The 72,089-nt window shown below is 38.0% G+C and overlaps 7 protein-coding genes across 7 annotated transcripts; 4 read left to right on the top strand and 3 right to left on the bottom strand.

Moving 5' to 3' along the window:
• Positions 1–3,162: 3,162 nt before the first annotated feature.
• LOC149028403 (phospholipase A1-Igamma1, chloroplastic-like) lies at positions 3,163–7,561 on the top strand. Its single transcript, XM_089136321.1, has 2 exons — positions 3,163–4,546; positions 7,043–7,561. Exons 1-2 carry the CDS (start codon positions 3,231–3,233, stop codon positions 7,284–7,286), a joined length of 1,560 nt encoding a protein of 519 aa, XP_088992447.1. The 5' UTR covers positions 3,163–3,230; the 3' UTR covers positions 7,287–7,561.
• Positions 7,562–14,333: 6,772 nt separating this feature from the next.
• On the top strand, positions 14,334–37,006 carry LOC149028402 (Sec23/Sec24 protein transport family protein). Its single transcript, XM_089136308.1, has 2 exons — positions 14,334–15,356; positions 35,037–37,006. The coding sequence occupies exons 1-2, from the start codon at positions 14,649–14,651 to the stop codon at positions 36,693–36,695; spliced, it is 2,367 nt and encodes a 788-aa protein (XP_088992434.1). The 5' UTR covers positions 14,334–14,648; the 3' UTR covers positions 36,696–37,006.
• Positions 37,007–38,673: 1,667 nt separating this feature from the next.
• LOC149028401 (kunitz trypsin inhibitor 5-like) lies at positions 38,674–39,423 on the bottom strand. The gene has a single exon (XM_089152648.1). It carries the CDS (start codon positions 39,421–39,423, stop codon positions 38,674–38,676), a length of 750 nt encoding a protein of 249 aa, XP_089008774.1.
• An 8,912-nt stretch (positions 39,424–48,335) lies between these two features.
• LOC149028400 (21 kDa seed protein-like) lies at positions 48,336–49,073 on the top strand. The gene has a single exon (XM_089148376.1). It carries the CDS (start codon positions 48,336–48,338, stop codon positions 49,071–49,073), a length of 738 nt encoding a protein of 245 aa, XP_089004502.1.
• A 4,814-nt stretch (positions 49,074–53,887) lies between these two features.
• On the bottom strand, positions 53,888–54,637 carry LOC149028399 (kunitz trypsin inhibitor 5-like). The gene has a single exon (XM_089152550.1). It carries the CDS (start codon positions 54,635–54,637, stop codon positions 53,888–53,890), a length of 750 nt encoding a protein of 249 aa, XP_089008676.1.
• Positions 54,638–60,623: 5,986 nt separating this feature from the next.
• LOC149028398 (kunitz trypsin inhibitor 5-like) lies at positions 60,624–61,361 on the top strand. The gene has a single exon (XM_089148364.1). It carries the CDS (start codon positions 60,624–60,626, stop codon positions 61,359–61,361), a length of 738 nt encoding a protein of 245 aa, XP_089004490.1.
• Positions 61,362–68,215: 6,854 nt separating this feature from the next.
• LOC149028397 (kunitz trypsin inhibitor 5-like) lies at positions 68,216–68,974 on the bottom strand. The gene has a single exon (XM_089152438.1). The coding sequence runs from the start codon at positions 68,972–68,974 to the stop codon at positions 68,216–68,218; it is 759 nt and encodes a 252-aa protein (XP_089008564.1).
• Positions 68,975–72,089: the final 3,115 nt, after the last annotated feature.

The following is a 72,089-nucleotide window of genomic DNA, read 5'->3' as shown; positions in this document are numbered from 1 at the left end:
TTCTGTCTGGTCATGAGCCTAGGGCTCCTAGGGCCCGGTTTACCGAACCCAGGTCCATCCTTGGTTGAGACCACTTCCAATTTCTCCATATCAATGGTAAAAGTAGAATTTAACTGAAAAATTAATAGTAGGAAAGTGTTTGATATTTTTGCCAAGTTCGAAGAGAGGTAAGTGATATTTTTCCAACTAAAAGAAGATTCAAGTACCATCTAATCAATGAAGAAGAGATAAGTGATATTTACCATTTCTTAATTTTCTTTATAAAATAACTCTTTTCTATCTATCCTAATGAGCAGGGTTGGTAAAAAGAAGGTGTCAAACCATTTGTAATAACATTTAATTATGAGAAACAATCTCTCGTCATCTACGAACGTAAGGATCACCTCTAATGTATGGACATGAATATTAAAAGATAATCTTTAGTATTTTAAAATGTCACTGGAAAAGATATGAATTTAAAATGAGTATTTTATGAGAGCTTTCATTGTATATTTCTTATATGATGCAAATTATACCGTCAAATAAGAATATTATTCAAAAAGCAAAATAAATAAATTTATATGTTACACTGATGATTGTCAAATAAGATGTCTCGATCATTTGAAAGTGGCATGAAGACAACAGTAAATAAATGGATTTTTTTCTTCCAAAAAATACACGTGAATAATGTGTTATTTATAATTTAATGTAATACAAGCTTAATTTGCTAGGAAAGCCACAATTTGGAATAGATGGGATCCTTGAAAGAGAAGAAGAAGGAAAGTTTGAAAGGAAGATGAAGCTTGAAGAAGATGAGGAGTTTTATTTTTTTATTTTTATTTTTTTATGAGAAAAAGTCCATGTGTATAATGAATAGATGAGCATTTTGGGGTTTTAACAATAAAATTAATTGAGAATAATCTGGATTTTACCTCCTAGGATAATTGAGGGTAATTTGGAGTGCAAACAAAAGCATCTCTTTAGTTAAGGGTAGCCTGGGATTTTAGAAAAATTTAATGGTTTTTGCACCAATGCCTAATCATTGTTTTCCATGCGAAAGAAAACTTGCAAAAACAACATTAATGACAAGGGGGTAGAGCGGATGTCACCGATAATCAACTTAGTGGATGCCAAGCAATTTCGAAGTGAACTTTGAGTAAGTCGATCCAAGAGCCTAAATGCTAAGAATGGCGTACCTTTGTTTGGTGAGTTATTAGGTTTATATAATTTTAGTGAATTTACTGTGTACCGTTGGATGAGTGTTGGGTCACAATTTGTTGATTGTTAGATGTAGGGCATTCCCACAGGTTCCAATAGTTGAATTGGACACAAGTACGGAAGGTGGTCGTTCGGGTCGCATACTAGAATTCTTTCTCAATTGGGCTTTTGTCTGGCTTAGAGCCTAGGGCTCGGTCTAACAAACCTAAGTCCATCAATGGTTTGGACCACTTGGAATTTCTCCATATCAATGGTAAAAGTAGAATTTAACTAAAAAAAATTAAAAACAGAAAAGTGTTTGATACCTTTACCAAGTTCGAGGAGATGTAAGTGATATTATCTAACTAAAAGGAGATTCAAGTGTCATTTGATCAACTAAGAGAGGTCAAGTGATAACTACTCTTTTTTTTATTCTTTATAAAATGATTATTTCCTATCCATCCTAATGAGCAAGCTTGAAAGAAACAATCTCACGTCAACGACAAATGCAGGGATCACCTCTAAGGTATGAACATGAATAATGAAAGCTAATCGTTAGTATTTCAAATGTCACTTGGAAAAGATTTGAATTTAAAATGAGTCTTTTATGAGAGCTTTCATTGTATATTTCTTATATGATGCAAATTATACTGTCAAAAAAGAATATTCTAAAAATTCAAAATAAAATTTTATTATATAGTAGTATCTTACTAGATCATTTGAAAGTCGCACGAAGACAAAAGTAAATAAATGGATTTTTTTTCCCCAAAAAATACACGTGAATAATATGTTATTGGGATAATTACTATTTCCCCCTTGTACTTTGGTTTTATTACTAATCAAACCTCTTTCTTTATGAAATTACTGTTGCGCCCCTCACTTCTAACGGTGTTAAATGGTTGTTAACATCAAATATGTAATGTCTATTTTGCCCTTCATTAAAATTAAGAAGTTAAAAAAATATAACATTACCCTCATTTTTAAAAATTATATTGAATGTCAATTATATCCTTAAAATCTTATATTCTACAATAAATTTTGGCTTTGGTGGGACCACACACTTTGTACAATGGTTAGCATATATTAGGAGATTCTCAATTTTCAACTTTGAATTACATTTGATATTTCCTATTATTTTAGTTTCTATTTTAAGTTTTATTTAATCACATATTTCCTTTATTCGGCAATTTCTTTTTAGAGAAGAAAAATAAAGTCTTTTCTTTAATCAGTAGTTTCTTTTTAGAAAAGAAAATTTAATTTAAAGTTAATTTTTTTCATAGTTAATTAAGGATAGTATTATAACTTGCAAAGAGTAAATAAGTAAAGAGATAATTGTAGGGTTATTTTTGGGTTTTTGAAAAAATATATATATGCCACATCATCAGTAAACTAACTGAGCTTAACGGAAGGGGGTATTAGTAATTTTAGACAAAGTTAAAGGTTGGATTAACAATTTTAAAAAGTAGAGGGGATAAAATAATAATAAAATCAGAATACAAGGGGGCAACAGTAATTATCCCTATGATATTTCAAGTTTCATGTAATATAGCTTAAATACATTTGAGTGGAATTGCGTATAATATCTTCGCATCAATTAAAGTGGAAGGTTCTAGTTTGAGTTGACTAGACTCATTGGGTAAGCAATAATTTACGTCTATGTTTACCAGGACACGTGGATTTCGATTTTTATTCAAAGACCTTGATCTTCTATATTTCCAATCATAGCCATCGAATTTTTGCTCACTTGAGCTGGTCTGATCGCATTTATGTATGATAAAAAATATGATGTATGATTGACGCTCGAGATCTCTTCAGCTCCAACCAATCACAGGGTTGCGATGCATGTTGTAAACTTGTGGGTCCAGAGCAAGAGGCTTCTAGGACTTTTCTTTAATTTCATTTTATTTTATTTTTGTTAGTCGCCGCCAAGTGATATAAAAGAGGAGATAACATTTGGTTCAGTTTACAACTAAGCAGTTCCAATTTTCAAATCATATATTTATTCATTCCATCTCTATTGATTGTCCACAGTTTTCAGCTTGGTTTCATCTTCAATGGCAATCCCTCTCCAGGTGATAGTTTCGTCCATCAAGGGACAAGTCTCCAATTCTTTCCCATCCAATGCTAAATCGTCGCTTATTTGGCAGAACAACAACTATCATTTTCAAGCTACAGGTTTCGAAGCATCGGTCGTGCTTGCGACAAGAAGAACACCAGTTGTTGTCAGCTGCGTCTTGTCTAAGACAAACGAATTTACGGCGTCGGTCATTAATGATCTCGATAGGGAAGAACAAGAGATGGAAGCAGCGGAGACAGAAAAGGAAGAGAGAAGACTTTCAGAGTGTTGGCGCAAAATTCACGGCGAGGACGATTGGATCGGAATGCTTGATCCTATGGATCCACTGCTGCGTTCCGAACTGATAAGATATGGCGAGATGGCTCAAGCCTGCTACGATGCTTTTGATTTCGATCCTTTCTCCAAGTACTGCGGCAGTTGCAGATACAATCGTCGAAGGTTCTTCGAACGCCTTGGAATGAGTGGTTTGGGTTACGAAGTTTCTCGATACATCTACGCAACTTCCAACATTAATCTCCCAAATTTCTTCATGAAATCACGGTGGCCTAAGGTCTGGTCTCGTAACGCCAACTGGATCGGATATGTCGCCGTGTCCAACGACGAAACCTCAGTTCGTCTAGGGCGTCGTGACATCACTATCGCCTGGAGAGGAACGGTGACACGGCTCGAATGGATCGCCGATCTCATGGATTACCTCAGACCGATCTCATCCGATAAGATTCCTTGCCCCGATCCGACGGTTAAAGTCGAGTCAGGATTTCTTGATGTCTACACCGATAAGGACGAGACGTGCAGATTCTGCAAGTACTCTGCTAGAGAGCAGATCTTGACGGAGGTGAGGAGATTGATCCAACAGTATCAACGCGAAGGTGAAGAACTGAGCATCACCATCACAGGGCATAGTTTGGGAGCTGCGTTAGCGGTACTGAGTGCATACGATATCGTTGAAAGTGGTTTAAATCTGACGGAGGACGGCCGATACGTACCGGTTTCTGTGTTCTCTTTCTCAGGGCCCAGGGTCGGAAACGTACGGTTCAAGGAGCGGCTCGAGGGTTTGGGAGTGAAGGTGTTGAGAATGGTGAACCTTCACGATACCGTGACAAAAGTTCCTGGGTTGTTTTTGAATGAGCACGTGCCGGAGTTTTTGCAGAAGATGGTGGAGGGGCTTCCGTGGTGTTACTCGCACGTGGGAGTCGAGCTTGCGCTTGATCACAGAACCTCCCCGTTCTTGAAGGACACCAATGATCCCACCAATTTTCATAACTTGGAAGCTCTCTTACATGTGCTCGACGGGTAAGTCAGATTTCTCTCCCTTCGCTTTTATGACTTTTTTATGAGCTCAACTTCAGCAGTACTACTACTGCGAATGCTCGTGAGATTTTGATCTCGATCATCCATTTCACATAAGTGTAAAAGTACACTTTTTGAAAATGGACTGAGGTTGCGTACCTTTGGTTCGTAATTCTGAGACCATCAGGTAACATAATCTACAATGTATCATGATAAACTGTTACACATAAGATAGACAAAGAGCTCAACACATGCATATTGAATGAACTAGATAATCAAGTAGTTTGTTCAATAGGTGTCGAATCTTGTTTCAGTGGTGTTTCTGAATTGGTGGTGCCTATGGTGTTTATCGTCAAGATGGCGTCACATGAATTTCACTAAATTCTAGTTGCTTAAAACATGGTCTAGTTCATTTTTAAAAAAATCAGGTTTGTGTCACTTAAGTTGGTTTGAATTTAATAAAATCTACGTGATAGGCATCCAATGGTGGATGTCATAGGCACCACTACGTTAGACGTATCATTGAAGCAAAATCTATCAAAACACCATGCTATGCACATAATAAAAGAATGCTTTAATTCACGCTATCATGAGTAAAACATAAATCTAATTAATAGGGAACAAAATAGGTGATAATTACTCTTACCCCTTTGTACTTTGATTTTATTACTACTTTATTCCCATGTATTTTTTAAAATTGCTAATTCAACCTTTAACTTTATCTACAATTACTAATGCCCCCTACGGTTAAAATCCGTTAGTTTACTAATGTGTGGCATCTATATGTTTTTTCAAAATTCAAAAATAACCCTACATTATCTTTTTACTTATTTACTTTTTTGTTAAGTTATAATACTACCCTTAATTAACTATGAAGAAAAATTAACTTTAAATTAACTTTTATTTTCAAACAAAAAACCACCAGATAAAGGAAAGATGTGATTGTTATTCTCTAAAAAAAATCACCAAATAAAAGAAAAATGTAATTAAATAAAACTTAAAATAAATAAAAATATTAAAAAATATATCAAATTTAATTCAAAGTTAGAAATTGAAAATCACTAAATATATGCTGACCATTATGCATGTTACTAAATTTCATATCAATTAGCATCTTATATATTAATTTGTTTGTAAAACTTCCATCATTGTGATTATGAAAAATTTAAGTGAAATGTAAGAGTTTAAACAACCATAAGTATGTGGTCCCACTAAATCCAAAATTAATTATATTTAAGAATATAACGACATTCAATATAGTTTTTATAAATGAGGGTAATAACATATTTTTGACTTCTTAATTTTAATGAAGGACAAAATAGACATTTCATATTTGATATTAACAGACACTTAACATTGTTAGAAGTGATGGGGCATTAGTAATTTCATAAAGAATGATGTTTGATTAGTAATAAAACCAAAATATAAAGGGCAATAGTAATTATCTCAAAAAATAAATAAACAAATAAAACTTGTCCATAATGCACACGCCCCAAGTGGCATGGGTTTTTCCTTTTCCAATTAACTTGGCTCAAGACATGCTTTTTCATGATATTTTGTGATTTATTTGACCTGAAAATGTATATTAATATGTCAACATAAAGATGCCAAGTAAGTCAAAATTAGAGTGGACAAACAATGAAACAAGGAGATTGAATGATGTAAGCTCTCAACCCAATTAGATATGAACTAAACATTTCAACTTTTCAAATTTTTGTTCGCTATGGTTTGCTATCTCTTGTGCAATTCTTAAATTACAATACTTAGTCATTTCAAGTTTCAACATCTTTTGTCTTTGTAATCAGAGTCATTGAGATCTAAAAAAAATGTCACATGTTCCGATCTCATAATCACATACTAGATACCTATACGACAACAAACAAATATCTAAACATTGGCCAATTAACTTATAAAAAAGAAAAATACATGATTGAGAGTTTCAACTTTCATAGTTCTAAAGTTAAGTGAAATTTGATATTAAATTGGTAAGGAACACAAGAAGATTTCCTCACTTATAGCCAACAAAGGATGCACAAAGACAAACTTTTTTTTACAATTCATGCCATGCACTATAATAAAGTGATATTAAAACAAAGTTTTGGGAATGAAATTTTGCTTAATTGGGATATCCTTGAGTCAGCATATGGATAATCATTATGAACGTTTTGGGTCTAATTTTTTGCATTTATAGGAACTAGAGTACTTGTTTCACCTCCTTTCTGTTTGGTATAGTAGCAAAAGTGTTATATTGTCAAATTACAATATTTTTTTTAGAGAAATTTCTTTCTCTCCTATACTTACTTTCTATTTATTTTTATTTTCTTTTAATTCCCCCATAAAAGTGAACTGTTATCTCTCATTCTTTCTTGATTTTTTAAAATGACCAAATTAGGTGTATATATATTTTGAATGAATGCGTTTTTTTCCCCTTCTTTTTAAAGCTTGGCTTCATATACCAAAATGGAAGTTTGATGAATTACCTTGTGAAAATTCTTATAGGTACCATGGAAAAGGCAAGAGATTTGTACTTAGTAGTAAAAGGGACATTGCTCTGGTTAACAAAGCAGCTGATTTCTTGAAAGATCACCATTTAGTGCCACCCTTTTGGAGGCAAGACGAGAACAAGGGCATGGTGAGGAACATCGATGGACGGTGGATACAACCTGAAAGGCCAAAACTTGATGAACATCCACCTGATATTCACCATCACATCAAGAAATTAGGTCTAGCTTCTGATCTGTAGAGAAGTAATGCAACATGTACATGGCGCTTTTCTCTGATCTCACTCTCCTTAAAGGTGATTAGTTTAGCCCATTAATGGAAAAAAAGAGCTACAATTAAGTGAGATGCTGAGAATACAACAAGGTGTTATAACTGAAGGGATTAAGCGAATGGATAATGCATTGTATAGGAAAAAGAAATTATGGTGTGTACGTATCAGTGTTGTTTTTGGCTTTTGAAATTTTTTTTCTCTCACTTCTAATGGGAATCTTAATATGGTTGCCTCACAATTCTAGAACTTTTTTTTTTTTCGTTTCTTTGTAAAAATATAAAACTTCATTTCAACAATGTGCCAATGTAGTTAAAGAAGAGATTGAAGTGGGTAAGCCAAAACCTAATTTTGAACAAAGTTTGAAATATCGGTTGGTGTTGCCGTGTCGATGGCTGGTGACGCCCTTGATATGACGATACCAATTGAATATCTTCGGGCGACTTTTTGAGGGGGTTCGATGAAAAATCGACCCCTTGTTTCGAAGGGCATTTGGGTCCATTTTGGCCTGAATTTTTACATGTAACTTAATTTGAAGCCAATAAACACATTGGGAGTATTATTTGACCTAAAACATCACATAAACTAATGTTCCTAATCGACCCCAACATTTACACATTGATCAATCTCATTTGATCTGTATGCTAAGATAGCCAACGCTTATAATCATCTCCCCTCCAAGAGAACTCCCTGGAAACTCAGAATAAGGCCAAGAAGTCATCTAAAGTACTACTAGTGCCAATGACTATGAAGTTATGGACTCCAAGTATCATCCTCAATTCCAAGTAATGTGCCTAACGGCTGGATCCCCACACGTTTCTAACATCATCCCTAGCCCCGCCTGTCTCCTTCTTCCATGATCCATCCTCTTGTCTCCCCAACAAATTTATTCCTTTTGTTTTTCCATCTCAACATGCTTGCCATGTTTGGAGGCAGGCTCTAGACACTTCCTTTCCACACTAGGTCCCAAACGTCCCTCAAGCACACCCCCTGTCATATTTTCCCATGAACTAAGCTAAAGATGTATCTCGACACTTTTACCCTGGCGCCCCCCCCCCGGGGGGGGGCCCCACCAAACTAATCTTGGAAAGGGTGTTGAAAATGGTCAAAGTCCCAGTTTCCCAAATCAGAGCAATGGCCTACACTTCTCCTCTTCCTCCCCCCCCCCTCCCTCCTCTTTTTTTTATTTCTCCCTACCCTGGGGTGTGGGTGGGGGGGCCCCCTTTTCCCCCCCCCCCCCCCCCCCCGCCCTCCTAAACACCCCCCCCCCCCCTGGGGGGGGGGGCCCCCCCTTCCTCTTCTCTTCTTTGATTAAGCATAGAGCCTTATATGTTGATTTAACACTAATAAACCCATTTTGAGTTGCAGCCTAGTATTGAATATCATCTTGTGGAAACGTACTCAAATTAATTTTGAGAATCTCCTCCACCTCTTCATGAGTAAAAAGGTTTTGTATGATCTCCACTCTCCATTTTTTCTCCAAAGGCTCAATAAGATCTCCTACCAATTTGTAATTGCAATTAATGGGCCTCCTTGATTTCACTTTATATAGGGGCAGTGTGGGGATCCACCCATCATCCCATATGTCAATACTAGAATCCTCTCCAATCCTTCATACAAATGTCGGCCTTCAAAGCTTGCCTACCCTCCAATATACTCCTCCACGCCATGATGGGGTAGCCCCATCTTTTGCATCCATAAAGCTACACTTTTGGGAAATAAATACTCTTCATCATTTGAGCCCACATAGACCCTTGATTAGTCCACAACTTCCAAGCCAGCTTTGTTAGTAGTACTTTATTTTGTAGGTCTGGATCCTTAAAGTCAAGCCCTCCTTTGTTCCTTGGCATACTCATTCTATCCCATGAAACCCAATGTATCTTGTTTCCATTCTCTTGGCTTCCCCAATAAGATCTAGCAGCTGGTTTTCTTATATTTGTATGCATTGTCTTTAGAATCTTGAAATGAGAGCATGCAAAATTAAACATTGAGAAGGCAACGGACTTAAGTAAAACTTCTTTCCCTGCTTGTGATAAAAGTCTATTCTTCCACCCTTGCATTTTGACTTCAACCTTCTCCTTCAGCTCCTTAAAGACCATTTTCTTTGACATCCCAAAGTCGGTTGGCAATCCCAAGTATTTATTTGCTCCTTCTCCATATGGGATTTTGAACAACCTCAAGAACCACCTCTTGAACTTTGTTTGTGTGTTGCTACTAAAGGTCAATTTAGACTACATCAAGTTTATCCTCTGTTCACTAGCCTTGCAATAGAGTTTTAGACAGGCTTTTAAGTTCCATAATTCATCCAACTTCACCTTCGAAAAGAGCAAACAATCATCGGCAAACATCAAATGGGTAAGCTTTTGTCCTTTGTTTCTTATTTGTATGCCTGAAATACCCTCAATTTCCTTAGCTTTCTTGATCACACCTATAAGAGCTTGTGAGTAGAGAATAAATATGGCAGGACACAAGGGATCACCTTGTCTTATTCCCTTGCTTGGTGTGAAGTCACCTTGGACTGTGCCATTCATCAGAATATTGAAACTTGCAAACATAGCACATTCCACCACCATAGCCACCCATTTATGACAAAAACCCTTCTTCAAGAGCATCCTACTAATTAACACCCATTCAATCGTGTCGTAAGCTTTTTCCATGTCTAACTTCAATGCTACAAATTTTTCTTGCCCTTATTTTTTTGTTTAAGGAAATGGAAAACTTCATGTGCCAACAAATTGTTATCTAATATTTGCCTATCTGGGAAAAAGGTACATTGGCTAGGGGCAATGATTTGCTCTAATGCGACATGCAACCTCCTAGCCATAATCTTTGTGATTATTTTAAAAGCAACATCACATAAGCTAATTGGCCTATATTGTCCAATGCTTTCAGGGGCCTGACATTTGGGAATTAGACAAATAAGAGTCTTGTTCAACTTGGGATCCATAATTCCATTATTGAAAGAATCCACCACATAGTCATATATATCATCCTACACAATGTCCCAGTTATGTTGATAGAACATTGGGGGGAACCACTAGGACCAGGGGCTTTGGTGGGACCCATTGAGAAAACAATATTCTTCACCTCCTCTTTTGTTGGGATTTCACACAGAATCTCATTTTGATTTTCTTGGATAACAGAATCAACACAACCCAACACGGTATCCAGTGCTTCAAGGTCTACCCCCTCTGATGAGAACATATGCTTAAAATGATTTTGAATAATGTCAGAAATTTCAAAATCAGGAGTAACCCACTCACCTACACTGTTCTTTAACTACAAGATTCTATTTGAGACTTTTCTTTGAATTGTTGAAGCATATGGAAATATGCAGTGTTCTTGTCTCTGCATTTTAACCACTGCATCTTTGCCTTCTAAGCCCACGTAATTTCCCCTCTCTCCAACTCAACATCAACTTCTAGCTATTACCTTTATTCTTGCATGTGAGTACTAATCTTGCCTTGCCTTTTGTAGTCTCTCAGCTCCTTTGATAGCATCTTGATTTTTTTTCTTCTTCTGAATATGGCTGAAGCACTCCTTGTTCCATGTCCACAATTCCTCTTTACATTTCTCGCTTCTTCTTCTAACTTGACTTGGGATCTCACTGGTTGATGCAATCTTCCACCCCCCCCTCTTCTCCTGTGAAATTACCTTAATTCAACTTTCAACTTTGACAACAATAGACAGTCCTCTAATTGTTCTAAAACATTAAGTTTGGAACCTTTAACCATGATGACATGACGACACCCCCCCCCCCGGGAAAAAACCCGCCCCCCCCCCCATATTTTATTTATTTAAAAATCTCAAGGGGGGGGGGGGGGGGGGGGGGGGGGGGGTCTTTTGTTTTTTTTTTCCGATTAACCTTAGAATTTTATATTAAATTACATTACTATCCTCAATAATTAGGAAAAATCTAAAGTTAATTAAACAATCTTATATTCTTGTAAAAAGAAAGAGAGAAAAGAAAAGAAAATTCATTTCAAATTTATATGTACTTTTCAATTTGGTAATAAAAAAAAATAGTAATTTCTAATTTTTCGTGTTATTTTTAATTTTATTTTTTACTTTCCGGTTTAATGTTATCAATTTTAAGAAGTTTATATTTTCCATAGATTGTTATTTATTTATTGTCTAATTTGATATTAAAAATTTACATGTGTAAAATTATTTCATATGATTTTTCCTTAAATGATGATAATATTATTTTTGGTCTTCTTAATTATTAAATAGAAAATTAGATATTAAACATTCAACCTTAATGGTCATCCCTTAACATTGTTTACTGTTAGAACGAGGGGGAACAACAATAATTTCATAAAGAGCAGGGTTCTTTTGGCAATAAAGCTAAAATAGGGGTACCTAATATCGTTTGAAATTTTTTTTTTACTTGATAAGATTAACTTATTATTTAATTTCTTTTAGGAATTTTAGTTATTTTCAAGTATAAAATTTGTTAGAATATATTTTTTTAAAAGATACAATTACGTAAATTTTTTTTGTTAAATCAATAGATTTGAAAAAATTTTTCCTTTAAAGAATGAAAGAAAAAGAAAGAAAGAAAAAAAAAACACTCACACACGAAACAGACCACATTACTCTTGTGTGTTTGATGCTATTTCTATTTTAAAAAAAATAAATAAAAACAAAAAGCAAGAAATAAAAACCTTGCCATACAATTCTTAATTTTAACTCCTTAACATGCCATGATACACAAATGAACAAAGACTAATGGGACTCCTATATCACAAACGAACCTATTTTTGCTATCTCAACCAAAGGAATCTCGTCGGTGGAGGACCCCAGTAACTACAAATCTCTATAGTCCTTCTTAGATTTTTATTTGCTACAGTTATACGAGCTGCAGCCAATGGACATGATTATGCCACATGTAAAGAAAATGATCCAAATATATTAAATAAACTAGAAGGGATACATATTTTTTTTTAACATTTAAGTATTTAATATTTTACAAATTTACAAAACAAACCCCTCGCTGTACCCGATCCTAAATAAATGTTTTTACATGAGAGAACATGGCCGGTGGTGACTCGCTTAGTCGGAGAGAATGTTTGATTATTTTATAAATTTATAACACCAAACGCTTGACTGTATCGGAATCTAGTCCCCTATTTCACATGAACCAATTCATGGGAAGAAAGTTGAAGGAAATTGATTGCTTCGAGTAGACTGATTTCAAATACCCATGAACAGAAAAATAGAATAATTGGGTTCGTCTTTGTTATCAATTCTATTTCCTGTTTGTCTTCCTCTTCTTTGTGCATACAATAATATGGGATTTGTGAGACTTAAAGAAAATGGGAATGAATATGAATTTGCATCTTCCTCATCGACAAATTATAACCAACAATACGAAGAGATATGTTTTTGCTTGCACTGTCTTTACCTCTCTCAACTTTGTGCTTCTGGGTTATAGTGAGTTCTCCTCATTAATCTGTTGTTTCATTCTCCAATGACCCATCTATCATTTCACTGGGCTCTTTCTTTCCCCTCCTTCATAAAGAAAACCCACATCTAAATGGCCATCTTTTTCTCTAGCCTTGTATGGTCAAAAAAAGTTGTTGGTTTCGTCATCCATAATGAAAGGGTATAGATTTGTTTCTGTAGTTGTGGGTTTAGGGGCTCATGTCACTGGTATGGCTGTATTTGTGAACCAGATCTTGGTTTGTTCTGATTATGTTTGTTTAAGAATAGCACACTTGCCTGAAATTTGGTATTCTGATTTGCATTTGCATGCCATTTGTAACTATTATTACTGTTTTCATTATTTTAAGTTGAAGCTTTGATTGCTAGCTGAAGGTTTTGAATGAGAAGAATTCCATTTGGGTTGAGAACCACATCACAGCTTGCATACGTTGATTAGTTTATGATATTTTTTTCAAACATTTAACTTCATTAAAATAAATGTTAAGTTTGAGGCATTTGGCCATTACCATCTGCAATTGTGGGATCATGGGTATTTTAAACCCTAGCAAATGGCCATTGAAGAAATTAGTCCAACCAACAATCGATTTCAGATTCAGTATGTTTAGTGAAATCCAAATGCAAGGTACTGTTCCTCTCCCACAGGAAGAGTGCACCCATTGACCCATTGGAGCGTTCACTTTTTTCTTCCAGAAACAATGCAAAAAAAGATACCTTGTTATATGGTGGAATAAAGAATGAAATCAGTAGTGCTGACCCCATGCCATTCGCACAGCCACCATTCATTATGGCTGAGACATTGGAGCCATGTCTCTTCAGGTAAGCATCATCATCACTTTAAGAAAGAAAGTTGTGGTGGTTGTCGACAGAGGGTAGATACAGGGATGGAGCTTGAAGCTATTAAGGCTGTCGTTTTTGCAATTCTTGATTTGCAGATATCGCAGGTTATATTTCACTCTGATTGCCTTCCAGCCATTAAGGCTTTAAATGGCCAAACTCAGTTTTTAGACTGGATTAATTGTGGGCTGGTTCAAGAAATTAAAATGATGTGTTATTTTGATTTTGTCCGTTTTATTTTTATGAATAGATCTAGAAATCATCATGCTGATTTTCTTGCCAAAGGGGTTAGGGTTCTTCAGTTAAGTAGAGTTTGGAATGATTTTCCTCCTTTGTGTATTGTAAATCCTTCTGTTATCTCCTCTAGATTTATGAATGAATCTCTATTTAGTCAAAAAAATAAAAAAGTTTTGTAAATTCGCAAAATATAGAATACTTAAGTATAAAAATATAAAACTAAATTTATATATATATATCACGGTATCACTGTAATTTATTTAACACCATTACATCTCTTACTTTACACGTGGTGCAATCGAATCCGTTGGCAGAGGCAGCAACCGTTGCCGCAAACAAAAATCCGTCTTTCTCCGGTACTAACTAACGCTATCCTTAGCGCTCAACGGCGGCAAACCGATACGAAACCCCGAGTCTGACAGTAATTACAGTTAGAAGCCGACGAAAAGGACAAACTCCGGCGACTAACTGAATTTAAAAATAAAAAAAAACTAGCTACATGTTTGTTTTTAATGTTGCCTTTTCTCCTTCTCTCAAACTCCAAATCACCCAGAGCGATGATTGGCGTTCCAGAAGATTATGATTCCGAACCTCGTTGCTTTCTCTCCTCTAATTCACAGTTGTTATTCTCAGGATTCTTATTTTCTCCATGCTTTGCTTCCCAACTACTCAATTTGCCTCCTTTGCGAGCTTCGTTAGATTCCTTCTTGTTAGGGTTAGGGTTCCTTGGCTTGCTTTCTCCCTCTGAAGCCCCTGGCGATCTTATGAGGTTTTTGTTGTAGATTCGTGGTCTTTCGAGCTGATCGGCTGTTCAACATGGATTTCACCGAATTAGAAGCGATTGAAGGCCTTCGCTGGACTTGGAGTGCTTGGCCGGGTTCCAAATCCGATGCTGAGGCTCTGGCGATCCCTTTAAGCATCATGTGTACTCCATTGATGCAATTCAACGAGCTTCCCTTGCTTCCTTATGATCCTCTCATTTGTAATCGGTGCTCTGCCGTTTTGAACCCTTATGCTCGTGTCGATTACCAGTCAAGGCTGTGGATTTGCCCCTTTTGTTATCAAAAGAATACCTTTCCTCGTTCATATGCTGGAATTGGGGAAAATAATCTTCCTGCTGAGCTTTTTCCGACTTACAGTACGGTTGAATACCTTCATGGTAGGAAGAACCCATGTTCCACTTCAACTCCGAGTTCAAGTGCCAATTGGATACGGAACGGGTTGTCATCATCATCGCTGTCATCATCTTCATCGTTGGTTTCTTCTTTTTCTTCGTCTTCATTGTCTGCTGTTGATTCACGGGTAGCTGGACCTTCTTTTGTGTTTGTCGTTGACATTTGCACACCGGAAGAGGAGCTTCGGGCGCTAAAGAATGAGTTGTTGCTCGTTGTGGACCAACTGCCCGAGAATGCGTTGGTTGGGCTGGTCACTTTCGACTCCATGGTTTGTGTACACGACCTTGCGTTTGCTGACTGTTTGAGGGCTGTGGTGTTTCATGGGGAGCGGCAGCTCTCTGCTGATCGGGTACGTTACCCTTTGGCCTCCAATTGTTAGCCAAAACCACAGTAATTTTCTCTTGAACCCCGCCAATTCATTTCTCTCCTAGAATACGAAAGATTTTTAAAATGACATTGCAGTTCATCTAAACTTGAAATTGTGGGGGAACTTAATTATCGTGAGAGTACAAAAAATTTAATTTTTTATTGCCGGTTTTAAATTTTTGCCTGAATTATTGATTATGAGCGATGAAATTCAGTAAGTTTGATCAAGAATCTTTAGAACCTTGTAGTGTCTCTTTTCGGCTACGTGTCTTGAGATTCTGTGGAAGATATTGAGTAAAGGAAGTTCTGGTTCAGGTCTTGTGTCTCAGGTGAATATTAGTTTTTCTCTTGGTGGATTCATGTTCAAACTACATGGTGCTTAGTTGTCTGATGAATTGTCTTCCAAGACTAGTTGCTTGCCCCTCTGCCTCTACCTAGGCTTTGGAGTAACTTGGTGATGTTAAGAGCATCTATATCAGTAATAACCCTGTTGATAACCATATGGCTGCGTCTCACAGTTTCACTGAAAAGGAAAATGTTTTGGATCTTGGTAGATGTACATCTTTTTAGACCCCACTACAGATGACTGTGTTTTAGTGGGATTGGTGGTTTATCAAATTTGTCTCAAATTCTTCATTTCTTGTGTTTAATTGGCTCTATTTCAGTTGATAATTAAATCAATAGATGCTTATTTCTCCAGCCTCTCTTTTTAGATGCTTCAGGCGCTCCCTAAATCTGCAATAGTGAGGCAGTGACGGGTATATTTGAACTGTTCGAATAATTGTCAAAGAATCTGAGAATAATTCTGATGATCATTTCAGTTGATGTTAGAAGCTATACCTTGTTCCTTCTACTTGAGGCACAGACTGCATTCTGAAATCAAGAGAAGTCCAGGAAGAGACTTTTCTGTTTCTTGCAAGCAAAAATGTTTTAAGGTCATTAGCCCACTGCATGATGAATGTACTATAAATCTCCTATTATGGGGAAGTTTATAATGCTTTGCATTGTACGCTACCTAATTTAGTTTCCATCAATTTACACTGAGACGTATCCAATAGAATAGGAGCATTTGTTTTCAAATTGCTTGTCCCTATTGGGGCTGTTCAGATGCTCTTGTGTTGGGAGTTAGTTTTTTTGGGGATGAATGAATAATTGATTAGAAACAGAAAATGTAGGCCACACAAGGGAAAAAGTGTTTTTTTTTCCTTTCCTTTTTTCGGGGGAGGGGTGGGTGAGGGGATGGTAGGGGTCAACAGGGAATCAAAAGAGATACATCTAAACCCGAGGTAAGAACAAACGTGTCTGTTCCTTGGGGTCTCAGTGAGTGGCTTATGAGTCATAAGGTAGAATTTAGAGTTGACATCCTTATAGATGGCTTTCCAAATTAAGTCTATGGTGTGAGATTTAGTGGTCAAGCTGTGAAGTCTGTCCTCCATCTATAAGTAAGGGATGGCTCCAAAAATAAGCCTACCAAATTTGTCACCATCATCCCTTCTGGCTCTTCCACTTCCTTTTGGCTTGACCCGTGGCATTCGATGGGCATCCTTTACACACATTTTGGCCCCCGCACTGTCTATGACACCTGTATCCCCAAAGACACCCCCTTGACAACTTTCATCACTAATGGTAGTTGGAACCCTCCTCCACTCCCTATTCTCACTCATGTTTGGGATTCTCTCCCCCTCTCTTGATCCACTTGTGACCTCACTGTATGGCTCCCATCCCCCACCAAAACCTTCTCCACCCTTTCAACCTAAAACATCCTCTACACCCACAACCCTAAATCCCGCTGGACCCCCTTGGTTTGGTTCAAAGGCTTCATCCCTCGCCATTCCCTTACCCTTTGGAGGGCCCTCAACCATGCTCTCCCCACCCAATCCTTCCTTATTAGCCGCCATATCCTAGTTAACCCCTTGCACCCTTTGTTGGAACGGCCGGGAGAACCTTGAGCATCTTTTCTTTTGCTGCCCTTTCTCTAGATCTATTTGGGGAAAAGCCTTGGCTTCCATTTGGCCCCGTTTGAGAACTATCTTTTGGTTTTGCTCGTGATTGGTCTTGGATTGCGAGAAACTTTTCAGGCTCTTCCATTTGCGATCGGATCAATAAGCTAGTTTTCTATGCCTCTATTCATCACCTTTGGTGGGAGCGCAATCTTAGGAGATGGACTTCCAAATCCCACTCTTCAGACATGATTTGGAATGCCATCTATTTTGATGTATCTTCTAGGCTGTTAGCTACTCCCCACTCTCTTGTTGATGATACCCTAAGGAACAAATTTATTGTTGTCTCCTAGGGTCTTAGCTCTTTTTTTCGATCTTCTGCTTAAAGACCTTGTTCCTTTGTTCCCTTTGTTTAATATAAATATTTATTTATCCAAAAAAAAGTTTGTCACCAATTGAGTTACCACTGAAGGAGGAGCCAATGGTATTTGCGGTCAAAGGGGAGAGGCTGTCCACTGCAGTACTAGATGGATGCAAGGGCTAGAATCCAAGGGGAGTTGAAGAAGGGGTAGGAGAATATATGGTGGTGGGGGTTTCCCTCCTTACGGTTGCAAAGGTTTTAGAGGGTGTTAACTTGGATATGGCAATAAGAAAGGAAGGGAGTGGGAAGGAAATTGGAGACCTCTCCAGGAAATGAGAGAATGATTTTTTTTTTTGGGGGGGGGGGGGGGTTGTGCCCTTTGTACCAGATGAGATTAGCCCAGAGTACCTTTGGGGAGGGTACAAACAACGTGCTAGGTGGCGGAGGAGGAGAAGGAACCATTCTTAGAAGGGAGTTGAAGGGGATAGTTCTGTTTGGGGTGGTTAAGGTCGGGTTGAGGATGGGGGAAGGGATGCCCAGATTGGAGTAAGGTTGGGGTGATGAAATAATGGTGTGGGACCAAGAGCCATGAAGGATGAGGAGAGGGAGCATCTTATGGGATTCCCAAGAAGTTGACTATTGTGGGGCCGACAAACATGTTTTAAGATCTTGTTGTTGAGAGCAATTCTCGCCCTTGAGAAAAAGCGAGATCTTGCATTTTTTGATGGGTCAACTCAAGGGCCCATCTCGGGGCGGTTTTAAGGCTCAGGTTGGGCTCAAACTTGGTATTTAGCTTATTTTAGGCCTTTTGAACACACTAATGGCCATAGATTTTTGAGAAAACAGCCTTAAATATGAAGTCTAACTGAACTTTAAGTTTGAAACTGAAATGCTGCAGGAATGAACATGCAAGGTGATAAAACATAAAATATACAACCTTTAAGATATATAAATGAAAAGCAAGTGATGAGATACATCAAATTACTTAAATACCAACAGAATTCCATCCCATATGAGTACAATAGAGTATTTCATTCTTGACTCTTGAGAATACAATAATACAACCATTATAAGTTCAATGTAAGTTCATAACAAAAAACAATGAGATCAAAATAAATCAAGCTCTAGCTCCACCACCAGCTCCAACATAAGGTGCACCAACTCCACCAGCACCACGACCATGAACACGTCCTTTATTGGTGGCTCTATTTCACTCACCTAACTCGATGAGGTGGTCTATAATATCATCACTCAAATAATTAGGGACAGTGGAGCATCTGGGTGTATCACAACAACCACCAGCTTTAAGTGTTGCTTGGACCGCCGCTTCTGTTGAGGATTTTGTTGCAATAGTTATAGCTGATCCTTAGTTCTCGTGGATCTATAGGGACCTCGTGTTGCCAAACAATATCATTCTCCTTTATGGATTGATTATCAACTTATAAATAGAAATAAAAACCATCACCACCTATTTTCACCGCTCCCATAAAGGTTGCCTGAATTTCAACTCCACTCCCTGTCTCCTTTCTAGGAATGGATCCTAGATCTTTGATCTCCTCAATATCAGGTCAGAAATTTTCTCTTTCTTTTCCAACCTTCTTTCTCCACCCTCTCTCCTCAACAAATTTGTCCCTCCTTCTGTCTTAGCTTCTCTCCATTCCATCCCTACTCATGAGGAAATTCTTTCCGCTATCCACTCTCACAAAGCCAACCAGGTCCTGATGGCTTTAGCATGGGATTCTTCCTGGCTACGTGGGACTTCATTAAGGATGATCTTGTTCATGTCATTCGTAGTTTTTTCCTCAATCCGTCCCAACTTTCTTCCATCAACCAAATTCTCCTTTGCCTCATCCCCAAAAAGCCTGGGGCCTTGTCTCTTTCTGACTTTTGCCCTATTTGCCTTTGCAATGTCATTTACAAATTCATCTCCAAAATCCTTGCCAATTGAATCAAGAAGGTCATTCCCTTGCTTGTGGGTTCTAACCAATCTCCCTTCATTTCGGGCCGTAGCTTCTCGGACAATATCCTCCTTTGTGTGGAATTTATTCGAGGCTTTGATAGGTCTTCCCACTCCCTGGCCACCCTCTTGAAAGTGGACCTTCAAAAAGCCTTTGATTCTATTTGTTGGGACTTTATTAGTAAGGTTCTCTTGGCCATGGGCTTCCCCTTGCCTTTGTCCATTGGATAGAGATTTGTATCTCCACCCCCTACTTCTCCATCATCACCAATGGCTCTCCCGCTGGGTATTTCCCCTCTCGGGTGGGAATCCGTCAAAGCTGCCCCCTCTCCCCTTACTTGTTCACTTTGGCTCTCGAGGTCCTCTCCCGTATTCTCCAATCCAAAACGGATCAACACCTAATCTCTCCTATCCCTAAGTGTAGATCCTTAAATCTTACCCACCTTGCTTTTGTAGATGATCCCATGATTTTCTCCAAAGCAGACCACCAATCCATCTCTTCCATCCTCTCCTCTCTCTCCTCCTTTGAAGCCCTCTTCGGTCTTCGTGTTAATCTTAACAAATCTACTCTCTTTCTCTTCGGAGTCTTGGACCCCATCCGCTCCTCCCTCTTACAGCTCTTTGGCTTTAATCTTGGTTCCTTTCCTGTGACCTATCTTGGCTTGCTTCTTATCTCCGATAGGCTCACCCACCACCACTTCTCCCCTATGCTCGATCATATTAGGAAAAATCTCCAACTTTGGAAGGGAAAGCTCTTATCCTTTGCTAGTAGAGTGGTGCTCATCCAATCTGTCCTCCAATCTTCATATCTTTATTGGAGCGGCATTTTTCTATTCCCAAATCCATCATCCGGTCCATGGAATTTCTCTTTTGTGCTTTCCTCTAGAAATGCCAAGAATCCTCCCGTTTCCTCCATTCTATCTCTTGGGCCCAACTTGCCGTCCCAAATTTGAGGGTGGCCTGGGAATACGTCGTATCCTTGACGTTAACATGGTTGTCTCCTTAAGCTCATTTGGAAGATTGTTTCTAAGCATGACTTTATTTAGGTTTCCTGGGTCTATTCTTACATCCCCAAGCAGGATTCTTTTTGGACGGTTGCGTGCCCTTTAAATCCATCCTGGATTTGGAGGAAGATCTTGCTCCTTTGCCCTAGAGCTCTCTTTGCAATCTCTATCCAAATTTCTCATGGATCCTCCACTCTTTTCTGGCTAGGCCCCTGGCATCTATTGGGTGTTCTCTACACCCTTCTTGGTCCCCGTACGGTTTATGAATCTTACATCCCCAAGTTTGCCACCCTTGATACCTTCATCATTAATGGGTCTTGGTACCCTCTTCCCCACCCCAATCTCACACAAGTCTAGAATGCACTCACCCCTATCCTTAACTTATCCTGAGATACCACCATTTGGAACCCTTCTCCATCCAAATCCTTTACCCTTCATCATTAATGGGTCTTGGTCCCCTCCCCCCCCCCCCCTCCACCTATCCTACCCCCCCCCTTCCCCCCCCCCCCCCCCCCCTCCCCTTCCCTCCCCTTTTTTTTGGCCCTTCCCCCCCCCCCCCCACCCCAATCTCACACAAGTCTAGAATGCACTCCCCCCTATCCTTAACTTATCTTGAGATACCACCATTTGGAACCCTTCTCCATCCAAATCCTTTACCACTTCCTCCGCTTGGAACCTCCTCGCACCCCAAACCCTCCCGTCCCCTGGTACCCCTTGGTCTGGTTCAAAGGCAACATCCCTCGTCATGCCCTCACCCTTTGGAGAGCCCTCAACCATGCCCTTCCAACCCAATCCTTCCTCATTAGCCACCACATCCCCGCTAACCCTAATTGTACCCTTTGTTGGAATGGTTCAAAGGACATTGACCACATTTTCTTCTCTTGCCCTTTTCTTGGCCCCTTTGGAGAAGTGCTCTTGCTTCCATTTGGCCTCGCTTGAGACGATCTTTTGGGTTTGTTTGTGATTGAACTTGGATCCTGAGGAATTTTGCCGGACGCTCCATTTGCGACCATCTAGGCAAGCTAAGTCTTTAGTGCCACCATCCACCACATTTGGTGGGAGCACAACCGTAGGAGATGGACTTTCAAATCTCGATCTCTAGATTTGATTTGGAAAGCCATTGATTTTGATGTGTCTTCTAGATTGCTCTCTTTTCCCCACCCCCTTGTTGTTAACAACCCCAGGAATAGGTTAATTGATAGCACCTGGGGCTCAGTTCCACTTTTATTTCTCCCTCTTGAGTGTTGCTCCCTCACGAGTGTTGTTCCCTCCCCCCCTTTGTTCCATTCGCCTTTGTTTTCCTCTTTGCTTTAATACAATTATTTATTCATCACCAAAAAAAAAAAAAAAAAAAAAAAAAAAAACCCATCATATTCAATTTCAATTAATAGTTAAGTGAAACAATTAAATTACTTGTAAAAGTTTAAAGTTTCAATTTTCAACCTGGTGAGTATCACTCAATATTCCACTACATCTCATTCTGAACAGTGGCCACGTATGACTTCCAAGTCAAGGAATTATTGTAGTATGTGTCATATGCGTGTATTATGGCCTCAATATGTGTCAAAGTCAAAATGCTGGTGGAACAAAACTCTGGGATAATCTTCAATAGTTGGAGGCTGCTAGCCAAAGTCCTACCTGGTGGTACTCTTGCTAAACGTATGGGTTTGGGTTCCTGAACTAGTCAGTCAACAACCCACCTTTACTCCCGTATGAATACTCTTCAGGGTTAGGGTCTAAAGGAACAAAATGCCCTCTATGTGAAGAGTTGCCTCTATAATCTGAACTGGTGGTGTAATCCCCATACGTATGCCCTGAGGACAGCCAACTTTGATGTTGAGTACGAGTATCGTTTATGCTCGTACTCCCCATGCTCTCTATTAGATCCTGTATGCTCATGTCACTTATGTGCGCGTGTCTGGTCTTCCTATTATAAATCTGGAATGGGACATGGGCACTGTGCTTAACATCCTGTGTGGCATGGGTAAACTGGGATCCTCTAGTGAATCTCATCTGCTTTGGTGGTGGTGACCCCCTTGACTTCCACATGTACTCCTAGCACCTACACCACCAACACCATTACCACCCATGCCACTAACACTGCCTCCTTGACTTGGAGGCTAACTAGGAGGTAGAGTATCATCACTGTCATCATCTAAGCTCCCACTCATGATCACCTGCTATATCAGGTTGACCAGGTGGCTTTATAAATGGTACAACTGGTCTCGTGGTTGCAACTGTATGCACCACACCCTCGTCAGAAGACATTTGGGCATCCATATTAGTTGAGTCCATGGTAGCAACAATAGTAGGATCCGGCTGTGCTTTGGCTAATCTAGGATTGGTCCACCCCGATCCCTAACCCATTGGTGTATCACATCCTCATCCTCATCCTCTATGGGTGGCTCGTGGAATACATTTGAAAACTTGATTGGGTCTTGAGCGTCGTCGTTCATATCATCACGTATGTGCCGTACTCTTAACCTTATGTTATAATGCACATACACCATATGCTCGAGTCTCTTACTGCCCAAACTGTTGCGTATCTTACCTACGCCACCAACACCACCACTGCTTCCTCTTGCATCGCATTCATGTACTAGACCTCAAGCCCCATATTATGCTTGTACTGGTACTTAGAGTTGAGGTACTAAGCTTGTTTTGAGGAAATTAAAAACTTGGTTGATGACTTGTTTATAAAAATGCAATCAACAATGTATAAATTATACAACATAAAGTGACTCACCAGCCAAGTGCAAAGGATGCATCAAGTGCTTTTCTCATCTCTCATCAATGATCCTTAGGTAGGCCTTGGAGGATCTAGGGGTAGCAGCTTTGACCAATTCCTTCATCTACAACGTATTTGTGGGCAATGTGGGCTTCTTCTCGGTGTCCACCATCCTCAAAACAAATACAATAGGCTCCAGTATGCCCATTGTCCTGTTAAGCTCCCTCCATAAGTTATCATCAGCAAAGGTTTGTTGGGCTTCTCTTCCTTTAAGTGTGTTAGATCCAGGCCAACCAAACGACTTGCACCTAAGACCCACCACTTTCTTATGGAAGCTTTTTAATGCCACATAGTTGGTGGCAAATCTAGTCAAACAAGGCCTCATTGGATTGCCACCACACTTTTGGCTCATCATTTTCAAGACATACCCATGGTTATATATAAAATATTGACGTCTTGCCTTCGCAACCACACCGCCGATCGATTTCTTCTTCCCCACATCCTTCAACATAAGATCAATGGAGTGTGCTGCACGTGGTGTCCAGAAGAGGTGAATCCTGTTGCTTGTCTTGTTCATTAGCATTTCCCTGACCTTCTTGAAGTTAGCACCGTTATCTGTGACAACTTGGATAACGTTGCTTGCCTTTACCTCAAGGAGCACCTGCCTCCGAAGCTTGTATAGGTAGGTAGCATCCTTCACTTTGTCAGATGCATCCACAATCTTGAGAAACACTATCCTGTCATAACAGTTCACCATTAAATTAATGATGGACTTCCATCCATCAACCATCACTGTGACACCGTATGTCTCTCATTGCGGCCTCAGTGCATCAATGTAGTCTTCCACCTCCTTTGCCTTAGGCAAGTAGTTGTGCATCAGTTTGCATGGGGTTGGGCCTCTCACCCCTACGCCTGCCCTTGCTACTGCATCAATAATTCCTTGGTAGTATGGAGTGTAGGCTACTTTACCTGTAATGTTGTTGTAGTACATGAACTTGCTGATTGCCTCCCTAGCCTGATATTCCCTATTGTCTCCACCAAACATGTGAGGGATGGTTTGTTGGTAAGTGTCTTGCTGCGTAAAGGTGGTGAGGTCTTGCTCAAGTGTAGTATCCACCCTACTGTAAGCATGCTCCTCCCTGTGTCTGGTCTTCCTCCTTGGCTCCTCCTCTCACCTCCCTGCTGAAAATGAGAGGGAGCTGCTGACCTTGACCTAGATCCACCTACTCCTCTACCCTGCTCATATTGCCTCACAATATCAAAATGGAAGGACTGCTTGCTAGCTTCAAATCCAGCCTTCACCTGTCTACACTCGGCGGCTGACTCGACACCCATGCTCCTTGCAACCTCATCGTCATCCACAAAAGGCCTCTGTAAGACTGCCTCCTCAAACTCCCTCTGTTGTATTACCCTCTCTACCATTTTCTGTTCGCCTCCTTTTAGATTTGCTGTACTTCATATGGCACCTTAGCACACTTGGCAACATCTTTGTATCCTCCCGCCAAGTGTTACTTCAATTTGGTTGCACCACTAGAATTCAACCCCTGTAGACAATACTTGCATTTTGAGTTCTTTTTATTGGTGGTCAGTGCCTCATCATGTTGCCATTAAATGTCTCGTGCCCCCATTGCCTGTGCCACTCCCACTACTAGCCATTTAAACTGATACACATAGCACAACATAAATACACATTCCCACATATCAGTAGAATAATCTATTGATAATTTAAAACAAAAATAATTCATAAACAAAAAAACACACTTTGTTTTAAGAACAATATATAGCATGCTTATACAAACATGGTTATTTTTTTTTTAAAATAAACAACATAACAGAAGCATAATCTTAAAAGAAGAAAAGAAAAAAGAAGAAGATAAGTTTTCATAATTTTTTTTGTTAATTATTTTAGTTAATATATTCAATCTGAAAATTAAAAGAAAATAGAAACAAGAATGGAAAAAGATTTGACTCCAGGAGGTTGTAGACCTTCCAATGGAGTCTAACATAAATTAGAATGAGTTTTATAACCTAAGTATTTTTCAACATTTTTTAGTTTTAATTTCTTAGAATTGTATTTTTAAATCCGAAAATTCAAAAAATGAATTAATAATAGAAAATTAAAATTTTTTTCCCATGAAAGGTAGATTAGAGCAAGATGTCGAACATATATTTAATCTACACTCTTAAGACCTACTCTAGAACATAATATTTGAAAAAAATCAAATTTTGGGGGAAAATGTCACCTTGGTTGAAGATATCCTTGAAATGAGCTTGTTTGATTTTCTTTTCTTGTTGTAGACGTGCTAAAACTTGTTGCTAGTCAAGATCCGGCGTCAATCCGACAAAAAAGGGGGAAAAATGGAGGTTTGGAAGGTCTTGGTGAGTTGGGCAAAAGAGACAGTAAGAGAGGGCGAGAGGGGAGACTTAAAGAAGCTGGGTGGACCAAGATCTCGGTCAAGTTATGGTATTCTGACATCTCTTCTTGAGACCTCACAAAAGCTAGATCTTGCGAGATCTTGTACCCTGTCGACAAGATTGTGGAGTATGCCCATTGGGTGCCAAGGTTCGAGCCAGAAGGTGGTCTTGGTTCCGTTGAGAATCTTAGAGAAGGAGGTGGAGAGAGCAAGGGGCCGAAGTTCAAGGAGTTTGCGCTAGACCTAGGAGGGGTTGGGTGGTTGAGGAACCATTTAGAAGGAATCCAATTTGAGTAGATAAGAGTAAACATGTTGGACCTAAATGGAGCTTTGATGGGGATCTTCCAAATGAGTTTTAGTAGGCCACCAATGTTTTAATGCTTGATCCTCCAAATTTCTAGCCCACCTTTTGCCTTAGGGCCGACAAATGGAGGCCCAACTAATGGGATGGAGGTATTTGGGGAATTCTTGGCCCTTTTAAAGGAAGCCATAAAAGAGGAATTCCATGACAACAGTTGTGGCCTTAGGGAGCAGACACCCCTCACCAATAGACGTAGGAAGTCTCGAGGACGGATTAGATGGGGTCAATCTTCCTTCTATCTATTATGCTATTTTTTAATACTATTTTTAGCAAATTGCATAGATCCCCTGAGTTTGCGAGCTATTACGTTTACACACCCGTGTTTCAAGTTATATATCAAACACACCCTACTTTTAGAATAATGGGTTAAGTGATAACATCTATTGTATTTTGAAAATTCCCAAATTGCCCTTCTTTCCCTGCAAACCTTTTTCAATCATAATTCGTTTTCCTTTTAAATTACAAAATTATCCTTAGTTAGATGCAAGATTACACAAATACCTTTGAGCTTAAACATCTAGAAGAATGGAAAAGTTGTTCATTCATCGTCTTCCCTCCTTTTATCTTTCATCACCTTTTTGTTCACTCAAAATCAACGATGGCAAATGCAATATAGATAGCCTTGGACCATTTAATGGTGGAAACCTTGATGGAATGCTTTGATTAAACCCTTTGTCCCCATTTTGGTAGATATGCTATGGATTTGAGATCCTTGGAGTGATTTCTCAAACATATTGCCGATCAAAGGATCCATTGCAATTTTCCTTTTTTTAATCTACATTATTGTTGCAATGCAGATAATATTTGTAAGGGTAGAATTGTCTCTAGGATATTTTTTTTGTAATAATCTGACATTAGGAGATTTTTTTCCCACCTATATTATTATTATAAACAAAGGCTGACTATGTCACTTTAGCACAAGAGAAGTTCTTAGACCATTCAACATGGTATCGGAGCCACAAATCTGAGCCACATATCTACAAAATTTTTGAGAAACCTTAGCGGCTAGAGCTACCACAACAACTTCTCTCTCTCTCTCTCCCTTCTTGTCCTAGCCCCATCACTAGCCACCTTCACATGGTCCTAGGACCAACCCAACCACCATAGCGAGGCCCCTACGACTATTGCCACCACATTATGAGGCCCATGGGACCTACGATCTCTGCTGATAGCCACCTTACCACCTCTTCTGAGGCTCCTAGGGCATCACCCTACTTCGGTGATTCTCCTAGGGCCCTCACCACCTTGTTGCCTCCTTTCTAAACCTTACCACCACCTCTTTTAGCCTCTTTTTTGTGTTCCCCTCCCTCCTATAACTCCTTCCTATTGGTGGTGAGCACTTTTTCTCCTATCAAGGGTTTGTTTGCCATTTATGGTGTGATTTTTGATTTTTGATTGATTATTTATTTGACTCTGTGTGATGACCTTTGATTTTGTCATCTTTGCCACTTCTAGATCTTCTGGAATGAAGGATAGTTCAGTTTCTTGTGAATGTGATTTCTTCTCATTCCAGATGACCCATCTTAAACTCAACGGGACTAATTACCTTCGATGGTCTATAGCTCTTATAATAGGTGCTTGTGGTCTTATAGGCCATCTTCACGCTACCTTTGTGAGACCCTCCAAGCCAGGTCTGGCATAAGACAAGTGGGGAAATAGATAAATGCTTAGTTATGGGTTTTTTTTTACTCAATTTTATTTAACCTAGTATTGCCGAATGGTGTCTTCTCGTTCTTGATGCTACCATTGTATGGAAAGTTGCCAAAGACACCTACTCTAAGGTTGGGAATGATGCTCAGTGCTTTGAGATCCAATGAAAAATCAATCAATTACAATAGAAGGCGCTTACTTTTGACTAATACCACAATACTCTATATGGGTGTTATCGATAACTGGACTTCTATGGTCGCTCTAACTTGTGCTGCTGATGCTAGTGTTTATCAGAAGTGGGAGGATGAGCTCCCTATTTATGATTTTTGGCTGGTCCCAACTTTGAGTATGATCAGATACGGGTTCACATCCTCTCATGGGAACATTTTCCATCTTTGGAGTAAGCCGATGCCATGGTAGATATAGAGGATAGCTGCAAGATTGCAATGGCTCACACCTAGATGCTAGATAGATTTGCCTTAGTTGCTGGTACAGGTAGTGCCCTCAAACATGTACTAATGATTCTTCTCGTGCTTCGGTAAGTGTGAATACTGTGGCCGTGAATGTTATACAAAGGCAAATGCTGGAAGTTACATGGTCGACCAGCTACTTCCCGTGGAGGAGGACGAAATTCTAACCAAAGAGAAAATTCTTAGGCCCCTACTCATCAAGCCAATCTGGACGACGCTAATATTCCAATGCCTCTTTCCTTAGATGAGCTCCAACATCTCTATCAATTGATGACCAGACTCGAAGCATTCTCTCCCACACCAACTTCTAGTGCCAATGTTGCCTCTGCTATGGTTAACTCTTTTGAGCCTCATCCTTCTTCAGGTACCTTCGGCTGTTGCATTGTGTCCTTAAGTAGTTCCTTATGGATAATTGACTTTGAGGCTACACATCACATGACTTGTTCTTCCACTTTGTTTCACTCTTATTCTTTTGTTCCCCCCTTAAACTAAATGTCCTTATTGCCAATGGGTCTCTTTCCCTTGTCTCTGGAAAGAGATCCATTATATCTTCAATTTTCCATGTTTCCCAATTTTTCTATTGGTCTCCTATCCATTAGTAGTATCACTCGAGACTTGAATTGCAAAATAACCTTTAGCCCTTCTTATTGTGTATTTTAGGACTTGGAAATAGGGCGTACGATTGACAGTGGTAAACGACAAGGGGGGCTTTACATGCTAGACAACTCTCCATTAGTGTTGACTATGGTCTTCAGTTCCAATTCTCTTGTTTTATTTACTTTACTCTAGTGGCATCGTCATTTAGGCCACATTCCCCTAACTTCTATAGTTAATTTTTTTTCTAGATTTGGTTAAGCATTGTAATTTGAATGATTCTCATTGTGAAGTTTGTGTTTTAGTAAAGCAAAATATACACATTTACTCTATTTTTGATAATCGCAGTAATATTCCATTATTATCCATTCAGATGTTGGGGGTTCCTTCTCGTATTGTTTTTACCTCTGGTTATTGTTGGTTTGTTAATTTCATTGATTATTGCACTAAAACCATGTCGGTGTATTTGCTTCACCAAAAAAGTGACATTTTTCTCTTGTTTTCAAATATTTCATAAAATGGTTATTACTCAGTTTGGGGCCTCTGTAAAAATCCTTCGTACTAATAATGAGATTGAATGTATGGATGGGGAGTTTTTGTCCTATATGGCTAATAATGCATTGTTCACCAAATCAGTTGTGTTGACATGTCGCCTCAAAATGGAGTGGCCAAACACGAAAATAGGCATCTCCTTGAGGTTGCTAGATCCTGTATGTTCACCATGCATGCCCCACCTCATTTTGAGGAGATGCCATTCTTACCGCAGGTTGTCTCATTAATAGAATGCCAGCCCAGGTTTTATAGCACTGAAAGTCCAATTAGGTAATTGTTCCCCCTAAGGTATTTGGGTATATTGCTTTTGCTAGAAACCATCATGTTCATGGTAAGTTTGATCCACGTGGGCTATGGTGCATTTTCTTTGGTTACTCTGCTACTTAAAAGGGTTACAATTGTTACCATCCTCCTCCTCGCTGGATGCTTGTTTCCATGGATGTTGCTTTCCAGGAAAACATTCCTGTTTTCCCCCTACACCTCTTTAGGGGGAAGTGTTAGTGAGAAGGTTCCGGTTCTTATCCCTCTGATGGACATTCCCTCTAATATTCCTGCTGATGATGCTCACTTGGAAGATGAGTTATCAGACAGGAAAAATTGTAGATGGACCAGAATAGTGGTGTGCAGCGGAAGTTGCAACCTACGTTGCAGTCACCTCTGAGAACTTATCAAAGAAAATCAGCCAAGGAAGGTCCCTCTACTATACTTACCTGATTGGAAGCTCCATCTCCTAGTCCTGAAGAGACTTTTTTGGTAAGTCAATTCTTGACAATGCTTCTGACCCTCCATTAGACTTGCCAATTGTATTATGAAAGCAGCCACGAGCATTCACCAAGCACCCAATTTCTAATTTTGTTTCATATCAGTCACCATCCCTAGATTTTTAGAACTTTGTTTCTTCCTACGCTTCTGCTTCTATTCCTAACATATGGTAGGGAACACTAACTCACTTAAACTGAAAGGAAGTGATGGATGAAGAAATGAGAGCCATGGGAAAAAGCAAAACGTGGGATTTGGTGACCTTAGCTATGGGGAAGAGGACTGTTGGATACAAATGGGTCTTTGTCATTAAGTATAGAGCAGATGGAATAAAGCTAGATTGGTGGCAAAGGGTTCACTCAAACGTGTGGGATTGACTATCAAGAGACCTTTGCTTCAGTTGCAAAGATGAACATAATACGGGTTATACTCTCATGTGTGGTAAATCAACGGTGGAGTCTTTAACAGCTTGATGTAAAAAAAAATGCTTTTCTTCATGGGGAAATTCAAGAAGAGGTACATATGGATGTGCCACTAAGATTACATTTATGCTGAAACCCATGGAAAAGTGTCTAAATTGAAGAGAGCTTTTTATGGGGTTGAAGAAATCCCCAAGGGCCTAGTTTGGGAGGTTCCATAGAACCATGGAGTCTATCGGTTATAAATAAAGTAATGCTGATCATACTCTGTTCATCAAGAAAAAGGACTTTCACACAGCTGTATTATTGGTAGATGTGGATGATATTGTTATCATAGGGAGTAGTGAAGAAGAAATTTCAGCCCTAAAGACTTTCTTGGGAGCTGAATTTGAAATCAAGGATATAGGAAGACTTAAAATATTTTATGGGACTTGAACTAGCATACTTTGCTCATGGTATCTCTCTTTCTCAGAGAAAGTACACCCTAGATTTGCTAATTGAGATTGGGATGCTAGGGTGCAAATCATCCAAAACTTCCATTGAGCTCACACTTGGAAGGCCAAAGAAGGAGAGATAGTGGACAAGACAACCATAAAAAATTAGTGGGAAAGCTAATTTACCTCTCTCACACTCGACCAAATATCACCTTTGCTGTTATTTTGGTGAGTTAGTACATGCATGATTCTTATTCTTCACATCTAGATGTTGTCTACCGGATCTTGAGATACTTGAAAGCTACTCCAAGAAAAGGATTTCTTGTTTCCCCTCATGGACACGTGAAAATTTAGGCATATGCAGGTTGGGTAGGATGTCCCGATGATGGAAGATCTACCTTTGGGTATTGCACATATGTGGGAGGGAACCTTGTAACTTGGAGATGTAAAAACAAGCAATAGTTGCTAGATCCAATGTTGAAGCAGAGTTTAGAGCAATGACATAAGGGATTTGTAGGTGTTGGGGTTAAAAGGGTTACTTCAAGACCTTGGTTCAGATTCAAAGACTCCCATATAGTTATTTCCGGACACCAATTCAACAATCTACATAGCTCATAATCCAATTCAGCATGAATTCATGGAATAAATTTCGATTGAAATGGTCAAAATTTTGACCGAAATCACTGTATTTTTGGAAGTCGAAACGAAACTTTCAACATTTCGTTGAAATCATAGGTTTTGATTGAAATTTTGCAGATTTCGACCATTTTGCGGTTCTCGACTGAAAATTCGCCAGTTTCAACACTCCAACTTGTTTTTCCTCGGTTTTTGTTGATTTCTACCCCATTTTGACTTAATTTCCACAACTCCTTTGCCTTCAAACACCTCTTTTGCCTCCAAACACCCTTAAAGCCACAACAACTACAAAGGAAACTTTGGCGACAATAGAATGTGAAGCATGGGCCATACCCAACAGTTCCAAACTTTCCCATTTTTTTATTGTTGTTTTGTTCATGCATTAAATGATCTTGTATTGCCTTGAAATTAATTTATGTTTAGTTTAGGATTATGATCTATGATTGTTTGTTGTTAAAACTTATTTTTCTATTATTTGCTACTATTTTTTTTTTAATTTTATGATTTTAAAAACTATTTTTTAAATTATGTTTTTTGAAAAAATGCCTATGTATGCATGATATACGGGCTTCAACTTAATATATGTGAGACACCATCACTTGATCTAGTTGGTCATTGTATTTTGTTGACTTGTTGTATATGTAACCATTCTATCAAACAATTCATGTATGCTGATGATTCTATGCCTATAGGCAAAACAATATGTACTCATCGGGACTAGTCATTTGTTAGTATACTTGAATGATAAAATTTAAATGTTTTTTTTTTGTGGCAAAATACTAGTTTCATTGTGTTTACTATGCTTTAAATAGGTAGGATGCAAGAAATCAAATGAAATGGAGGTCATATAAGGCCCGAAACCTAGGGTTGAAATTAAAAAAAAAATTACCAGGTTTTGACCAAAATTTCGGTTGAAACTTGGAGATTTCGGTTTTTGCCTCCAAAATTTGCACCATGAGCATGATAGAACGGAGCATGTGGAAATTGATTGACACTTCATCAAGGAGAAGCTCGAACTTGGACTGGTTCATATTTCCTTTGTTTCATCTAACGAGCAGAGGGTTGATGTGCTTACAAAGAGTCTGAGCACTAAAGTTTTTGGCAATATTACTAGCAAGTTGGGCATGGTTAATATCTATGCCCAATTTGAGAGGGAGTGATATAGTTAATAATCATATGGGTAGAGAATTGTGTCTAGGATATTTTTCTGTAATAATCCCACATCGAGAGTTTCTCTTTTTTTGGATTGCCATATTATTATTATAAATAAAGACTGACTGTGTCACTCTGACACAAGACAGAAGTTCTCAGACCATCCAACAATTATCCTGATTTCTTAAACCTATTATGGATCAAATGGCTTGTTATAGTTGAATTTCAAATCCTTTAGTTTCCAGCAGAGACCTGATCTGAGCTATTATTGCTTTACAAGAAAAATTCCTAAAAAGATGTTTGGTTTAACTCTATTGTAGTCATTTGATCTGTCCAATAACTTGGAGGAATTGAAGTTTTGAGTTGCCTAACGAGTTCCACTTCTTTGAATTCCTTTCAATAGTTTCTCTGGTCCTATTGTTGTAACTCCACCCTTCCAGACTCCAGCTTCAAACCCATGCCTGGAGAGTCCATAGCTCGGTGAATCCTTTGATGGCTTTACTTATTCTTCAAGGTTGCTTCAACAAACTGGCCTAAAGCCTGCCAAACCTATAGTTGCAATTTCTGTGACTTCCATCAGTGGCATTGGTTATTATTTGCATCTTGACATCTTGTAATCCTGAATCAGACGTACATGGCTGAGAAGTCCTCAAATTCATTAGCCTTTTGATCAGGTGCTGAAGATTAATTTGTATTCTGGATTCCATATGAAGTAGGAGAAGAAGAATGAGTGAATAAGAGAAAGAATAGAAAATGGTAGCAACGGGTGTGGCGCAGAAGCTCATCATTTACCTTTTACGGTTTTTGGTTCCTCCTTTTTCTAAGATTTTTGCAGGTTTATCAAATGACCAAATGTGAGTGGGAAAAAGAAAGAAGGAATATAGGAGGGGTATGTAAGTCTTTTCGCCTTAATCTTAAACCTTCTATCTAAGGGTATAATGGTCTTTTTGTGGAGCCTGTTGGGGTGTCTGCTCAAAAAAAGGGGGAAAAAAAAAGAAGAAAAAAGAAGAGGGGAGGGTGAAAGGCAACCATGACTGATTTCAGGGTTTTTTTTTTTTTAAATTTTTTAACTCTCACTTATAGGGAGATTCAGCAAGGTTAAATATGTCTTTTTTCTATTTTAAAACTAACGGTATTAGGCAGAGGGGGACGTTTGTAATATAATAAATTTCAGGGTGTATAAATGTTGCAGTTTGCAAATTCAGCGTGTGTATATGTAATTTGCTCTATTGTTTTGGGAATTATTTTGATGTGCTCTATATAATGACCTTACTACTATGCTACTTATTAGTATTAAATTTTGTTTATTAATAGAAGTTTTGGCTGTCATCTGTCAACACCACCACCCCCCCTCCCCCCCCCCCAAAAAAAAAAAAAAAAAAAAAAAGAAAGAAGTTTATAGCCATTCATTGTGCTACTTTCACCTAAAGGTGGGTGAAAGGCCGGAGGAGGAGAACCCCCGGTCGCCCGACCTTTTTAATTTTATTGTGATGAATTATAATAGGGATAATTACTATTGCCCCCCTTTTTTTTTTTTTTTTTTTTTTTCCCTGTTTTTTTTTGTTTTCTTTTCCCCCCTTCCCTTTTGCTTGTTTTCTTTGCCCCCTACCCCTCTATTAAACTCCGTTGTTAAATGATGATATGGCATATTTTATTTATTTAAAAATCCCAAATTAACCCTATAGTCTTATATTATTTATTTACACTTTATATTAAATTACATTACTATCCTGAATATTTGGGAAAACTTAAACCTATTTAAACAATCTTCTTTCCTAGTCTAAAAAGAGGGAAAAAACGGGGTATACATTTTTTTATTTTTGTAATGTACTTTTCTATTTGGTAATAAATAAATAGTAATTCCTATTTTTTGTGTTATTTTTAATTTTGTTATTTACTTTCTAGTTTAATGTCTAGCTTAAGAGTTTCTACTTCCAATAGATTATTATTTATTTATCTAATTTGGCGTTAGCTATTTTAAGAAGTCCTACTACCAATATGGTGCCTTTTTCTTTTTAATTCAAGATGATAAAAATACACATGTAAAACTATTTCATATGATTTTTTTTTTCTAAATGAGGATAATATTTTATTTGGCATTCTTTTTGTAAAAGGGCGACATTATAACCCCATCTGGTCATGACCTTTTTAATTTTATTGTGATGAATTATAATAATAGTTTTCTCAGACCTTGTTATAAGTGGCATAATTTATCCTATTCAACACTTTCAGGTCCAGGAGTTACTAGGCATTTCTTGTTTTAAGCATGAACCATGTGGAAAGATGTCATCTACCCAGAAGCAAGGTTTTCTTCTTCCACTTTCTGAATGTGAGTTCAACCTCACCACAGTTATCGAAGAGATGCATTCTTCAGTGCAGGCACTGCCTGGCCATCGTCCTCTGAGATCCACTGGTGTGGCTATATCAGTTGCTATTGGACTACTAGAAGCATGTTTTTCCAAGACAGGTAGTCGGGTCATGGTTTTCACATCTGGACCTGCAACTGTTGGCCCTGGGATTGTAGTGGAGCATGATTTGAGCAGTTCCATCCGGACCCACCGAGATCTTATTAATGGTCGAGCTTGTTTCTTTGAACAATCCTGCAACTATTACAAGCAACTTACACACAGATTATGTGATTCATCTATTGTTCTTGATTTGTTTGCTTGTTCTCTTGATCAAGTTGGAGCAGCAGAGTTAAAAGTCCCAGTTGAGAGCTCAGGTGGCTTCATGTTGCTGGGGGAGTCATTTGAATCAGATCGATTCAGAAAATGCTTACGTCACATTTTCAGTCGTGATGCTGAAGGCCACCTAATGATGTGCTTTGATGCAACAATCTCCATTGTAACCACAAAGGAGGTCATGATAAGTGGTGCCCTTGGTCCTTGTGTTTCTCTTCAGAGGAAAAACAGTGCAGTAAGTGTGAATGAGATTGGCCAAGGGGGTACCAGTGTATGGAAACTGGGGACACTTACAAACAAGACATGCATCACATTTTTTTTTGAAGTGGGTGATGAGAAAAAGATACATACTGGGTCAGCATTCTTCATTCAGTTCATAACTCAGTATAGGGATGGGAACATGGGACTTCGTTCGCGGGTGACAACTGTAGCCAGAAGATGGGTGCTGAACCGCTCACCAGAAATTGCATCTGGGTTTGATCAAGAAACTGCTGCTTCGGTCATGACCAGACTTGCCATCCACCGAGCCGAGCATTTTTATGCAAGAGATGTTTTAAGATGGCTGGACAAGGCGCTTGTAAAATTTGCCTCGAAGTTTGGGGACTACATTCAGGAAGACCCATCTTCCTTCCGACTGGCTTCCAACTTCTCCCTGTTCCCACAGTTCGTGTACTATTTAAGGAGGTCACAATTCATTGACGTCTTCAATAGCACTCCTGATGAAACTGCTTTCTTCCGGCTGATGCTGAATCGGGAAGGGGTGACTGCATCTTTAATCATGATCCAGCCAACCCTTCTCCAGTACTCCTTTGATGGAGCCCCAATTCCAGTCCTCCTTGATGTTATCTCCATTTCTCCTGATGTAATTTTGCTGTTTGATTCGTACTTCTATGTGGTAATTCACTATGGATCTAAGATAGCACAATGGAGAAAGCTTGGTTATGACAAGGATCCAAACCATGAGAACCTCAGAAAACTGTTGGAAGCTCCAGAGATTGATGCAGCCCAACTGATAGCAGAGCGCATTCCTGTCCCCAAACTAATAAAGTGTGACCAACACAGTAGTCAGGCAAGGTTTTTACTTGCCAAGTTGAACCCCTCCGTTACTCAAAAGTCTATGCACACAGGTGGCTCAGAGATCATCTTTACAGATGATATAAGTTTACAGGTTTTTATTGATCACTTGCAAGGTTTGGCAGTACAAGGGTGAAGAAGACAGTGTGCATTTTGTATGGAGGACTATTATCTTTCCTTGAATACAAATCTTATACTACTTTGGAGAGTAAAATTGTATATGTTCGGCTCTTAGATGGTTTTATGTGGGTCTTTTATGGCAATTTTGGTGTCGGTATTGCAAATTTTCTTTTCCCTACTTGGGAAAATGGTTCCCGTTTCATCTTATTCTTGGAGCTTTAAAATCTGCACTGATTAGGTTTATTATGCCAGATTGCCAGCATCACATGATGGACTGTTTGGATTAACTGTGGATGCAATTGACTTCAGAATGGAGCCCCTCCACCAAAAAAATCTTTTTTATTCATTTTTTATTGTTCTTTGTGTTGCAAATACACTAGTGTTACTTCATTGCCGAGGATGTCCTGGTGCATGGCCTACGCATTCGTTTGGTCGCTGGCAGAGCGGCTAGAGCCTTAGGTCTTCGATGTCTCAGTGCCACCTCATCCTCAATTTCGATCTCCACAACATTCATTGGGTTGCTGAAAAGATTTTGTTCCAGTGAGGATCATTTCAACTGTAACTTTGCATGGTTGTTCCGACTGATTTGGTTGCCGGATCTGACAGCTAGTGCTCTGATAGTCTTAAATCACTGCTAATTCTGTGGAGCTCTACTTGGGTATTGCATAGTACCGTGCAGTCTACGGTCATTGAAATTTGTGGTTGACATGAAATTCCAACCACACATTACAAGAAAAGGAAAAAAAAAATCACTTACGTGAAATAAGGCAAAGGGGTGGTAGAGACGAAATGACAAATCAATCAAACGAGACTAACAAAGAAAGTTAAGCGCATCCTGCACTAGGGCAGTAGGTTGGATTGCCTACAAACAATTTCCCTACTCTCAAAAAGAGTACACTTTTGACAGTTTCTCGACCTCAATCATTCCATCTTGAGTTCTTTCCACAACGATCGACAAAGTGGCACAAAAGGGCATTGCAATTTCACATCGCGCATCCAATATTTGCTGAAGCGCGAAATGGGTGATCAAGATTTCGTCTCTACTACAAGTTTTGATCTAGACTGTAGGCTGTATGGTGCAGCACTTGAATCAATTCCAAAACATTGTGTGGGTAAGTTCTGCAGACCCAAGTCTCTCCCAACCTTTAACAAACAGGTCAAATCTCACAGGTTTATTTGCATTCTTTATGGCTGTGACTTATGTTTCAGATTCCACTTTGCAGATCTAAATCTTTAATATCTAGCATTTTGTTTAACACAAAATAAGTTGATGTCCCTTGGTTTTAGGTTTTTCCAGAGTAAGATTTCTAAACCCTATTCTGTTCTTTTCCCAATAAATGGCTCCATTCAAAGCTATGATTTGTTTAGAACAAGTGAAGTTTTGACTGTTGAATTCATTGGTTCAGATTGCAACTTAAATCTGTAAAGCATTTAAATTCCTTTAGGTTCAGCATTATGATATAGTTATAGTGCATGTGAGTTTCTAGATATTAGCTGAAGGTGGTCAATGGAGCTTGGCAGGAGATGGAATAGTTAATGGAGCTTGGTAGAGCTTTAATGGATGTTCAGTCGTTGATCACTCACTCTCTTCGTACGTATGACAAATTAAAAAAAAGGAAAAAGAAGAAGAAGAAGAAGAAGAAAGAGCACGCCACAGAGTTTAATACTGTAGATATCCAGAGACAGTTGAGATGTGAGATGAGATATGATAAAGAAAGAGGATTCAAAATTGATTGATATTAAACTCTTAATCTGAATTGAAAGATGAAGACTACCAGTTTCTCATTGAGAGAAAAACGAAGGTCAAAACAAAATAATCGGTCAACACTATTCTAAGTGTTGTGGTGTGATGGTTAGATCGAAGAAGAATCCTTATTAGCAAAAACAAGCGCGGTTATCAGGATCTTTGGCTGGCTTTACTTGCTCCTCCTGTAATTATTTTCCCTTACGGAGCATTAGAGGCTCCTCCTTCCCTTTTCTGCGTTTTCTCTTTTTTAATTTATACTATCATGGGAGTTGGTGGCTCTGATGAAGACGATAGGGAATTCTCTGTGTTCTGAAACTGAAAGCCATGTCTTGTCGTTCTCCTTAGTAATCCCAACTCTACCGCACTCGACATGGCATGACTCGCACACGTTGGGGCAGTAGGCAATTCTATATACAGGATTATCCTCGCTTATCCTCTCGATTCTGAACCAATTCCTTACTGTTGACTCTCCTGGGTGCCCAGGTTTTCCCTTCAGTGTCACATACCTTTCCCTCGAAGTCCTTGAAGATGACAACCGCCACCTACTTGCAGCTTGTCCCCTCCTCTCTTCTACCTGCCACACTCTATTCTCAATCCCAGAGAAACGAATGTTCATGTCCATCGATTCCTCAATTACTATCGTTGTTTCTCTTTCTGTAGATGGCAATTCCAATTCTGGATGTTGTGGGGATACTGGAGAGAAGATCACTGGGGTACCCATGTTCCTATCATAAGAGCTTTGCTGCACTGTAGGAGTATGGGTGGTTTGGCTTTGACCGGTGGAGCTTTCTCTCCTACCTACTGAGACACCTCCGCCAACACCTCCCCTGATAGCAGATACAATGTAGTATGACACCCCTGCTTGGAGGTCATTGCCATCAGTGTCTTGCACCACAGATTGATGGTCGAGTTGTTCGTGCTGATGAGAGAAGGCAGCCATGGCTTGAACTGAGGCCAAAATCAAGAACCCAAAAAGGAGGAGAGTTTTGTTCCACATGATGGATGATCGATCTTAGATGGTTGGTTGTATAGGGTATGAAACCAGTGTTGCTTAGAGAAGAAATTGTTTTATGTGGAATTTGAATGAGCTATGAGAAGTGATCGAGATGGAAAGGAAGGTTATCGTTTGGCCAATTTATAGAGGGCTGAGCATATCGCTTTTGATATAATTGCTCCCACTTGAATGGATCTGAGTGACACCTGCTGAAGGTTGCTTGATTAATGCGTGTTTGAACGAATTGATTTTCGTATATAAACTTGGTACCACAAAAATTACATTTTTAATATTTAATCATGATGATTGATTGGCCACGTTTCAATATTGACTTCCGGACTCAAAAAGTTGACAATGTTGTTGACTTTTTAAAAGAATGACATATTTATTATTTGTTAAAAAAAAAAATAAATTTCACGGATACTTCCTAAACTTGATTTTTATGTAAGGTCTGTTACAAACTATGTACATCTCTCTAGCAAAGGTAAAGAAAATACAATGCTTCCCCTGTCCATTCCGTAGTTATAAATCGCTTAAAAAGTTAATGAAATTCATAAAGATATCCATGTCTCCTCCTCTTTCTCAAACATATAAAGACATTTTAAGCATGGATTATGACACTCATTGAAACTTGGAAGCGATCGGTATGGTTTGGTGGCCCTCTTTCATGGCGAATGGAGCAAAGTAATTTCTTATCTTTGGCTGATTGGATTTCTTCTTGAAAGCATTTCCATATTCTAAGTAGTCCATTTCAAGTGCTGCCAAGAAAATGCAAAGTTTGTGCTCATTCATGGCATAGAGTTTATGGAATGCAAAAAATGATAGGGTACATCGGAAGAGCAATATGGACTTCATAAGAAATTATCGAGAAGGCCTTGATAGCTCATCAAGAATTTTGGCCCATAGATACCTATGTTTAACTAGATGGTGACTTGCACCAAGGGAACTTACAAGATGAGGAAGATCAACATTGGATCCCCTCAACCCCACCCTTTTTCAAGGTGAACGTGGATGCCTTGCTGAATAAAAAAGAAAAGAAAGGAGATGCTGGAGTTATAGTTTGAGACTACTCAGTGCAGATAAACCTATGCTTCTGCCTCCATCCCTTTGTGCCCAACTAGGTTATAGAAGGTGAAGCATATGCCTTTAAAGCTGGATTATTATATGCAATTGGTGCAAAGGCTTTGAGCACCTACAAATGGAAACAGTACAACCAACGGTTTATCAACATCGTCAATATAAAAGCCCAAGCAAAGTTCTCAGAGTGGTCAACCCATTGTTGATGACATTCAATAATTAACTTTAAAGTTGCTGAGCTTTATTCCTTCTTATATTCCTAGAAATTCCAATGTTATTGCGGATTTTCTAGCAAGGAAAACTCTCTTGTTTGATGAACCAACGGAATGGCTGTGTTCGTTTGAGTGGTTATTAGAGCTTTGCTTGTCCACATTTTCTCAATGAAGTGCTTTCTTACACCAAAAAAAAAAAAAAAAAAAAAAAAAAGAGGAAAGAAAAAAATCTACAAAGGGATCTCTACAAGAGAATTGGAATTGCCATTTATAGAAAGAGAAACAACGACAGTAATTCAAGAGTCGATGGATACAAACATTTTTTTCTCTGGTATTGATGAGGTTCAAACCTGCAACCTTCTTGGTCTTATTGCATCTGCAAGGTGTTAAGGAATAATATTGTATATTCTTTCTTGTATTTTGTATTTCGTATTCTTGTATTTCTTCTACGTATGTTGTATTTCCTATTACCCATACGTTTTATAAATATGTGTAAAATCAGATAGATCTGAGGACAAAGAAGCTCACACAACAGAAAAGAAATGGAGCACACAACAGTGAAACCGAGCACACACAAAGACACCAAGAAACAAAACCTTGCAACATGGAATCAAACCTTGCCAACGATATCAATCCGAGCACACATAGCAGCGATCGAGCAACAAAAATCGATTTGGCGTAACCTTGCCCAGAATAGAACCTTGCGAAAACGAAAAAGGAAAGAAGAGAAAACCTAAGCGAGTAGACCGAGACCTTAGCGTGTGATACCATCTTAGAGTTTTAGTAAATCTGAATGAATCTTGTGTTAAATCAGAATATCTGATTTTACACATATTTATAAAATGTATGGGTAATAGGAAATACAACATACGTAGAAGAAATACAAGAATACGAAATACAAAATACAAGAAAGAATATACAATATTATTCCTTAACACCTTGCGGATGCAATAAGACCAAGAAGGTTGCAGGTTTGAACCTCATCAATACCAGAGAAACAAATGTTTGTATCCATCGACTCTTGAATTACTGTCGTTGTTTCTCTTTCTATAAATGGCAATTCCAATTCTGGGCGTTGTAAGGATGCTGGAGAGAAGATGATCACTGGCTCAGACGTTCCTCCTGAACAAAGGTGGAGAGACAAACTAGTAAGTAGAGTCGATTAAAGGAAAAAGTAACAATTGGCGATGCAATCCTCAAAACTTGGATGTCCTTGAGAAGATCCAGAACTCCCTAGTTTGGGTTGTAGGTTCCTAGAATTGTATATATATATATGGCTACCTGAGAATCTGAGAAGACTTAAACCTAGTCAAAACCTCATTGTTTTGCTTGCTATAAGCCCCTTTTGATTGCATGCACCTTTGCTTGAAGTTTGATAAGTGCCTCCTTACCTCTTGCACACGCGAAAACAATCTCTTCGTTTCAATTTCTGCCGATGGTGCGTACCATAGCCTCCAAAATCTTCTATAATTAGCTAGCCATTTTGCGGGGGCGTCCAAATATGCACTGTTTCTCTTTGAAGTGAGTACGACACTAGAGTGTATGTTCAAGATTAACATCTAATACCAATAGATGCAATTTCTAACTAATTTTTGGAACATCATCTTGGTGGAGAAGCCATTGTACATGACACGTCAAATTTAACTCATTGGATCTACAAAGGCATCTTTGTGAGTTTCATTCTTAATTTTTAAAAAATTTAATCTAGGTTTAAATTGTCTTCCCTAGTTTTAAAAATGGGGGACATGGCTATCTTTGTGAGTTTCATTTTTGTTTTTTGGAGACTAGTGAAACTCGTACATGCATTTGCATGTGTAGATAAATGTGTAAAAGTAAAAAAAAGAAGGAAAAAAAAGTCTATTAAAGAAATATATAAATGTTAAATGCAGAAAAAAAAGATGAAAGGACAATAATTTTATTAAATATCAATATTATACAACTTACCCTCAAATGCCTTTTTCTTTTAAACTTCACAGTCATTAGTTGATGTTTATGGCAACAGTTGTTTGGTTTTCTGTGGTGTCCATTTTTGACAAGGCTCCTTTCAGCATATGACAATTTATGGCTTTAAAACCTAAGAGATCCTTATATAGAATGTTTTACTTACAAAGCTTTTTGCGTCAAACAACAAATACGATCTTCAAGCAAATTATCCATTCCTAAAGATAAAAATCCTATCATTTGTAAATATTAGACTCATATTAAATTAAAAAGATATAAAATGAAGAATACCATCGATGAAACAAGAAATTTTAGTAAAGATGAGTTAGAAAGAAAGGAAAAAGGGCGGAAGGAAAGAAAAAAATTCTAATTTCTTGTTTTGTTTTTCTTTATAACATGATGACTTGTCTGCTCCCTTTTCTTGGAGAATTACAGATTGGGTAAGAATCGAGGAAGACCCCACACAAAATATTGCACGAACAAAGATGCCTGCAAGGAAGGAAACTTTTTAGATTCTTTGGTCCTTCTAGATCTTCATTTCAAAGAGACAAAGTGAAAAATTGTGGCGCGAGAAATATCTATATGATTGATGAACAAAGTATATATAGAGATCCAATTAACTTCACCTATCAAACCATGTAAAGAAGACCATCATACCATTCTACTTATTTGAAATAGCTCTAGAAGAAACACCGTCTTGGATAACTCCAAAAAGAAATTTAGAAACACCATTTGGGATAATTCCAAATGGAATTTAGATTCATATTTTATTTATATTTTCAGGTTCAAAGTTGAATGCCTCAACGATAGGGACAACGTTGGAGATCATCAGTTCAAGAATCTAGGACAACCTACTATACGATGGCATCACCAAAACACTTCTAGCGTGTTTTTTTTTTTTGGTTAAAGATATTTGAAATTCTTGACTCTAAAACAGTGACAATAGAATCAATCACATCACAATTTAGGATCAAATTCAAAATGTCCTAGAAAATGATTCAGCCTACATCAATACCAATTAAACACACATGTAGCCTATAATTGGTGTTATGAATATGCTCCTCACACGCATAGCCAGTTGATTTTAGCTTTTCAGGTAATGAGCCATATGGTTACGACAGCATAGAAAATAATGAGAATGCAATAGTCTTTCTCACACTTGGAAGATTATGTCTAGGTAACATAGGAATAGATGTCATAAGATGATATGAATGCCTCTATATGATTCAACCAAAAAAAGAGGATATACGATAATTCATTAGATTCTAGTAATCTGTCTGGGAGTTTGAGCAACTTGTAGAAAAAGAAAAGCTAAAATTGGTTGGAAGATTTAAATTACTTTTAGAAAGAGTAGCAAAGCTTTATCAAGTTTAAAGCGGATGATCACTTGGACACCTCACACCTTAGTGCTTCCTACCATTAAATGCAACTTTCTAAAGTAAACATTTGCTCACCAACTTTAATTCAACAATGAGTAAAGAAATAAGAGAAGCTCTTAGGTTATATTTTAATGGAGACAATTGGCAAAACAAGATAGTAATGCGATTGGCATTCAACAACTTTGGCATTAGAAGCATATACTAAAGATGCATTGCAACAGTAATCCATAATACCAAACAGATATAGTACATCCAAGGCAATCAAGACATTGGAATTTCATTCCAACCAGAGATAAACCAAGATAAAGCAACATAAAGCTTCCCTGTAATGGACAACACTATAATTGGAGAAGGTTGTACTGGATTCCCACAAAGGACTAAAAAAGAAATTGATATCAATCTACCTCCCATGTTATCAACTGAGGTGCTAGACAAAGTCGCCGGTACACCATTTTCCTGGACTTGCCAACTATTCGACATCAATGAAAACTTATTCCCAAGCCTCAATCCTCACTCCTCGATTTCCAATTAAATGTTTGTTATGGGCATGCGTCCTTCGACATAAAAGCTTCCAAGAAAACAAACATGAATGCAAAAATGGATTGTAAAACCTAAACAGTAGCAACACAAGCACACAAAGAGAAAGATTAATTTAAATTTTAAGTCTCATTTGCATAGCCATTGTAGATGCAAAGTGTTTCAGCAAAACCATAAAAGGCATCAATATCCTCTGCTTCGCCCCATCAACTGTAGCTTTTGGTGGACATCTAAAGGTTCTAGATATGAATAGAAAAATGCCATTAAAATAAACAGATAAAAAATTGCTGCAACTAAAGGATGAATCAAGATTATGCATTGTGAGGAGGAGAGTAGGCAATAGGCAACAAGTGATGAGGCAGGTTTCAACTCTTCAACCCTCACTATTATTAACCTTAAAAAGAGGAGAGAGAAGGATGCTTGGTTCTTGGAACTAAAGGATCCCTCACTGGAAGAGGATAATTTTGTAAGATGAGAGAAGGGCGTTCTTGAATCTGAAGGACCCCTCCCTGGCGGTTGGTAATAATTTTGTAATGAAGAATTCTCGGAGCAGATGTGGGAATTTCATCATTCCAGTTAAGAGACAAATGTGTGGCTTAGGGGGGAGAGATTTTCTTAGTAGAAGCACTCCTTAGGTCTTGGATTTAGTAGTAGCACTCCTTAGGTCTTGCAGGGAACATGAAGATGGCATTGCTCCTTTTTTTTTTTTTTTTGTGCGGGCCTAAAGCGTTGCATAGATGACAAAAGGGTTCTTCATTCTTTCTCTGTGGCCACATAGGGAGACGGTAATCGGAGAAAACCCTACAATTGAAATCCCCATTCATTTTTGTGGTCATGTTTGTGTTGCATAGACGATAAAAGGGTTCTCCATTCTTTTGGCAAATCTTGACACTGCAACCACATAGGAGAAGGTAGTCGGAGAAAACACTGCAGCTGAATCTCCATTCATTCTTGTCGTCAGGTTTGCTCTTTTAGCAATAAGGGTCCGGATAGCATGTTCGTTGCATTGGGTTTTTGGAGACCACAGTTGGGTTTCATATGGGCTTGGCTTGTGAGTTTGCTTTATTGGAATGATACGGGGACAACCTTTGAGTTTTTGGAAAAAGGACGTTGCTTTGTGAAGGATATTTTGGTCCATTGAAATGACATTTGGTTTTCGGGATAAGATTTAGTAGAACTTTCACAATCAAATCAGATTTATTACTAATTTCGGTTGGGATGCCGTCAGTTGGGTTTGATTAGGTCCCTCTCGTGCCGTGTGCATGGGGTTTTTGTAGCATACGAGGTGTGGAAAGGGTACATGTATTTTGGGTGGTGCCTGCGTGGGAGTTGGTAGCTCTTGGGTTATGTGAACGAGTACATGTCTATTCATGAGGTATTTTGGTCAACCAAAATACACACCATAACTATTTCAAGTTTTCCTTTTTATATACCAGTGGATCTATTTCATAAGAAATGATCGGATGGTTTTAATTCTATTGAAATCTTGATGTAGACAAGTGGTTTGTTCATAGACATTCTTTAGGCTGTTGGATAAAGGCGAGATTTCAAATGGTTCAAATTTAGGAACTTGTTTAGCAAAAATGTTTGGGGAATCTGGATTTCAAAAATATTTGACAATCTGATCTTGTGAATGTGCAAAGTTGTTTTTTAATGTTTTATTGAAATCTTGATGAGACAAGTGGTTTGTTCATAGACATTCTTTTAGTAAATCTTCAATCATGAACGAAAATATCTTTCTATTCTTTTCTTTTGTAATATGACTGAAAATACATTAAAATCGCAACTATAACAAACAAACCATCGGTCAAAAGGGGAATTCACTTCTATATATAGGAAACCATGATCAAGAAAAAGTAACAATTCATGACATGAAAACCTTCTCAAACATGAAACTTGAACATCAAAGCCTAATTCTGGTTCCTCCAGTTGCCATCAGAGGCACCACTACTCTCGAATAACGAGATCCACTGTCACCATAACCACCATGATAGCTACCATAGTTATACCCACCATCACCATTATGATTGTAACCACTGCCATCACGTCGACCTCCATATCCACCACCATCGCTGCTACCATGGCTGCCACCTCCACCACCATATCCACTGCCACACCCCTTCCCTTGCTCTTGGCTTTATTGACAGTAATATTACGACCATCCAATTGTTGGCCGTTCATCCCTTCTATGGCATCCCTCATCGATTGCTAATCGCAGAAAGTAACAAATTCAAAACCTCTAGGTCTCCAGTCTCTTGATCATTGATTATCTTTGATTCAATAATCTCGTTGTACTGACCCTATGCAAGGCTTCATCATAGCTTGCCGAAGTGAGACTATCGACGAAGCACCAAAACTCAACATCTGCATGGCCCACCATTGAGGAAAATAAAGATCAACGAACAAAAAGAGTAAAGAACCAAAAAACCAAAACCAACTGAAGTCGAAAGGAGAAAAGAGGAGGATCAATCATGAAATATATTTAATCGATAAAGAAATAGTCGATTCTTTTTTTTGGTGATAAACAAATCGCAGATTTTGATGGGAAAGAAAAGAATATAAAAGGTATACTGGTCTTTCTAAGTTACAATATATAGAATAAGATAATATCATAATTTTAATTTTTAGTACAAATATTATTAGGATATATTTGTCTTTCCTATAATTCAATTTACCATTCTAATAGAAACAAAGACTGTTGCTATTTTAACAAGCACTTTGGGGTGTCTCTACCAACTTGGTACATTTTTGGGGTGTCTATAATTTTTGCTATACATTTTGTGGTATCATTGAAAAATTTCCTTTATGTTTACCAATAAATTTTTTCCTTATATATAAGAAAAAGATAAAATTTGTATTTAAAATAATCAAATATTGTATATAGTGTTATAAATAATATTGATTTTGAATGTCTATAACCCCACATAAATGATACAAAAAGGTGATTTCTAATTGAAGGCTCACCCTGCGTGCAACTTGCGATCTACAGCAACAATAGTTGTCCCTCCAAAATAGATAAATTTTTTTTTAATTAAATAAATTACAAAAAAAAAAAAAAAAATAAAAAAAACACCAACCACCCCCCCCTTCCAATTTTTTTATTTTTTTTTTTTTTTTTTTTCCCCTTTTTCTAAAAAACAAAACCCATCCTTCCCTCCCAAACCAACCAATATTTTTTTTTTTTTTTTTTTTTTTTTTTTTTTTTTTTTTTTTTTTTTTTTTTTTTTTTTTTCCCCCCACTTTTTTTTTTTTTTTTTTATTTTTTTTTTCTTGTAAATAAAGAATGCCCAACACAATGCATTGAATTGCCTTCCGTTTTTTCATTTCCCTAATAGTAATTAACCCTTTTTTGAAAAATAAAATAAATTATTTAGTACTTAACAATCAGAGCATAGTAAAATATAAAAAAAACACGGTAAAAACAATAAAGAGGTTTTTTCCATTTAAAAAACACATTAACACTGTTAGTTTTTCTATTGTCTGATAAAGACTCATTTTGAAAATCATTATTCAACACTGAATATATGGCTTAGATTTATTTACGACATTCAATGCATGGTTGAACACACACACATTAAAACCAGCAATATTCAACAAGTGTCACCCAGATCCACTCAAATAGGAGGAGTAATACCAAAACAGGTACCCATAGCTCCCTATATAAATTGTCCTACACATAACCTTCCTTTCCATCTCACTTCTAATATCTCTTACAAATTCCAGCACTAGTTTCCCTCCTAGTATAACCATTTACAACCGATCATCCATCATGTGGAATAGGGCTCTCCTCCTATTTGCGTTCTTGCTTTTGGCCTCGATTCAGGCCATACCCGTTTTCTCTGATCACCACCGGCAGGTCGACCATCAATTTGCAGTGCAAGATACCGATGGCAATGATCTCCAAGCAGGGGTGCCATACTACATCGTGTCTGCTATCAGGGGAGGTGTTGGTGGAGGTGTCTCGGTGGGTAAGAGAGAGAGATCCACTGGTCAAAGCCAAACCACCCATACACCTACAGTGCAGCAAAGCTCGAATGATAGGAACATGGGTACCCCAGTGATCTTCTCTTCAGCATCCTCAGAACGCCCAGAATTGGAACTACCATCTACAGAAAGAGAGACAACAACAACAGTTCAGGAATCGATGGATACAAACATTCGTTTCTCTGGAATTGAGAATAGAGTGTGGCAAGTGGAAGAGAGGAGGCCGCAAGCTGCAAATTGGTGGGTGTTTTCATCGTCAAGGAGTTCGAGTGTAAGGTACGTGACTCTGAGGGGAAAGCCAGGGCACCCAGGAGAGTCGACGGTGAGGAATTGGTTTAGAATCGAGAGGATAAGCAAGGGAGCCCCTATATATAGAATCGCTTACTGCCCCAACGTGTGCGAATCCTGCCACATAGTATGCGGAAGAGTTGGAATCACTAAGGAGGGTGGTCAGAGATGGCTTTCGGTTTCAGAACGTAGAGAGTTCCCTTTCGTCTTCATTAGAGCTGGGAACGAAGAATAGAGAATGAAGAAAAGCAAACATGAAATGAAATAAGAGAAGGAAGAGTTCCAGAGACTAGCTGAGCAAGAATAATAGCAGAATATGGAGCCTTCAGTTTTTCTTTCTTTTTCATTTTTTAATTCTTTTTTGATACTGTGTTTCATAGCTCAATATCATTCAATTTTTGATCTCCCTTTTATTTTTTCAATAGTTTTTCGGTCCCTTTATCCTATTTTCATTTGGCAATGGACGGTAGCCTAGTGACCCTTGCATGGCCATGTGTAATGAGGATATGGATGATCATCAATATGAATGAAACTTATTAATTATTTCATGGTAATTAAATGTAAGGGTTATTATTCATGCAATGTTCTTTTTTCAATTTGAAAAATAAGTTCAAAATAGAATACTTTATTTAGTAAGTGGAATCGGGGGCACCAATGACAGAAATAAGATGGCATTAGATTTAGGAAAAAAGCAAGATCATTTATTATGAGGGCGTGAGAATAATTTATGCGTATTCATTATCTTTGCCATAATGCTTAGAGAGATTTCCACCTTGCTTTAAGTTAAAGGATACTATCGACTCCCAAAGCATCGCTAGTTCTCTACTAGAACCCAGATCCATAGGGGCAGTCATGGCACAGGCACGAAGCTCTATGCGAGTCCACTTCCTCACAAGTCGCTCCTTCCAAATAGTCTGCTGATGATGGATTCTCCATTTGAATGGAGTCCACATAATCTGTAGTAAGATCTAACTGAACATACATATAAAAATGAATGATTTCAATAGAACTCAGTGAGGTCAACTCAACAACATACCAAACATTCATCCACTAATTCCACATCACACATATATGATTAATAAAGATAATGTGAATAATGATGATAATAAAACTAATGAATGGATATGATGTTATGCTCCTAACTCTATCATGAAATCTTTATGGTAGATACTCATTAAGTTAGACACCAGTTTCCTCTGGGCGGTCTCATTCACTTTCCTACAACAAGTGACGTTTATTGGGTTCTCCACGGTTGTTGAGTCAAGTCACATCAACCCATGGCTAGGGATATAAGTCATCACTCTCTCACATCGCTGTTTGACATGAGAATTGACACTTGTCAAGGACAACTCTAGACCCAATGCATAGTCATATGGTCTCTTACTACATATGGTTTGAATATCATTCATCAACGAGAGACATCTGTTGGTCCGATATCCTTATCCACCTAGAATTGCGATCCTCAACGAAAGGCATTTATTGGATTTCATTTCTCAACCTTATGGTCATCCACATATAATGGACAAGATGCTTTCATGTCCTCTCACGTGTTGGTTACAGGTCTTGAGAGCCCATGTCTATTATAGGAAACCCTACCATCTGATGATGGCATGTTGCTTGATGCTCACAGGACCCAATCACTGACATCATGGATTAACTGGCTTCAATACCCCTACCAGAAGGATAGTAGTACTCATGGGGTTATCTAGCCAAACATCTATAGACACATAACATTTATGTACTTATATATATATATATGGTGAACCCACAACCCTAGTTGGTATATAAATACAAGAGAACTAAGTCTCAAAATCAATCCCACACATTCTCATATCATCATTCACAAGATTTGAAAATAGAAACAAACATACTTTATCTTACCTTCCGTTCGTGCAAAGTCACACATAATATATCACAAGGTATAAGATATCAAATAATACAAGATATCAAATGATGAAAGTTAAATAACACCATCAAGCATACAAGATATGGTTAAGTATATTTCTCACCTTGTAAGTTAGTAACACTCTCCAAAATCCCACAAGTTCATCAAAGAGTGTGTAATTAGACCCAAAATAACCCTAGTTGCATAAGAGAATGAGAAGTAACAATTGTGAATCAATTGGGGTTCAAAAGAGGGTCAAAACACACATCCCGAATATGGCCTATTGAATGGCCGGTTGCATAGGCTTATATGGCCGGTTGAATTGCCGGTCAACCAGCCATCAACCTAGTTTTGAGCAAAAATTTAGATTTCGGTTCCGGTTCAAAATATGATCGAAGTGGGACTTTAGGGTGTTAAAATTAATAGTATTAAGGTCATCAAAGTGCCAACCAATCATCCCAATTAGGCCTCAAATGAAAAGCTCCAAAATTGGCTCTCACGAATACCAGCGGACGTCTCTGGAGAGGTTCAAAACAGTTTGAATGTAATGATTCTTATAAACATCTCTCAAAAAGATTGGGAGATACAAAGAGAAGTAATGGGAAGCATTCATTGCAATCCAATAATCCCAACTATCACAACCTAGCATTCAATCATGATATAAACCATTAAAACTAGGTTAAAGAAGAGAGTTTTGAAGAGCACTCACCTTCCTAAGCGATGCCTCATGGAAAAAATCCTTGGATTTCTCTTCTCCCAAACTGTCAGCCCCACTCCAGCAATAATAAATACGTCTTGTGACGAGTGGAGGCACAAAATAGGGTTTTTAAACCCATTTTCTTGAATTTGCCCCAAAGGCCCAAACTAGGCAAGGCGCGGTTGACCCAGCCAGGTCAACCGGCCCTTGGATGTCCCCTTAAACAGGGTTCAATTCCAGTGATTTTCGGTTTGCTTGAAATGTCTTCCAAGGGCCTACTTTGGATATATTTACCTCGACATTTGAATCTTCCTTTATCGGTTTTCGAATATGTCAAAATCTCTTCTTTATGCCTTCATGATTGATTTTCTCTCTCTTCTTAAATTCATAGAGAATGGTTGAGTTATTAATAGTGTTATCCACTACCATGGGGTCTAATGGCCCACAGTTGTTGCCTACTCTGAGTTCGGGTTCGCAGTCTTGAAACCATGGATAAGAGGGTCAAAAGTCTGGGGGATTTCACAAAAGGACTATGTGACTTATTTGAGGTCGAACTATGATGGACATCGATGGTGGTGAGAATGAGGATAAAGGTGTGGGGTTAATTATAGGAGGTGGTCCAAGGAGGGATGGTTTTTCCTCATTGAATGGGAAGCCACTCTCATGAAAAACAACATGGTGCGAAATTCCAGTGGATCTATCCAAGCATTTGTAACCTCTGTGTCTATTCTATAACCCAATAACACTTGAATCCTAGATCTTTTACTACTTTGGAGAGTAAAATTGTAGATGTTCGGCTCTTAGATAGTTTTATGTGGGTCTTTTATGGGAATTTTGGTGTCAGTATTGCAAATTTTCTTCTCCCTACGTGGGGAAAATGGGTTCCTGTTTCATCTTATTGTTGGAGCTCTAAAATTTGCACCGGTTAGGTGCATTATGCCAAATTGCCAGCTTTATATGATGGACTGTTTGGATTAACTGCGAGTGCAATTGACTTTAGAATGAAGCCCCCTCCACCAAAAAAATCTTTTTTATTTTATTTTTATTAATTTTTTTTATTGTTCTTTGTGTTGCAAATACACTAGTGTTACATTGCTCAGGATTTCTTGGTGCATGGCCTAGGCATTCATTTGGTCTCTGGTAGAGCGGCTAGAGTCTCAGTCTTCGATGTCTCAGTAGTTAGTACCACCTTGTCCTCAATTTTGATCTCCACAGCGTTCATTGGGTTGCTGAAAAGATTTTCTTCCCAGTGAAGATCATTTCAACTGTAACTTCACGTGGTTGTTCCCATTGATTTGGTTGTTGCTGGATTTGACTGCTAGTGTTTCGAAAATCATAAATCACTGTTAAATCTGTGGAGCTCTATTTGGGTATTGCACAGTACTGTGCAGCCTACATCGAAACTTGTGGTTGAGATGAAATTTCGACTACTCATTACTAGAAAGAAAAAAAATCATCTACGCGAAACAAGGTGAAAGGGGTGGTGGAGATTTCGTCTCTACTACAAGTTTCAATCTAGACCATAGGCTGCACGGTGCAGCATTGAATCAATTCCAAACTTTGTGTGGGTGAGTTTTGCAGACCCAAGTCTCTCCCAACCTCTCCTGTCTGAAATTTTAATTAACAAATAACTCAAATTTCACAGGTTTATTTGCATTCTTTACGTCTGTGACTTATGTTTTAGATTCCACTTCTAAATCTTTAATATCTAGCATTTTTTTTAACACAAAATAAGTTGATGTCCCTTGGTTTTAGGTTTTTCCTGAGTAAGATTTTTAAACACTATCCTGTTCTTTTCCCGATAAATGGCTCCATTCAAAGCTATGATTTGTTTAGAACAAGTGAAGTTTTGACTGTTGAATTCATTGGTTTAGATTGCAACTTAATATATCTGTAAAGCATGTAAATTCCTTTAGGTTCAGCATTATGATATAGTTATAGTGCATGTGAGTTTCTAGATATTAGCTGAAGGTGGTCAATGGAGCTTGGCAGGGGATGGAATAGTTAATGGAGCTTGGTAGAGCTTTAATGGATGTTTAGTCATTCTCTTCCTATGTATGAGTGTATGATAAATTAGAAAAAAGGCAAAAAAGAAGAAGAAGAAGAAAGAGCACACCACAGAGTTTACTATTGTACATATCCAGAGACAGTTGAGATGTGAGATGAGATATGATAAACAGATAAAGAAAGAGGATTCAAAATTGATTGATATTAAACTCTTAATCTGAATTGAAAGATGAAGACCGAAAATACAGTTCCTCATTGAGACAAAAACAAAGGTTTAAACAAAATAATCGGTCAACACTATTCTAAGTGTTGCGGTGTGATGGTTAGGTCGAAGAAGAATCCTTATTAGCTAAAGCAAGCGCGGTTATCAGGATCTTTGGCTGGCTTTACTTGCTCCTTCTGTTATTATTTTACCGTACGGAGCATAGAGGCTCCTTCCCTTTTCTGGGTTTTCTCTTTTTTAATTTATACTATCATGGGAGTTGGTGGCTCTGATGAAGACGATAGGGAATTCTCTGTGTTCTGAAACTGAAAGCCATCTCTTGTCGTTCTCCTTAGTTATCCCAACTCTACCGCACACCACATGGCATGACTCGCACACGTTGGGGCAGTAGGCAATTCTATATACAGGATTATCCTTGCTTATCCTCTCGATTCTGAACCAATTCCTCACTGTTGACTCCCCTGGGTGCCCAGGTTTCCCCCTCAGTGTCACATACCTTTCCCTCGAAGTCCTTGAAGATGACAACCACCACCTACTTGCAGCTTGTCCCCTCCTCTCTTCCACCTGCCACACTCTATTCTCAATCCCAGAGAAACGAATGTTCATGTCCATCGATTCCTCAATTACTGTCGTTGTTTCTCTTTCTGTAGATGGCAATTCCAATTCTGGATGTTGTGGGGATACTGGAGAGAAGATCACTGGGGTACCCATGTTCCTATCATAATAGCTTTGCTGCACTGTAGGAGTATGGGTGGTTTGGATTTGACCGGTGGAGCTTTCTCTCCTACCTACTGAGACACCTCCGCCGACACCTCCCCTGATAGCAGATACAATGTAGTATGACACCCCTGCTTGGAGGTCATTGCCATCAGTATCTTGCACCACAGATTGATGGTCGAGTTGTTCGTGCTGATGAGAGAAGGCAGCCATGGCTTGAACTGAGGCCAAAATCAAGAACCCGAAAAGGAGGAGAGTTTTGTTCCACATGATGGATGATCGATCTTAGATGGTTGGTTGTATAGGGTATGAAACCAGTGTTGCTTAGAGAAGAAATTGTTTTATGTGGAATTTGAATGAGCTATGAGAAGTGATCGAGATGGAAAGGAAGGTTATCGTTTGGCCAATTTATAGGGGGCTGAGCATATCGCTTTTGATATAATTGCTCCCACTTGAATGGATCTGAGTGACACCTGCTGAAGATTGCTTGATTAATGCGTGTTTGAACGAATTGATTGTCGTATATAAAATTAGTACCACAAAAATTACATTTTTAATATTTAATCTCGAGGATTGATTGGCCACGTACGTTTCAATATTGACTTCCGGACTCAAAAATGTGACAATGTTAATGACTTTTAAAAGAATGACATATTTACTTTTTGTTCAAAAAATTCACACATACTTCCTAAACTTGATTTTCATATAACGTCGGTTGAAAACCATGTCCATCTCTCAAGCAAAGGTAAAGAAAGTACAATGCTTCCCCCTGTCCAATCTGTAGTTATAATTCCTTTGAAAAAAAGGATGAAATTCATAAAGATATCCATGTCTCCCAAAAATGCATAGGGTGAGAAAGTTAGCATATCACCTCAGTCCACAAGCTTCTTGAATTGACGGAAACTTATTTGCTAACTTTTCTACCTTGGTGAATCAAACAAGCCACACTTTGGAATTTTATGAAAAAATTATTTTTTCAAAATTTTTCCCACCGCTTTTCTCCTGCCATACCTTTATTCTTGTAAACAAGCGATGCCTATGAGAAATAATAAGAAGAGCGCGGGAATGATAGAATTGGAAAAAACAAAAAGGAAAAAGGATAAAAGTTATGACAACAAGAGTCTAGGTCCTCCACCCACATGGAGAGGAAAACTTCTTATGGTCAGATTTATGACATATGTCTAATTTGAAAATAAAATCTTATTTTGAGAAAATTCTTAAAAAATATAAAAAAATTCAAGTCTTCTCTCTTTTACTATCGACCAGATGTCATAAATCTAAGAGCAAATTGCATTGGCACCCCAAAATGGAGGCCTTAAAGCATTGACTCCCCACTTTATGTTAAAAAGCACAAAGACCCCAAAATTATATTTTAATTGGATATATTTGTCCAATTTTTCACTGAAAACCTTTAGGACACTGTTTATTGTAGGGATATTTTTAAAAATAAATAGTAATTTAACTGTTTTTAGTGAAAAATTGGACAAATATATCCAATGAAAATCTAATTTTGGGGTCTCTGTGCTTTTTAAACATAAAGTGGGGGTGTCAGTGCCTTAAGGCCTCAATTTTGGGGTGACCAAGTCCAAGTCCCAAGTCATATTTTCTCTAAATTTAATCAAGTGGATTGTTTGCTGGTATTTATAAATGGTACACAAGTGCACTTGCCACAATTAAGTAATAAAAAGTAAGTAATTTTTGGGTTACAAGATAATCAATGTACTAGATTAACAACTAATTAAAAGAGTTAGAGGATCCTGAAATCAAAAGATCGCAATAAAAAACTTTAATCAGTGATATGATTTGGTTTTTTCACTTCTCCTGAATTTGACCTACATGCTATAGCAATCTGTGCGAAAACAGGTCTTAGCTGGGTGTGCCGCCTTCTGTCCATTTATCCATCCAATTTACTTAAAATCCATTATATTTTCCTAAGGAGAGTTAAACTAAGGATATCAAATTAGGACAAGGAAGTGCCTTTCCTCCTTTCCAACTTAATCCTATACACATTGTTAACTTGTTTCCCAATTCTTTCAGTGATTTGGCCCATATTTAATTTTCAAAGATGACTAGTCAAAAATAAAATAAGCCAAATCTTGCTACCATTCATTTAATAAATAAATAACTCCCACACAAATGAAATAAACCCATAATGAAGTTCAAGAACAATGGGATTATTACAACCAGAGGGGTTACAATACAATATAGGAAAAACAGAACCAAATGGAGAGCCATATGATGCTACTAGAATGCTTTAGCACTCTCCAGCAGCTGGGTTCCCCCTTGCCCCCCCCCCTTGGCCCCTGGGGGTGGGGGGGGGCGGCCCGGGGCGGCGTTTTGTTTACTTCTCCCTTCCCTATCTCATTCCCTGACTTTCTCTAATATAGCTTTTCACTTCCTAAGATGCCAAGAAAATTAGGATTGAACAATTCCATCAATTAATTAAAGAGAATTCGTACAAGAGTAAAATAAAAGACCTATAACTAAAATACTAAGACTCTCTAAATTACGATAAAGTGCGAACATTTGCAAAAAAAAAAAATAAATCTCTCCTAAATCAAGCCATCTCAAGCATAATGGCATTAAAAATAACTCTATTTATAAAAAGTATTTTTTTCACGTGGGTAGAGGATCTAGACTCTGATAGCAACGAGTTGGATATAGTTTTTCTTAAATGAAACTAAGGACAATCCTTGAAAATCTAAAATCTATCGTGAGTAGAACTCTGCTCATCCTTTGATGATTGATTGCCATAATAATCCGCTATGGTCGAAGCGTCCATTCATTAGACCTGTCCGGCTCATTGAATTGAATTCATGGTTGGATTGAACCATGGTCGGTTCGGTGTATAATTAGCTCATTAACAGGTTCGATAGAGGAATTAGGGAGGATTATACAATTAGCTGTATAATGTAACCAAACATTTATATTACAACCCTTTGCCATTATAAGCTGTAAAGAACTAGGGGCGAGCCCCATAGCTATAATTTATTTAATCTCAGAACAAGAACACTGGTTTACCTTGTAGGTCAGAAAACGATGGAAATCAAAGGTGGAGAAACATACCAGGGAAGGAGAAGGAATAATTATGTTTCAACACATTTAACTGGGTTCAACTTGTATTCATCTCGGGTTCCCTTCACCAAAAGTAGATGTAATCTCCGGTTACCAAAAAAAAAAAAGTAAATGTATTCTTGTAATCTTGTTCATAGGCTTTAGAACAAGAAATAGTGTGATGCATTATTGTTTTATCTGCACTATGTTGTACAAAGTTTGTAAGGGGTGTTTGCAAATTAAGAAAACAATTATATTTATGATGATTGTACTGGTAAGCTGTTCGCAAATGGTTTCAGTTTCTATTATTATTTATTTCAAGGTCGTGCTTGATTGATTAGGTATTCATTTGCTAAATGGTTTACTAAAATGACTTTGATCCTATGTTGACAATTGATGTTGATATAATTGTTGAAAGACACCCTTTGTTAACTTGTAATCTTATGTTTTGTAGATTTTTACTAGTATATATATATTTTGGTTAAGGAGATGCTTTTATATTATGTCTATACTCTGTACCAAATCATATTGTATGTACAAACAATCACTAAATATATTTGAAAAGAACTGCAAATTTGTGTGATGCCATTACATGTTGGATTTTGGGTTGGTTATTATGCATTTAAGTGTGTGATTGGCTATTATGCGTTCTAGTTTATAACTAAGCTTTCCCATTCATGGCTTTTTTGTTTGATACATAAGGTTAAGAAAACCCAATCATATTTAGATGAGAGCTGGTCAAACTGATCCACAAGGGACTCAGTTCTATTATTATTGATTTCAAGGTCGTGCTTGATTGATTAGGTATTTGTTTGCTAAAATGGTTTACTAAGATACTTTGCTCCTATGTTGCATTGATTTGATATAATGATGATATTTCCATGCAAATCTACTAACCTCATTGTCACAATAATCCTTGTCATCCTTCCTTGATTTTGCGCTTTTGCTTGTGAAGAGTTTTACTAGTGTATATTCTTTCTATTCATATAACAAATGGATTTTGGGTTGGTTATTATGCATATTTCTTTCTAGTGTGCTATGCCTACACAAATAGCTGGAGCTATTATGAACACTTGTCTTGGGGGTTCTATGCACAAAACCTCCCAAGTACACCCCTTCGAGCTGTATTGAAATCTTCTTTACCAGCTCTCATTGCATTTTAGCCATCATTCCATTGCTTTCCACTTTGCCTTTCTTCTAACACTCGTGATAATGATTGTGGATTATTTTCGGTAACTCCATCCACATGTGAGTAGTATTCTTTTATCATTTCAACCCCTCCCCTTGGTGGTGAAGTCTTCTTCATGAGTGTCACGATTTCTCCAACCCCACAGATATAGTGTGATGGCGAAATTGGCTGACCATCCTTTCCGTTGTTGTGATAGATTTCCACAAATGTTTAGGTAAAGCCAATCACATCCATCACAATTGAAGAACTGCCTTGTTGATTCATTGGGATTAATCGTTTCCATATTCCACTCGCATATTGGCAATCTCTAAATACATGAGACTAGTTTCAGCTTCATGAAGATTTGTTTCGTAATGAGTGGTTCATGAGTCTCATTTTCCACTTCCTATCATTAGTTAGGAGCCTGTTCAAACTTAGAACCCACATGAAACAAGAGATTCTTTATAGAGTACTTGTTTTCGTGTGGTATCATATCACATGCCACGTTCTCTGATCGTGACATATGGTATCTAATGGTTAAGATTATACGAGAAAGCCCAAAATTATCAGCCATTAAATCTTTGAGAAAGCAACCCTTGGCAACATAGGAATTCTACAAGATTGTTCCTCTACAGTTGAAGCCCAAACATAGGAATGAAAATGAATGACAACCCTTGGCAAAGATGATAATTGATGAGTCAAGATCGTCTATAGACATGGAAATGAAAATTTTTAATTTATACGGTTGAATTCTTGACACATGTCCAATTTCAAAGCAAAATCTTTTATTTTTAGCAATGTGATTGATAGTATTAAGTTCTATTTTATCTAATTTACTAAAAGAAATAAAATATATCAAGATTAGATACATGTCAACAATTTAATCATGTGGGTTGAAATTTTTTTTCTCTACGTGAATAGAGGATCCAAATTCAATAATAACCATCAAATGGAAGAATTATATCCAACCATTCAATTGCCTTCTCTCTCTCTCCTATCCTTTTTCCATTTCTCCCCATCGCTCGCCCACTTTTCGTATTATTTATCTTAATTTATTGTAATAATTTCTGATAAATGATTACAATTCTCTACAATATCTATGTAAAGAACCTTCTCTCTCTCTCTGCTATCCTTTTTCCTTGTTCTCCCAATTTTATCCCTCCCACTCTTCCCAGTATTTGTCATAACTTATTGTGATAATTTCTAATAAATTACAAACTCTCTATACTTTCTATGTTACAAATACTTTTACCTCCCCATTTATAAGAATTTAACAAATATATCTTTCCCATTTACCACCATTGAAATTTTCCTCCCAGGAACTTTATCTTTGCCTTGAATTTGATATTATCCACTAGAGTGTATGCTCAAGTTTAATATCTCATACCAATAGATGAGATTTCTAATTAATTTTCGAACGTGTTGATTTTGTGGAGATGCCGTAGTAGACGAGTGTCATAACTCGTAATCTATGTTAAAAGTCTTCTTCTCCTACCTTAGGATTAGAGGACATAGTTATCTATGTGAATTTTACTTTTTTCAGAGATTTGTAAATTAAGTACAAATAAAATTGACAAGTCCAATTAAAATTGTTATGGACGGTATATAATTAACATTTACTTATAAGAAAAAAGAAAAGAAAAAAATTGTATTAAAATAATCAACTATGATACGTAGTAAATCGTCTGACAATTAAGACCTCATTTTTAAAGAACAATAATAATTTTTATAGTACTTAAATCAAAATTTTTTCTATTGTCTGATAGACTCATTTTGAAACTCATTATTCAACATTGAATAGGTGGCTTAGATTTATTTACAACATTCAATGCATGGTTGAACACACACACATTAAACCAGCAATATTCAACAAGTGTCATCCAGATCCACTCAAATAGGAGGAGTAATACCAAAACAGGTACCCATAGCTCCCTATAAATTGTCCTACATTCCATCTCACTTCTAATATCTCTTACAAATTCCAGCACTAGTTTCCCGCCTCCTAGTATAACAATTTACAACCGATCATCCATCATGTGGAATAGAGCTCTCCTTCTATTGGTGTTCTTGCTTTTGGCCTCGATTCAGGCCATGCCTGTTTTCTCTAATCACCACCCGCAGGTCGACCATCAATTTGCCGTGAAAGATACCGATGGCAATGATCTCCAAGCAGGGGTGCCATACTACATCGTGTCAGCTATCAGAGGAGGTGTTGGTGGAGGTGTCTCGGTGGGTAAGAGAGAGAGATCCACCGGTCAAAGCCAAACCACCCATACACCTACAGTGCAGCAAAGCTCGTATGATAGGAACATGGGTACCCCAGTGATCTTCTCTCCAGCATCCTCAGAACGCCTAGAATTGGAACTGCCATCTACAGAAAGAGAGACAACGACAACAATTCAGGAATCGATGGATACAAACATTCGTTTCTCTGGAATTGAGAATAGAGTGTGGCAAGTGGAAGAGAGGAGGGCACAAGCCGCAAATTGGTGGGTGTTTTCATCGTCGAGGAGTTCGAGTGTAAGGCACGTGACGCTGAGGGGAAAGCCAGGGCACCCAGGAGAGTCGACGGTGAGGAATTGGTTTAGAATCGAGAGGATAAGCAAGGGTGCCCCTATATATAGAATCGCTTACTGCCCCAACGTGTGCGAATCCTGCCACATAGTATGCGGAAGAGTTGGAATCACTAACGAGGGTGGTCAGAGATGGCTTTCGGTTTCAGAACAAAGAGAGTTCCCTTTCGTCTTCATTAAAGCTGGGAATGAAGAATAGAGAATGAAGAAAAGCTAACATGAAATGAAATAAGACAAGGAAGAGTTCCTGAGACTAGCTGAGCAAGAATAATAGCAGAATGTGGAGCCGTCAGTTTTTCTTTCTTTTTCATTTTTTAATTCTTTTTAGATATTGTGTTTCATAGCTCAATATCATTCAATTTTGATCTCCCTTTTTATTTTTTCAATAGTTTTTCGGTCCCTTTATCCTCTTTTCATGTGGCAATGGATGGTAGCCTAGTGACCCTTGCATGACCATGTGTAATGAGGATATGGATGATCATCAATATGAATGAAACTTATTATTTCATGATAATTAAATGGAAGGATTATTATTCATGGGATGTTCTTTTTTCAATTAGAAAAATAAATTCAAAATAGAATACTTTATTTAGTAAGTGGAATCGGGGGCACCAATGACAGAAATAAGATGGCATTAGATTTAGGAAAAAAGCAAGATCATTTATTATGAGGGCGTGAGAAAAATTTATGTGTATGCATTCTCTTTGCCATAATGGCTCAGAGAAATTTCCGCCTTGCTTTAACATTGGGTATGATGATTTTAATGGCTAAAATATGTTTTATAAAAAAAATATATAATAGCATCCAATGTAGCAATAAGTAACATGGATGAATATGCATAATTTGCATTTTGAATCTTTGATCATGGTCTATAGTCGTTAAGTTTCAAATTTAAGAAGAAGTCAGAAGAGAAGAAGATGAGGAAGACAACACAGATTTAGAGTGGTTCAGATGCAGAGTGTAGCCTACGTCCAGTGTTGAATGGGTTCTCTCAGTTGTTTATTGATGGAGGTAGTATATACTTCTTATAGAAGTTTTGCAGAGAGTCCTAGACTTATCAGCCTCTAGATCTAGGATTCGTTTTACATTTGAATTTACTGAATCCTTATCACAACAAGATATAGTTGGTACACAGCTCTCTTGGATTTGAAATGTAAAACAATTCTTATCCTTATCGTTTTTCCATCGTGAGTTTTCTTAATGAGTTATTGTGCCTTGAAGATAGTGGAGATTTCTTTTACAAGAGCCTAGTGATCTTTTGTGGGACTATGCATGAATTGGTAGATTTTATTTGTTGTATATTGAATATCAGGTCGAGCTAAAGTTGCATATTGCAAGGCTCCTACAAAGCTTCGGTATTAGGTTGGATCTGTCATTGGTTGTCCTTCGTATTTGTTGAGATTTATTGTGGTGGAGATTGGAGTGAGAACCGGTTTGCAATCACCCATGTTGGCCTTTGCAATGAGGTCTTTAATGTATCTAGCTTGATTGAGATGGAGGCCATCAGAGAATCGAGTGACAGACATCCCTAAAAAGTAGTGTAGTTTCCCCTTATCCTTGACTGCAATGTACCTTCAAGTTGTTCCAAAAATTGCAAAAGAATAGAATCATTATTGCTATTCAGAATCATATCATCAATATAAATGAATACATAGATTATTCTTGTTGCCCTTGAACGAGTGAAAAAAGAAGTGTCAGTTTTAGAACTTCGAAAACCAGTTTCTAGTAGAAAATTGCCCAGTCTTTCAAATCAGGCCCTTGGAGTTTTATTGAGTCAATAAATTAAGCAATGCAATTTGCAAACATGATTAGGATACATAGGATCCTCAAAATCCATACAATCATATAACATAGCATAATCAATGACAAGAATAAATCAAGTTCAAATACTAAAGTTGAAAAATCTAAATTTATCAATAGGTTTCAATCATCTATTAACATAAATTAATCAAAATTGAATATTAGAGTTTAGAGGAAATAATGGTTTTAGCAGAATTAATCTAATTGTCTTGATAGAAGTTGTCATCCCCCTTCTCGAAAGATATAAGGGTAAAAATGTGAAATAGTGCTATGAAGGACACTATCGACTCCTTAAAGCATCGCTAGTTCTCTACTAGAACCCAGATCCATAGGGGCAGTCCTGGCACGGGCATGAAGCTCCATGCAAGTCCACTTCCTCGCAAATCACTCCTTCAAAATAGTTTGCCGACGATGGATCCTCCATTTGAATGGAGTCCTTATAACCTGCAGTAAGATTTAACTGAACAATTTAGACACCAGTCTCCTTTGGGCGGTCTCATTCACTTTCTCTCAACAAGAGACGTCTATTGGGTTCTCCACGGACATCAATCCATGGTTAGGGATATAAGTCATCACTCTCTCACATCGCCATTTGGCATGAGAATTGGCACGTGTCAAGGACAACTCTAGACCCAATGCATAGTCATACGGTCTCATACTACATATGGTTGAGATATCATTCCTCAACGAGATGCATTTGTTGGTCTGATATCCTTATCCACCTAGAAATAGGATACTCAACGGGAGGCATTTGTTGGATTTCATTTCTTAACCCTATGGTCATCCACATATAATTGACAAAATGCTTTCATGTCCTCTCACAGGTTGGTTATTAGTCTTGAGCGCCCATGAGCCCATGTCTATTATATGCAACCTTACCATCTCATGATGGCAGGTTGTTTGATGCTCACAGGACCTAACCACTGACATCATTGGTTAACTAACTTCAATACCCCTACTGGAAGGGTAGTAATACTTGTGGGGTTATCTAGCCAAACATCTATAGACACCTAGCATTCATGTACTTTGGTCTAAGTGAATATATATACAAGGTCACTAGGGTAATGGGTGAACCAACCCTAGTTGGTATATAAATACAAGAGAATTAAGTCTCAAAATCAATCCCGCACATTCTCATATCATCATTCACAAGATTTGAATATAGAAACAAACATACTTTATCTTACCTTCCATTTGCGCAAAGTCACACGCAATATATCACAAGGTATAAGATATCAAACGATGTAAGTTAAATAACACCATCAATCATACTAGATATGGTTAAGTATATTCCTCACCTTGTAAGTTAGTAACACTCTCCAAAATCCCACAAGTTCGTCAAAGAGTGTGTAATTAGACCCAAAATAACCCTAGTTGCATAAGAGAATGAGAAGTAACAATTGGGGTTCAAAAGAGGGTCAAAACACACATCCCGAATATGGCCTATTGAATAGCCGGTTGTAGAGGCTTATATGGCCGGTTGAATTGCCGGTCAACCCGCCATCCACCTAGTTTTGAGCAAAAATTCAGATTTCGGTTCCGATTCGAAATTGGAAGCAAGACTTTAGGGTCTTCAAATTAATAGTATTAAGGTCCTCAAAGTGCCAACCAATCATCCCAATTAGGCCTCAAATGAAAAGCCCCGAAATTGGCTCTCGCGAATGCCCGCGAGCGTCTCTGAGAGGTTCAAAATGGTTTTGAATGTAATGATTCATATAATCATCTCTAAAAACGTCGGGAGATACAAAGAGAAGTAATGGGAAGCATTCATTGCAATCTAATAATCCCAAGTATCAAGACCTAGCATTCAATCATGATACAAACTAGGGGTGTCAGACTACGGTTTGGAGGGTTTCGGGCCCTACGGTTCGGGCTGAACCCCCACCCCGCCCTTTAGTCGGTTTGGGGGCCTATGGATTGTCGGGGCCGGTTTGGCTAAAAATCATATTATTTTTTTATTTTTCCTCAACTCCAAATCCTAATTTCTCCACACAAACTACAAAGATAGAGGATGGCTCGTAGATCCACTGTAATGGCTTGCTGATGCAAACCCCCTCCCCTCAAAATAAATTTATTTTTATATCTGTGTGCGGTGCGGTGTCCGATTGTTGCTTGGTTGGTTATCTTGTTTTAATTAGTTCGATTAAGTTGGTTGAGTTATCTTGCTTTTAATTTTAAAATAATAAACTATGAATTTGAAATAAAAGTTAAAACTTAAAACTTAACCGTTATGTGTTAACACTCAACTCTCAACTATTCAAACTCGAGTCTCAACCCTTTCATGGTCATTATTACATTTAAACAATACAAATTACATTTTTTTATTTTATTTATATCGCTCATGCCTGGCCGCCGGGAGGCCCTCCAATTCGGCCTGGTTTACGGTTTGGGTTGAAAATTGACACCCCTAATACAAACCATTAAGACTAGGTTAAAGAAGAGAATTTTGAAGAGCACTCACCTTCCTAAGCGTTACCATGATGAATCAAGCTTTGATGTGATGCCGCATGGAAAGAATCCACATTATTCCTTGAATTTCTCTTCTCCCAAACCCTCAGCCCCACTCTAGCGGTAAGAAATACGTCTTGTGATGAGTGGAGGCATAAAATAGGGTTTTTAAACCCGTTTTCCCTAATTTGCCCCAAACCGGGCAAGGGGCGGTCGACCCAGCTCGATCAATTGGCCAGTTGACCGGCCTATGGATGCCCCCTCAAACGAGGTCCAATTCCAGTTATTTTTAGTTTGCTTGAAAGGTCTTTCAAGGGCCTACTTTGGATATACTTATCTCGACATTTGGATCTTCTTTCATCGGTTTTCAGACGTGCTAAAATCTCTTCTTTATGCCTTCACGATTGACTTTCTCTCTCCTCTTAAATTCAAAGAGAATGGTCGAGTCATCAATAGTGTTACCTACTATCATGGGGTCCATTTCCAAACCTTTGGGCTCAACTCAAATGGTCCACGATTTGTCACCTACTCGAGTTCTGGGTTCGTGGTCCTGAAACCATGGGTAAGAGGGTTAGAAGTCTGGGGTATTTCACAAAAGGACTATGTGACCTATTTGAGGTCGAACTATGATGGACATCGATGGTGGTGAGAATGAGGATAAAGGTGTGGGGTTAATTATAGGAGGTGGTCCAAGGAGGGATGGTTTATCCTCATTGAATGGGAAGCGGCTCTCATAAAAAACAACATGGCGCGAAATTATAATATTTTTGATGGATCTATCCAAGCATTTGTAACCTCTATGTCTATTGCTATATAACCCAATAATACATGAATGCTAAATCTTATACTACTTGAGAGAGTAAAATTGTAGATGTTTGGCTCTTAGATAGTTTTATGTGGGTCTTTTATGGCAATTTTGGTGTCAGTATTGCAAATTTTCTTTTCCCTACTTGGGGAAAATGGTTCCCGTTTTAATACCCAAAAAAAAAAGGTTCCTATTTCATCTTATTGATGGAGCTCTAAAATTTGCACCGATTAGGTGCATTATGCCAGATTGCCAGTATGATATGATGGACTGTTTGGATTAACTGTGGGTGCAATTGACTTCAGAATCAAGCCCCCTCCACCAAAAAATCTTTTTTATTCTTATTTTATTTTTTATTTTTCTTTGTGTTGCAAATACACTAGTGTTACTTCATTGCCGAAGATTCTTGGTGCATGGCCTAGGCATTCATTTGGCGATTTTTATCCAGTTCATTTTCTTGTAGATGTATGACATGTGTTCCAACATCACATTAAATGGTTGAAATTCATTTATAAGTCATATCAACCTTTTAAATGACGTGACTTGTAAATGGACCTCAACCTTTTGATGTAATGTTGGGACAGATTTCCCATGTCTCATTTCTTTGTCATAAATGGGTAGGATAATGGTCCATTCATTTGGTCGTTGGCAGAGCGGCTAGAGCCTCAGTACCACCTCGAACTTTCAATCTCCACAGCATTCATTGGGTTGCTGAAAAGATTTTCTTCCCAGTGAATATCGTTTCAACTGTAACTTTGCATGGTTGTTCCCACTAATTTGGTTGTTGCCGGATCTGTCTGCTAGTGTTCTGAAAGTCCTAAATCACTACTAATTTTGTGGATCTCTACTTGAGTATTGCATAATCGTGCAGCCTATGGTCCATTGAAACTTGTGGTCAAGATAAAATTTCGACCACATGTTACAAAAAAGCAAAAAAAAAAAAAAAACTCACTTATGCGAAATAGGCAAAATGGGTGGTCGAGATTTCGTCTCTTCCACAAGTTTTGATCAAGACCGTAGACTGCATGGTGCAGCACTGAATCAATTCCAAAACATTCTATGGGTGAGTTTTGCAGACCCAAGTCTCTCCCAACATCTCTTGTCTAGAATTTTAATTAACAAATGGGTCAAATCTCACAAGTTTATTTGCATTCTTTATGTCTGTGACTTATTTTTCAGATTCCACTTACCAGATCTAAATCTTTAATATCTAGCATTTTGTTTAATACAAAATAAGTTTTTAATATCTAGCATTTTGTTGAATACAAAAGACGTTGATGTCCCTTGGTTTTAGGTTATTCCAGAGTAAGATTTCTAAACGCTATTCTGTTCTTTTCCCGATAAATGGCTCCATTCAAAGCTATGATTTGTTTAGAACAAGTGAAGTTTTGACTGTTGAATTCATTGGTTTAGATTGCAACTTAAATCTGTAAAGCATGTAAATTCCTTTAGGTTCGATCGGTATTATGATTTAGTTATAGTGCATGTGAGTTTCTAGATATTATCTGAAGGTGGTCAATAGAGCTTGGCAGGAGATGGAATAGTTAATGGAGCTTGGTAGAGCTTTAATGGATGTTCCGTCGTTGATCACTCACTCTCTTCGTACATATGACAAATTAGAAAAAAGGAAAAAGAAGAAGAAAGAGCACGCCACAGAGTTTACTACTGTAGATATCCAGAGATAGTTGAGATGTGAGATGAGATATGATAAAGAAAGAGGATTCAAAATTGATTGATATTAAACTCTTAATCTGAATTGAAAGATGAAGACTACCAGTTTCTCATTGAGAGAAAAACAAAGGTCAAAACAAAATAATCGGTCAACACTATTCTAAGTGTTGCAGTGTGATGGTTAGATCGAAGAAGAATCCTTATTAGTTATTACCAAAAGCAAGCGCGGTTATCAGGATTTTTGGCTGGCTTTACTTGCTCCTCCTGTTGTTATTTTCCCTTACCGTGCATTAGAGGCTCCTTCTTCCCTTTTCTGCGTTTTCTCTTTTTTAATTTATACTATCATGGGAGTTGGTGGCTCTGATGAAGATGATAGGGAATTCTGTGTGTTCTGAAACTGAAAGCCATGTCTTGTCGTTCTCCTTAGTAATCCCAACTCTACCGCACACCACATGGCATGACTCGCACACGTTGGGGCAGTAGGCAATTCTATATACAGGATTATCATCGCTTATCCTCTCGATTCTGAACCAATTCCTCACTGTTGACTCCCCCGGGTGCCCAGGTTTCCCCCTCAGTGTCACATACCTTTCCCTTGAAGTCCTTGAAGAGGACAACCAACGCCTACTTGCAGCTTGTCCCCTCCTCTCTTCCACCTGCCACACTCTATTCTCAATCCCAGAGAAACGAATGTTCATGTCCATCGATTCCTCAATTACTGTCGTTGTTTGTCTTTCTCTTTCTGTAGACGGCAATTCCAATTCTGGATGTTGTGGGGATACTGGAGAGAAGATCACTGGGGTACCCATGTTCCTATCATAAGAGCTTTGCTGCACTGTAGGAGTATGGGTGGTTTGGCTTTGATCGGTGGAGCTTTCTCTCCTACCTACTGAGACACCTCCGCCGACACCTCCCCTGATAGCAGATACAATGTAGTATGACACTCCTGCTTGGAGGTCATTGCCATCAGTGTCTTTCACCACAGATTGATGGTCGAGTTGTTCGTGCTGATGAGAGAAGGCAGCGATGGCTTGAACTGAGGCCAAAATCATCAAGAACCCGAAAAGGAGGAGAGTTTTGTTCCACATGATGGATGATCGATCTTAGATGGTTGGTTGTATAAGGTATGAAACCAGTGTTGCTTGGAGAAGAAATTGTTTTATGTGGATTTTTGAATGAGCTATGAGAAGTGATTGAGATGGAAAGGAAGGTTATCGTTTGGCCAATTTATAGGGGGCTGAGCATATCGCTTTTGATATAATTGCTCCCACTTGAATGGATCTGAGTGACACCTGCTGAAGATTGCTTGATTAATGCGTGTTTGAACGAATTGATTTTCGTATATAAACTTGGTACCACAAAAATTACATTTTTAATATTTAATCATGATGATTGATTGGCCACGTTTCAATATTGATTTCCGGACTCAAAAAGTTGACAATGTTGTTGACTTTTTAAAAGAATGAAATATTTATTATTTGTTAAAAAAATAAATATTCACGGATACTTTCTAAACTTGATTTTTATGTAAGGTCTGTTACAAACTATGTACATCTCTCTAGCAAAGGTAAAGAAAATACAATGCTTCCCCTGTCCATTCCGTAGTTATAAATTGCTTAAAAAAGTTAATGAAATTCATAAAGATATCCATGTCTCTTGTCTTTCGAAACATATAATGACATTTTAAGCATGGATTATGACACTCATTGAAACTTGGAAGCGATCGGTATGGTTTGGTGGCCCTCTTTCATGGCGAATGGAGCAAAGTAATTTCTTATCTTTGGCTGATTGGATTTCTTCTTGAAAGCATTTCGATATTCTAAGTAGCTGTGAAACCTAGAAAATGCAAAGTTTGTGCTCATTCATGGCATAGAGTTTATGGAATGCAAAAAATGATAGGGTACATCGGAAGACAATATGGACTTAATAAGAAATTATCGAGAAGGCCTTGGTAGCTCATCAAGAATTTTGGCGCATAGATACCTATGTTTAACTAGATGGTGACTTGCACCAAGGGAACTTACAAGATGAGGAAGATCAACATTGGATCCCCTCAACCCCACCCTTCTTCAAGGTGAACGTGGATGCCTTGCTGAATAAAAAGGAAAAGAAAGGAGATGCTGGAGTTATAGTTTGAGACTACTCAGGTAAACCTATGCTTACTGCCTCCATCCCTTTGTGCCCAACTAGGTTATAGAAGGTGAAGCATATGTCTTTAAAGCTGGATTATTATATGCAATTGGTGCAGGCTTTGAGCACCTACAGATGGAAACAGACAACCAACGGTTTATCAACATCGTCAATGTAAAAGCCCAAGCAAACTGCGAGGTTCAACCCATTGTTGATGACATTCAATAATTAACTTCAAAGTTGCTGAGCTTTATTCCTTCTTATATTCCTAGAAATTCCAATGTTATTGCGGATTTTCTAGCAAGGAAAACTCTCTTGTTTGATGAACCAACGGAATGGCTGTGTTCGTTTGAGTGGTTATTAGAGCTTTGCTTGTCCACATTTTCTCAATGAAGTGCTTTCTTACACCCAAAAAAAAAAAAAAAAAAAAAAAGAGGAAAAAATCTACAAAGGGATCTCTACAAAGAATATGCTCAAAAAATTGGCCACTAAGAATCATCATTGAATAAGGTCTGTTAAGACCAAATTCAAGGGTTCTTGTTGGGGGGAGGGGGGGGTGGGGTGTTGTAACTAGTTGGTAAGTTTTCCTTAACATAGAAAACGTAGAAAATCACAATTTATATGGAACTAATCAAATCAAAATAAGTTAAGGTTGTGTTTGTTTGCAAAGGTGGAGTGGAAAAAATAGGGTGAGGGAGAAGGAATGGAAAAGAAGGATTATGTGAAAAGTGTTAAATGTAAGTCCTTGTTTTCCACATTTTTCCACAAATCCTATATATTTTGTGGGATTTTGAAAAGGCATGGGGTGAGAAAGTTAGCATGCCACCTCAGTAAAGGAAGTTTGTTAACTTTTTAATTTGTGGTGGCGATGGTGTTGGTGGTGAGTCGCCATCACCAAAGGTGAAGAGGGAGAAGGCAGAAACGAGTTAGGGTTGGAGTGATTAAGAGATGGAATAATCTTCACCATAAATTTAGAAAAAAACACATGTCCACCATCTAATGACTAACTGGAGGGAACATGACCCTGTCAGAATAGGATCGGATAAAAATCCATTCCCACTAGCCCGACGAACCCCACAATCGTATATACCGGATTCTATCAGGTTTGAATGATCTTGGTCCCTTCTTTAAATTTCTTATCCACTTACAATTTGTTGTATTACATGTTTGATTTAAAAAAAAAAGAATAATTATAAATTAATTTTTGCATCAAATATTCGCATTGGTTCAATATGCCTTTAGTATTTAGAAGACATGTGTATATGTACCTCTTCTTCAATGAGTACGCTGATTGAAAATTGAAATAGACATGTTGATTAAAAAATATACATTAATTCAAGCGCCTTTCGATTCATGGGACATATTGTTTCAAATAAGCACATTATTTCAAATTGACACATTGGTTCATTTGTGTCTTTCCATCTCTTATAAATATGATAACTCGATAAGAGACTTGTGGGAAGTAGAGTGGGTTTTGTAGTTGACATTTCTCTTTTCTTCAAAATTCTGATTTTTAGTTTCCTTAAGTTAAAGTCTAAAAATCAATTATTTTCTTTAGTTTTTAAGTGTAGTGAGTTCTATCAAGTTCAATTGAGTCCAATTTGTTGGAATGCCAAATTGGTTTAAAGAGTTGTATCTTCAGAGGTGAAGTTCATCAATTTGCTAAGCACTGTAGACAAGAACTAATCATCTTAATGAGATTCGATTTATTCTGTACTTCTTTTCATTTATTTTGTAAGTTGATTAATTTGCATTCATTTATTTCAATTTTGAGTTTTTAATTCCCTTCTCTTATTCCAATTCAAGTTTTCTTTTCTTCCTTCGCTATTCATCATTCCTAGCTCTAATGAAGACAAAAGAAAACTCTCTATTTTCTGAAACTGAAAGCCATCTCTCACCACTCTCCGTAGTGATCCCAATCCTTCCACAGAAAAGATGGCAAGACCCACGCATACTAGGGCAAAATGCAATTCTATATATTGAGCTACCCTTGCTTATCCTCTCGAATTTGAACCAGTTCCTCAAAGTTGACTCCCCGGGTGCCCTGGCTTTCCCCTTAGTGTCACATACCCT

This window comes from Hakea prostrata, chromosome 1 (assembly GCF_041222555.1).
Source record: "Hakea prostrata isolate BN-2017 chromosome 1, UWA_Hpros_2, whole genome shotgun sequence".
In the NCBI taxonomy this organism is placed as follows: domain Eukaryota; kingdom Viridiplantae; phylum Streptophyta; class Magnoliopsida; order Proteales; family Proteaceae; genus Hakea; species Hakea prostrata.
This window is presented reverse-complemented; position numbering and strand designations above follow the sequence as displayed.

Coding starts and splice junctions, on each gene's coding strand:
- LOC149028397 (XM_089152438.1), bottom strand. CDS start 68,974: ATGTGGAACAAAACTCTCCTCCTTTTCGGGTTCTTGATGATTTTGGCC.
- LOC149028400 (XM_089148376.1), top strand. CDS start 48,336: ATGTGGAATAGGGCTCTCCTCCTATTTGCGTTCTTGCTTTTGGCCTCG.
- LOC149028398 (XM_089148364.1), top strand. CDS start 60,624: ATGTGGAATAGAGCTCTCCTTCTATTGGTGTTCTTGCTTTTGGCCTCG.
- LOC149028402 (XM_089136308.1), top strand. CDS start 14,649: ATGGATTTCACCGAATTAGAAGCGATTGAAGGCCTTCGCTGGACTTGG. Junction 15,357..35,036: donor GGCAGCTCTCTGCTGATCGG/GTACGTTACCCT, acceptor CAACACTTTCAG/GTCCAGGAGTTACTAGGCAT.
- LOC149028403 (XM_089136321.1), top strand. CDS start 3,231: ATGGCAATCCCTCTCCAGGTGATAGTTTCGTCCATCAAGGGACAAGTC. Junction 4,547..7,042: donor CTCTTACATGTGCTCGACGG/GTAAGTCAGATT, acceptor AAATTCTTATAG/GTACCATGGAAAAGGCAAGA.
- LOC149028399 (XM_089152550.1), bottom strand. CDS start 54,637: ATGTGGAACAAAACTCTCCTCCTTTTCGGGTTCTTGATTTTGGCCTCA.
- LOC149028401 (XM_089152648.1), bottom strand. CDS start 39,423: ATGTGGAACAAAACTCTCCTCCTTTTTGGGTTCTTGATTTTGGCCTCA.